Source organism: Rhipicephalus microplus, chromosome 8, assembly GCF_043290135.1.
Source record: "Rhipicephalus microplus isolate Deutch F79 chromosome 8, USDA_Rmic, whole genome shotgun sequence".
Taxonomy (NCBI): Eukaryota; Metazoa; Arthropoda; class Arachnida; order Ixodida; family Ixodidae; genus Rhipicephalus; species Rhipicephalus microplus.
The window spans coordinates 76,521,270-76,593,358 of NC_134707.1; the positions used below are offsets into that span (position 1 = coordinate 76,521,270).

At 47.0% G+C, this 72,089-nt stretch overlaps 1 long non-coding RNA gene and 1 pseudogene across 1 annotated transcript; both read left to right on the top strand.

Annotated features, from left to right (window-relative positions):
• The first annotated feature begins 30,917 nt into the window (after positions 1-30,917).
• On the top strand, positions 30,918-31,625 carry LOC142768622 (uncharacterized). Its single transcript, XR_012885365.1, has 3 exons — positions 30,918-31,002; positions 31,083-31,145; positions 31,296-31,625. It is a non-coding gene; the product is annotated as an uncharacterized LOC142768622 (long non-coding RNA).
• A 19,561-nt stretch (positions 31,626-51,186) lies between these two features.
• LOC119185346 (chromobox protein homolog 3 pseudogene) lies at positions 51,187-52,694 on the top strand (annotated as a pseudogene).
• The last annotated feature ends 19,395 nt before the right edge of the window (positions 52,695-72,089 follow it).

Sequence of the window (72,089 nt, forward strand, 5' to 3'; positions counted from 1 at the left end):
TCCAGACTGGAGGAGATGGCGTACCTGCAGGAGTCTTTCAACGGCAAAGTGCGGGCACGGTCTAGCAGAAACATTCGGTTCGGTTTACGAGAGTGAGAGAGGGAAGAGTGAGCACCATAGCCACATACAGCCGGATTTTCTTTGGGGACCTTACGCCTTCATGGCTGCTGAGTTCATCAGCGTTCAACGAATCTTTGCTGGAATGTGGCCACCACCTGCCCGTGAATTGTCCGAATGGCTACAACGGCAACTTTGCGCTGTCCAGATAATCAAACGATATCCCACCGTGTACTGTCACATCTACAGATGTTCTATAAGTAAAGCTGTACGAACTAATATAAATACAGCACGGTATCAGCATGTACCATCGTTGTTACATAGACAGCCATTGGAAGCGGAACGCTCCGAAATGCCTGCTGAACAACAAAAAGTCGAAGAACTGAAGCAAAATAATACGGATAGAGAAAACTTGAATAAATCTAAAACTTTAAAAATTATCGTCAGTTGCATTCATCCCAACGAAGGTCTTCATATCAGAAAGTTTTCGGAAGATGCTCTTTTCGTTAGATGTCGCGAGAAACGTGAGAGAAGTGAAGGCGGCCTAGCTAGCACGTCGATCTCGACACTTTTATTAGAACTGCCGAAGCGGAGTGGCTGTGGCTGCCAACGCGGACTTCGCCAGTAGCGTGAGCTCACTGATCTCTACTAGGGGACATGAATAGCGCATTGAGCGCGTGCGGTTGAAGCCACTGGAAGTCACCGCTGATGTCTCTGAAGTCACCGCCTAGAACAGCCGCCTGATGCCGGCACGAGGGCTTTTCTCTTTCTTTAAGTGTGAATACACTTTATAAGCGACCCCAGACCATCCACCGCCGTCGGCGGCGTCCGCAGTCTTCTCTCTGTCTTTAAAAGAAAGAGGACTTGGCGGGCCGCAGCGCGACGCTCTACCGAATAAGCCACGGACGCGACACTGATATCGGTGTCAGTAACGCGCCTTATACCCCCTCCCCCTTCGCTCGCTCCTCCACTCTCCTCGCTCGCTGCAGCTGCGCGCGCACCTCTCTCTCTCGCGCGCGCCCACCTTCTCTCTCAGTCTCCCGTCGAGAGCGGGTCGTGAGGGGGAGTAAAGTTAAAATCCGTTGGCATTCACCAGTGAGTTAACGTAAACTACCCCGTGTGATCAAATTGCGATTCCCAGGAACCATTACACCATAAACGCACCATAGTGTGTTTAATAAATATAATAGTGCGAATTAATAAATACCCCTCATAGCATCACCCCGTGTATTCGCACCTAACCTGTTCACCCTCGGGGAAATGCTTGGGAGTTTTATTGCGATAGCAAATATATGGGCACTTCGGCGAATAATATGGTCGGCGTCGCCGTAACTCACCGTATATGTGTACGTATTATTATATAAGTTAACGCCAGAAAGAAAAATAATCCAGAAAAAGACTCCGGCACGTGGAATCAAACTTGAGACCTTTGAATCATGACTGCGGGACAATAACCACTGAGACACCGAGAAGAACCTCCTTCAACGTTCAAACGGCAAGCTATTTATACCTATCACTTACCGATGCTGACGGGCATCTCGGGAGGAAAGATCGTGTTTTCAGCATTACCAGTAAGATGGCGCATTAATCAGCGTCGCCCCGTCATCACGACGTGGCGGTGCACGCTCTCATCTCCCACGCGTACTTTGCGCCATGAAGAGGAGGGAGCGACACTCACTCAGGTGCCCTGATCTCGTGGTGGGGAAGATCGTACGTCTAGGCTGGCCTTGGGTTTTCATTTTAATGATTCTGTGGTGGTTAGCGGGCGCTCAAAGGTTCGATTGTTTCACAGTCTCCATTTGCGAAAAGGATGCGCTTTTTAGACACAGCAAGGTAACTAAAACTCTTATTGCCGTTCATCTGTATTTGTGAATACGTTTCGTGCGTCAATTGTGCATGAGAAACGTGGGCACGTTTCGATCCGCTTGTAATTCTGCGCGTGACATTCCAAATTATTGCCATCGCGTTCATTGCTTCGCCTTTGCGGCAAAGCTGTCACTTTTTTATTGAAATTTCGGCCTGTAGCAAGGTAAACTGTACTATTCGACAAGAAATGTCATCGGTAAGACATTTCACGCATAATTACCTAAAAATTATGTTACCTTTTAAGAATTCTGCAAGAAAATTGTGGTAGTTAATCGATTACTAGGCTGTTGAAGGTGTTTGTGTTGTTTATATGCAGTTTTCTACGCTCTAGGCCTCAAGTACACGAAAAGTGGGTCAGTAACACAAAAAAGGAAAACTGGACGCCGTCTCCTGAAAGCAGGCTTTGCAGTAGTCATTTTGCAAATCCATGTATTGAGCGCTCGGATCCAATAACTTATCTTCGAAACAATGCCATCCCAGCACTGTTTTCTTTCCCGATCACTTACAAAAGACAAACCTTTGCATTTCAGGCTACCATTCTACTCTTTGGTTCTTTCTTTTTTTTTTTGATAAAGCGATTGCACAACAATTTCAGTTCTGATACCTGACTGGTGAGTAATTGCAAGGTTGTAGATTACAGCCCTCCGCCGCATTCGTACAGCGTCGCTACGGCATGTCTGGAATTTTTTCTGTAGCGTTAGTAAGCTTTCCAAGTTATGCTTATTCGCAGGGTCTGATGTTGTAGACTACAGCTCTCCGCCATACTCGTATGGTTGCACTATAGCGTCTGCCATTTTTCATGTAGCATGGGATGACCGCGGTAATGTTATATATTAAGAAAAAAATCACAGCATATCCACGGATTGAATGATGGTGAGTGGGTATGCAAGTATGTATGTATATATGTATGTATGTATGTATGTATGTATGTATGTATGTATGTATGTATGTATGTATGTATGTATGTATGTATGTACGTACGTGTGTGTATGTACGTACGTACGTGTGTGTGTGTGTGTGTGTGTGTGTGTGTGTGTGTGTGTGTGTGTGTGTGTGTGTGTGTGTGTGTGTGTGTGTGTGTGTGTGTGTGTGTGTGTGTGTGTGTGTGTGTGTCCATCTATTGAACACTCCAAGTACCGCCAGCTCGCATATTTTCATCATATATTCCTCATATACAAGTACCGCCATCCAGTGGACATTCCAAGGACTTAAACGGGAGGTGGCAACTGCATACAGGAGACACATGACCCACGCCTTTAGGAGCTTCACCCCTAAAACACAATAATACGATCACAGCAGCAACCAACGCCAGATAATATTTGAATTCTGCTCCTAAGTCGCCCAGAAGACGCCAGGTTCCTGGACACCAAAGGGACCTTCCGGTGGCTTCACAAGCGCCCGCATGGGACAGCGGGAATGCGTCATCTTGCCTCTTTAATGGAGGTCAGTGCGTGAGCTCGTCATGAGCGTGAGCCCTCACATGAGCTGCGCGAGAGGCACGGTGCCATGGCTTGTAAAATAACAATTATGATGTATGGGGACGCTACAATGACATTACACCATTAAGTGGCTCCCTTCGCGGATGATTCTAAGCCACTCATCACGAGCAGAGAAAAATGTTTGTGAAGTAAACTTAAAGCCAAAGTCCTCACACATTAGGATACTTATACTCCAAAGAAGCACTGAAGTTAACTCTGCTCGCAACGCTTTACTCAGCTCCATCTACATCAGTATGAAATTAAGACGTTATTTTCATGTGTCGTACATTATGTATGGCGGCAGTAAAATGTGCCCTAAAGCAGCTTCGCTAGCTCCTACAACCTAAATACCTAAGATTTCCATCAAAACCGCTCCTTTCTTTTTTTCAGTAATCAGTGCTTGCGTTATCAATACACAATGCCTGAACACATGCTGCCGAACCGCAAAGATGAATGCCACATCAACATTGTCATATCTTTACCCGGCCCAAATTGACCATTACAGCTCAAGGATCCATTTATTGCAAAGAAGAGAATGGGTATATCTAGTTTTCACGTTGAATGTTGCGATTTTCGAGGCTAACTTTTTGGCCATGTTTGCGTCTGCGAGGCTCTATCATGACCGCGACATAGAGAATGCTACGTTGGCCGTAAAGCAAGCAATAATTTTTACATGAACACTTCGGGGTACTACGTGGTTATTAGTGAAGGCAATATACACCGGCTGCACCACTGCACGCCACAGAAATTTGTCGGCTTAGTACCCCTTGAGTTCTTCTTAACGCTGTAGCCAAGTCTTGGACAAATTTAGCACATTTTTTGCATATACATTGTAACTTTATTTCATACTTTGATATAATGCCAGGTGTATTCCTAAAAATGGCAAATAGTACTGCCGACAACTTCACGATTGTTTCGCGTTTGAAGTGCAAATAGGTACGGTGACGGCACTCAACGTGAACAACAGCTGCGGTGAAGGCACTAAATTGATTGCTGAAACCTTGATTGGAAGTCCGGCACAGCTTTCGCCGACAGGGCCTTAGGTTCCGAGGCACTAAACAGTGCGAAATATAAGTGCAACTATATTGTGCAGATATTACTGGACGTCAAGCGTTCGTTAGAAATACAGTTTAAAAAAAAGCTGCGGTGTTGTCAGTGGGAGCATGTGTTTTCTTTTACCTTCCCATGTGCATGCAGCCATTCTTTATCCACAAAAAATGAACCAACATCTGGATTATCTCGCACGGAAAAGGATCGTTAATATGAGATTTTCGCTTCGGTGATTCATTCTATGTGAGGCAGCATGCTTACTCAATTGCGGTATAAAAATCATCAAGCGTCGGCGTGCGCGATAGAGATAATATTACTAGCACGTGCAAGAAGGCTTCAATCATTTCAGCATTTTGGTGCTGTTTGTCAGAACTTTTTGTCTACTTGCTACACTTCAGCAGCATTCTCACCACTAGGGAACTTTCGTTACTGATTATTAAATTTCATGTTTGAACACAAGCGCTAACGTTACAAAGCAGTACGTTTACTATGAGAAAGGGGACGACGAAGGTTACTCGATGGCTTCTCAGTTGCAGCAGTTCCGTGAAACGCATATAAATAATGCAAAGCTGCGTTCTTGATTTGTCTTTCGCCGAACTCTGACTGCCTCCGTCAGTCTCTTCGGGCCTGTTACCAACCTTGAGCGGCAACCACAGCGAGTTTGTTGTTCCGTTTCTGATTTAGTACTGTCTCCCCGCATGCTCAATTCATTTTCAATCAAGGCATGCCACTTGGTTTAACTGCCGGTCCGCAGCAAAAAGAGGGCTTGAAAAAAATTCAAAGGTCCATTCGTCCGCATTTCAGACGGATAATAGTTTGCAGTATATAAACAAATTTTCCCTTACGTTGACGATAGGCAGCACCGTATCTTCCGCAACACAAGCCTCAATATCGGCGGTCGCACCAGAGAACAGCGGCATTGCTACAATAATCAGAATTCCTTGCAACGCGTACATCTTAGCGAAGTAGTACTCCGTCCTAAAGTCACCTTCCCCAAATAATGAAGCTTATATTGCTGTGGACTTTTATTCCACCTAAACTGCAGTTACTGTGAAAAATAGCAGCCCTTTCCAATAACTTCACCTTTCCATATCATAATTATTGATATATTTCTGTTCAGTGAACAATAGTGCGTTTATTAAAATCGCTTGTGAAAAATATTTTTTAGAAGTAACTGTGCATGTTCGCCTACCTTGAAAATACGTGTGGCTAATGATTTGTACATTACGAATAACAGTAGGTTGTCGGAAAACACAAAATATTGCTACAAATGTCGCCGAATGACGATAGTATTTTTGCCGGCCGTACTGCCAGAGTCCTGGTCTCACCCGTGCCCATCCGTGATGCTGTTATCGTACCATTTCCGTCCTACCAGACGGCAGTGCCATATCCTCAGCAGGAGGCTATTTCTTGCATATTGTTGCATTTTCAGCGCAGCGTAAGAAACACTAAGCTCTTTAAAACCACGTATCTCTGTGTTTGTTAATGAAGAACACACCACCTAATACTTACGTGTTGACGTAGCACCTCAGATATTCGTAACATTTGCGTTTTTAGGGGCGAAGGTTCTTAAGGCGTTGATTGGTCGTCACCTGCATGTATGTAAGTATGTAGTAGCGGCTTTCCAGAATATCCACGGAGTGAATGATGAGTGGGGCGAAGCTTCGGAGGGTCTTATCGGCAAACCGTGAATGATCCGCGAGCCGCGTCCGTCCGTCGTTAGAGCATACTAAGTTCTCTACCCATTATACCTTCTTACATCGGATACCTTACGCTTATTATTACTCAAAAAGCTCTGGCAGCTCTATTTTCCTGTTTTGTTCGAGGCTTTCATGCATTTACGTTTTTCAATGAGTTCATTCGCCTCCTTGGACAGCTCTCGAGTGTGCTAACTACAGTACCTCACTCCTACACTGCACACTCCGAAATGATAGCCGTCCCCACAGGTCGCGCGTTCGAATCCCAGCTGTGGCGGCTGCATTTTCGAATTAGGCGGAAATGTTGTAGGTCTGTGTGCTCAGATTTGGCTGCACGTCAAAGAACCCGAGGTGGTTGAAATTTCGGGAGCCCTCCACAACGGCGTCTCTCATAATCATATGGTGGTTTTGGGACGTTAAACCCCACATACCAATCAAAGATAGCCATCAGATTATCATTCATTGCGTCAAAATTATGGCCGATTTGCTAAATAAGAACCTAATATCTGTTATGAACCAAGACTCTGAATTTCTGTACTTGTCCTCTCAGTGCAAGCTCATTCATTGGCTTATTGAGTACCTGTCTCCATCATCAATTCTTCAAGTCAATGTCAATTCGATACTTTGCAATTGATTTGTCTCTGCACCGTACCTTGCCAACCACTTCCACATTCGACATGATGCCTGGGCGTGCACTCATTATAAAGTCTATTTTGTTATTACTTTCACCATTAGGGCTTCTCTATGTTCATTAACGGATCACACGATTCCGGTAGAAGGTATTCAACATTCGTAAATTATTGCCTTCTGCGAATTCTACTAATAACTTGCCTCTGCCATTTCTAGTACCAATGCTATATGCCCTACTGCCTGGTCTGCAGCATGCCTTTTAAATACCTCGGCCTTGAAGTCGCCGATCAGTATAGTATACTCAGTTTTACCTTATTAATTGCCGATTTCACATCGTCATAGAATCTTCAACTAGTGCGTCATCATGACTGGATGTAGGTGAGTAGGCCTATGCCAACTTTATTTGATAGCTTTATAAGTTTATATTCGATAACTGCCAACTTTTCATTAATGCTATGATATTCCTCTATGTTTGGAGTCTCATCCTCAATGTTTGGAGTCTGAGTGACCCCAAACATAGAGGAATACCGCAGCATTATTGAAAGGGTGGCATGTATTGCATATAAACAATAAAGCTGCAGTCTTCCAAACACAGATCTTGGAACGAGCGCAAGCCGTGATCGAGAGGCATGGCCTGGCAGTCTACTTGGCTTAGCCTCCATCATGTCTCACCCTTTCGTTGAATAATAGTTGTCACTAACTCACTCCTCTATGTTACTAGCAATATTTCTTTGCATGAGGAACCCCACCCTCAGTTCTATTCTGTCAGCCAACTAAGCTAAGCCACGATAGCAAAGCACGTGCCCATTTTATAGCATAGTAAAGGCCTCATATATCCTCCTAACAAGGCGAACCTGCTGGTGAGGATCAGGTAACATCGCATCGGCTGAAAGACGGTGGACAGATTTGTGCTAGTAAAACGGGCCACCCTGTTTACGAATGTCTTCTGAGGGGGTAAGTAACAGAATCTTGGAATAATACTAATAAAATCTTGATACATAAGAAAGAGGATGACAAGGATTTGACGACCTGCAGGCCAATGAGCTTTCTCTACGTCGTATACAAACTATTTACAAAGGTAATTGCGAATGGAATTAGGACATAATTAGAATGCAACAACCACAGGATCGAAAAATATTTTGTGCAGGCAACTCAACAATCGACCACATTATTACCATCAATCAGGTGATAGGTAAATTTTCAGATTACACCCAGGCGCTATGCATAGCTTTCATAGATTAGGATAAGGCATTTGATTCGGTAGAGATGTCAGCACTCATTCAGACACCATGTAATTAGGGAGTTGACGAAGCATATATGAACATTCTGGAAGAAATTCACAGTGTAACAACAGCCACCACGGTGTTCCTTAAGGAAAGCGACAGAATACCAATAAAGAAGGGTGTAAGACAAGAGGATACCATCCCCATTGCTATTTACCCCGTGCTTACAGGAGATTTTCAGAGCCGATGAATGGTTACAGTAAAGGACACGAGTTACGGAAGAGTACCTTAGTATGCCTTAGTAACCCGCGCTTCGCCGATGGCACTGCGTTCCTGAGTGACTCAGAGGGCGCATTGCAAATCATTAGCACCTAAATAAACTAAAACAGAAATACAATTGATACGTATGGTTTAACGTCCCAAAACAAGAACAGAAAGATAAGTCTTTAAATTATGCTGTTGCAAACGAAAGTAATGTACAACAACCTCGTTAGACAACCTCGCTTTTAGATAGGTAGTCGTGCGCTTGAAGGTATAAAATTGTGTGTGTACTAAAACAACAACCGTGGAGCCTTACGCCGAGATAGAAGAAACTAGAAGAATAAGAATGGGGTAGAGCACACCCGGCAAGAAATCTCTTATTATAATTGGTAGACTGCCTTTATGCCTCCAAAGAAAACTTTAAAACTGCTGCATCTTATCGGCACTTACCTACGGAGCAGAAGCCTGGACGATTACAAAGAGGGTTCAACATAAGCTGAAGACGACTCCAGGAGCAATGGAAAGGAAAATGACAGGTGTTTCTCTAAGAGACAAGATGAAGGCAGAGTATATCAGGGAACAAATGTGTGTTAAGAACATCATAGTGTAAACCAAGAACAAAAAATGGTCATGGGCAGGGCACGTAGACCGAAGGCAAGATAACTGCTTATCGTTAAGGATCCAATACTGGATTCTTAGAGAAGGCAAGTGAGTGGAGGGGAGACAGAGAGTTAGGTGGCAGCAGCAAGCACAGGACTGTGTTGAGTGCGCGACATAAAAACGCCTTTTTCTTGCAGTGGGCGTAGTCATGCTAATGATGATGATGATCAATTATTCTATCTATCATCTATCTAGCCGCCTACGTCTTCGTACTCTCATGGCCGCCTTCTTAACTTGGGGTCGACCAAAACTAGTATGGAGGATAAGAGGGTTAGGTGAATATGTTGGCTGGTTAGGAACGAATAAAATCATATTAAATTTTTTCACGCACGTGGTCCAACCCTTTTTTCTAGCTTAGTATCACACATACCAAGATACCATGGACCGTGGTATGTGGGAAAGTGCCACAGGTGATTCAACAGTTTACTTATGAAGGAGAGAGCACACATTTGCAATTTAATTGTACGGAACACTGTTGAGTGTACGGAACAACTGAAATCGGCTGCGTTAAGCCGCTGAACAGAATAATAAATGTCAAGGGGCCAATATATGTGTGTTAGTCAAGTATTCTACCACAAAGCCACGTCAACTCTTAAAACTACATTAGAAAAAGTCCCCAAATAGGCGTAATGCTGGGTAAACTTCAATTGGTGTTGCAGTGCTCACTGTCTATTTTTATAAACATCATATCTTGTACTCTTGGGCGTCAAGTGGGGCTGACGTAAACTGTACACTTAAGCTTAATCTACTGGAGCTCTTCTCATAACAATATCCAGGGCTACTATCTTTGCAATCAGATGGGCGATAGCTTACCGTTTGCGGTGTTCGTAATACTCACATTACTGTTTACATCGTTACGCAAATGTAAGCAACATGTTAGAGAAAACATGTATGACTGCTCGACATATCTCGCAGGTGGGTACAACATCTAATCACATCTTTAGCGTACTTCCTAACGCTGGGATCAAATAAAAGTCGCACCACAGTCAACTTTCTTTCGTATGTTTTGCATAACACTGATTCCCACAATGCGTTGGATTTGTCAATTTTTCACGACAAAAGTTATGAGATCAGAGCAAGGGTTTTGTACTTGTACGCTGCTGCCAGTGCCCGTTACCACTATCACAAAAAGTGAGAATACATACCCTGGATTGATCAAGGTTCGAATTTGGGTCCTTTCGACGACACCCCCGTATTTTACCAGAGAGCCATTGCAATGCTAGAATCTCCAGCGCACAATAGCCCTATGCGAGTAATACGTCGCGAATGAACCTCGTTAACGTTTGACATGTAGCGTGATAAAAGAGTAAAATTACAACCATGTGTCACAGAACGCGACTGGCGTAACCGGCCGACACACATTATGAATCGCTTTACGAGTAGGTGGGCGAAATCATTCAACCCTCCGCGAAGGGCTCTGTAATATTTCTTCATCGTGATCAGCCCCCGAATCAATTATTGAAGTACGGGGTACCTCTAAGCATGCTTGAATTACTAGCCCCAAGAGAATTTACGACGGGTTCCAGAAATGCACTGTTTGTGCTCAGGTTTGGGTGCACGTTAAAGAACCCCAGGTGGTCGAAATTTTCGGAGCCCTCCACTACGGCGTCTCTCGTAATCATATGGTGGTTCTGGGACGTTAAACCCCACATATCAATCGATCAATGGCACTGTTCCAGCTGTCGCTGCAGCAGTTCTGCGCTTTCCGTGCAGGCAAGGTGTTGATATTTCTGTGCTGCGCTTTCCACGCAGGCGATGTGTTATTTCTTTATAGCGAATGCATTTCTAAGTCGGGCTATGTCAGCCATCCGGCGTGGTCCACGGCGGTGTCCACGCGCTGGCAGGTGTTATCTCAACGCTCAAGCTCCCTCTTTCATTGCAACAGCGGGGGGCGCGCGCTTATCCTTCCCCTAGCAACCATCACACCTGGTGCGAGAGAGTGCAGGAAAAGGTAGGTGTAGTGCTTCCCCACTCCTTCTCTCGATGTTTGCTCTCTCTCCTCCTTGCGCCTCACTTTGCCGTCCGCTCGCGCTTCATTCTCGACCACTTGCTGGCTGAGCGCATCTCAAGAACATTCGAAAACTTGTGCTCGAGAACCGCTGTGAAGCGCCAACGCCTATCTGAGAACGCTTTCTGTTTTGTTCACTTCACAGTATTTTTTACCCATGCACACAGAAACGCATACCGGGCTGCACCGGAGAAATGGGGGCACGTGTTTTGGGAGCGAAGCAAAAGTGGAAGACGATTGAAAAAGGTAATGCAGAGAGCGTATAGATTAATCATGAGGATTTTTTTCTGTTCCCGATTTACAAGGTACGTCTTGCTCCAACCGATTGTCTATTAGAATGTACAAAATGAATATGTGCACGTGAACAAAACTTCCTCTGTACCGGTGTGTCCCCACAAATATAGCCGCTTGCCTCTATTTGCTTAGTTAGGTGTAAGTTATTTGAACCCACAACTCTTAGCACCACTCTTTTGCAGCCGCACAGTAAAGTTTCCGCAACGGCAGAATTGTTTCACATTGTTCTCTTCGGATTATCAATCGGACAAGACAAGACAGTGTTAGTCCTGAACTTAAGCAAGATACAGTAATCACGCTTGAAGGTTAAGCTGCCTGTCTGTAAAACACCACGTGTTTCACCAATAATGACAATGTCGATGACCGATGGTCTTGCTTTAACTGCACGTTCAGTATCCTTCTTCGTAGGCACATATTCGTGCAAAAAAGCATTTCATTGTTACCAGCCATGGCTAGTTTTATACACGGCCACAAGAAAAGTGAAGTGACTCAATTTCTAATTATATGATAGCCCACAAAAACAACGAACCAAGCCCATAGCTTCATGATTACAGCAAAGGCTTTCCACAGCAACGGGCTAGCCATGGACTTCAAGGTTTTGAATCAATGTAGGCACACTTGCCTAATCAAACAGCCATGGTGGAAAGGGCCACCTTTGCATTGAAGACTGAAGTGTATACTCGGTTGCAGTCGTGATGGCACATCCCTATGATCCAACAAGTTTTAGTGGGTGGTCGTTTGAAAACTAAATGGTGTGGGTGGAGACGTATGACGATGTGACAACCTTCATGAATCGAAACGTTGAAGGCGCCTGCAGGCTACGACGTCACGTGCACTACCAACTCACCGACATTGTGGGGACGTGGTTTGAAATCCTGGACTACATCGTTTAAACGTAGTATATTTCTCGGATAAAATTTTTAGACACCGTCACCTTCAAGAAATCGTTGTGGTCGAGAGTTCTGGAGCCCCCAACTACGGCTTTCCTTATAACTTGTCATGGTTTCCTGAGCAACCTTACAATTTTAACGGCGAAGCTCCTTGAGGTACAGGCAAGTCCCGCGTTGTAGTAGCCAACGCTTGTTCTCTAGGGCTCACTAGATGGCCCTGTAGCACTCGCACCACTAGTACTCAGATTGCTGACTGCATTGACAACCGCTCCACTCCAATGCGTGTTCTCGTGGGATAGGACACCGCGTGTTCTCTTGCGCTGAATGCATTCACTCATGACATGCTTTCTTTTTTTGCTGCCAATCTGTTTGCTTCGAGTATGAGCTACGAAGACAAGGCGACAAAGAGGAGGCTTTGTAAGACGACTGCAGCGTGTACTGGCCATTTTTACATGATGATCGGCTGCGCCAGATTTACAGAAGATTCATGGAGTACCGATGTACCTCCGGAACATCGACCACTCGTCATCAATCATTCCGTTGATATGCTGTTAAATTTTGTTCGTATTGACGTGGTCATTTCATAGAAAACGGCTTGTCAGCACCTGCGGTTCACAAGTGGAGCACAAATGAAGTGCCATCAAAACCACGAAAATAGCATTCACTACTATCCCATGAAAAGCTTTGGCGACGTCTTAAGCTCGCAGCACTTTAGGAAACAGGCTGCCATGTGCTGTCCTTGTTGCTTGACGTAAAACAGACCAAACCACATATACATTAGCCATCTGTACCGTGCGCCCATGCCAAAGAGTGGTCTTTTTTCTGCAGTTCTTCGAGAGCATTGATGATAATATCGAGGGATGCCGAATCGCATACACCAGAGTCGTCTGTAGCATATTGAGCACTCTCTTCCGTCATAAAAAAAGAAAAACTCTTGTTCTTCGAGCACCTGGACAGTTAGCTTTGGTGTGCCACACTAACAAAGAGTGTATATAAATGAGAAAAAGGCAAAGCAGTGCAGAACTAAAGGCAAAAAAATAGGTGCGAAAAATAGGTCAAGACCACTACAGAAGCAAGAAGTAAAAAATAGAGATAAAGAAAAAAACAGTGACGAAGACTGCCAAGCCTCACATTTCTGTTAGGCTTTGCATCACTCGTGTGAAGTATTCTTATTTTTTTGCTTTTTTTATTTTGCATCATAGTTTTTTGAAGCTTCCTCTTTCATATTTTGGACAATCCAGTTTTCATCGATGAGTAATATTTCTTGGAGTTCTTCCGTCTGTAACTTCAGGTATAGACGTCATCGTAGGGTTTCACATTTGTTTTTATTGTAAAAGTTAACCTCAGCATAGAGGGATATTTCTAAAAGTGCGTACTTAGAGCACTGAGAAATAACAAGGTTTATCCTGTCAGGGACAGAGTAATTGCCGAAGGCACGAATTGTCTGTATCGCGTGTTGGTTGAGCGCCGTAAGACCGTTAGTGACTGAACTAGTTGTCTGATTGGGAGCGCACAGACTCTGCTATACACTGCTATACACTGCTAGACTCTGCTGTATACGACACTCTTTCAGTATGACGTTGTCATTTGAACGTGTTAGTTTATTTTGCAGAAAATTGGTTGATAGTTTTGCGAAACATGGCCCGTGTAACAGTGCATTAGCTCTGTTGAAATAAGTGAAAGCTTTGGCTGTCTACCGGAGTGATTGTCTTTACCAAAAAATGAAAAATGAGCTTTGCTGATACAGAACCTAAAAATCCCACTATGTCTAGATTCGGTATTCGATTTTTTGTGTGTGTATGCGGTTTCGCTTTAGCCACTAAAACCTCCGAATGGGTGGTTTTATTCTGGAAGTTCATATACCTGGAAAGAGTCAGTATTCACATGCTAAATCCAACTGGATCCGAAGTATGTCCTACGGTAAAGAATTGTGGCATGAATGCCTTACAGAAATACAGATGCTGTAGTAAAAAAATCTGCGGCCTGCTTCCTGCTCGCATCCTTAAGGGAGCTACTTAGGCCAATTGCCGCCATGGCTCCGAGAGACGCGCCCCACTGATATGTTTTAAAGAACAAAACTGTGTATTTCAGTTGAAGGTGTTTAGTGGCAGAACTGTTAAAGATTTTCGTTGTATCCGGTAGTACCATCGAAAAGTATGATCGTCATGAGCTGTCTCGCGCTCTATTTGTCTTGTTCTGCTTGGTCTTCTTTTTTCGTCATCGCTTTAGCTTCTAGAACATGCATGCCTATTGTCCAGCATAGAATGCGATAAACCAGATCGGCGAGGGAACGACTACAACGAGAGAGAAAGAGAAAATTGGGAATATTTCAACGGTAGAGATGTTTAAGCCGGAAAGAGGTCTACCTATGTGGTGTCAACATACTTGCGTCTATACTTCAGACAAGCGAATGCCTTGGATACAAGAGCATAATGCACATTTGGTCTACCTGAAGAAACCCCGGCACCCGAATGCACCCACTCATGCGCAGCGGGCGCCCTCTAGAGGGAGGCGAGTCGTGCGAGGCGATTTTGAACGCGTCGTGTTGCAGCGCCGCCGCCATCTGATAGACGAGCTGGAAAAGCGAAACTATTGTGCTGATTATGAGCAAACGTGCTGCGATACTCGCTTGTATAGCGCCTAGCTGTGTGTTATTCGCAACCTCATTACGGCTGATATTGCGAATCTACAATACACTCGCAGCTGTGCGCTTCGTGTTTAATCCGCTGAAGGCTAGAGAGCAACGGCGCGAATTGGCCGGATATTCTCCACGACGGTCTGTTTTCTTCTGCAGGTATACGGTAAGTTCGGGGTACCGAACCTAATGTAGCAGCGAACAATAATTTAATTTGTCTCGCTATTTAGCCAGCTGAAGACCTACGAATCATTCTTTGCCATGTGTGTCACAATACAAGCGCACGAGTATCGTTCGCAGCAGCGCGGGTCGGGCGATGGCGACCATGTCAAAACAAAAAAGAAGACTTGGCCGAAGATGGTTACCGCGCGCAAAATGTAAACAGCAAGCGATAATTCAAGCAATGAATCCCCTTACTGTGTCAAGCACGTCTTATACTTTAGTCAGCAAGCTTCGTAGAACATTGGGCCACGTACTGTTTTCGATAGTTGTGACCGTCGCACACGAGAACTCACCGCCGCCTCTCGCAATAAGAGCCGCTGCCGTTCTCGTCCAGAAATTCGAGGCTTCCTTCGCTGAGTCAAGCAACAGCACAGTGCCGAAGGAAAACGGTGAAGCTGCGGCGCCAACCGTTTTCGGAGCTTGTGGTCGCGAGCTTCGAAGACGAGCTCTTTCTATCTCAAGCGATATAAAATAAATTCGCAATAGTGAAGACCAACGCTCGGTGTAGGCTTCTAACACTTTGCATCATCTTTGAAGTGCAACAGCTGCACAAAAATGGACATTCAGAACTCCAGCCGGCTATCAAGCAGGTGATCGCACGAGTGGTGATGCAAACGACACGACACGCGGGCATGCCCAAGCAATCCCACAATCCCTCTGGAAAAGCACGTGACTTCAGCCATACTTTTCGCTCTGCATCTCGCATTGCGAGGACCTCTCCTTAGCCAACGCTATGGTGGCTACTATACCAACGCCTTACCTTTCCTCCTTCCATATACTCGCGCCCTGCTTAGAGATACAGTGTACTAGAAGGGGAAGTGTGCTGTGCGCGGCGTGTTCCAATGAAGGCGAGGGGGGTTCCCGCAGCGATGAAGCAGATTGAGTACAGCCTGGGGGCGCTAGGGACGCTGCGACCAGAGGAGCGTGTGTGTCAACACATGTTGCACTGTCAGTCTGGCTGTTATCGCGTGACCAGTTCCTCGTTGCTGGTATTTCTCGCATGGAATAACTCTGCTCCTCACCAGATTGTGCTGTACGTGACTGAAGAAATTGCGATGGTGTTTGCGCTTGTCTACTGGAATGAGAAAAATATCGCTGGGAGACGGCGGTAAAGGGAGACGGCTTTTGCTTTGTGCAAAATCGTAACAGCGGCTACCGTTTGTGTAAAGAGGCGCACTCCTTATTTCGGGTGCCGTTGAAGATGAGCGCCGGGAAAAATGGTCTCAGAACATCAAGAGAGGTGATCGAGTCTTCAACAAGAGCGGCGCTGTTTGTGAGCGACAGTTCGAAGCAAGGTTCATACAGCAAACTTTCAAGACGTCTATGTCGACGCAAAGGTTATTGAGGCTCCCAGAGACTTACCACTCTTATCAAAAGATGCCATTCCTACCATTTTCCCTGATGCTCCTAAGTAACTTTCAAAATCGCTGCCCGAAAAACGAAAGAATCGCAACCGTGACGATATTAGATTCTACCCAAACCAAAGCGAAGACGTCAGAGCAACACGTTGTCAGAAGTCGACTCGAACGACGTTAACTGATCAAGGCAGTTCAGTCGATGATGTTCCTGAACAGAAATGCCAAAGAATGTTGAATAGTGTGGGCCGAGACGGTGCCACTGATAAAGCTCGTGATCAATAATTTCAAGGGCTGTCATTTTCGAAGCTCACGATTCCTAATGAGTGGTCAGAAATTTTCCTGCCGTGTGTCGGGGACTGATTTCTTTAGGCTAAGTTGGAAGCCGACGCTGTTGAACATAGCGAGGTAGCATTGAAAAAACTCATTCAAATCAAGAAGCAAGCTGCTGAAAGTGTTGCAAACTCCGAAGATCTTATAAGAGGAAAGACGTGGCACTTAGAACTCGTAGCATGAGAAGAGGCAGAGTTGCCGATTAAGAATATCAGCAAATTGTTTGTGTTCCGGCATGGGAATGGAGCCTTTAGCTATATATAGTAAATGCCCATCGATCGTTTATAGGGTTGTTCGTTTTAAAGAACTGCACGCTTGTTGTAAATGACCTCAGTGCTCGTGTCCACTGCAAATATCAGAGAAAGCTGATACTCAACCAGCTTTCCAGAAGATGATGTCAGAAGATGTTTACGAAACAAAGTCCTTGCAATATACGACGTAACCTTCGGAGAACGAAAGCTAAGCTTAGCAGCACAAAAATTAGCTTGACCTGAATGAAAGTAAAATATGAGCACTTATCTGAAGAAGCAGTAGCTGAAAGAATTAGAGGCCTTAGATTAACGCTTCCTGACCATTTAGTATGCGAAGCAATATAAAAGATATAAAACACACTGAACCGGACAGAGACACTTGTATGCAAAAAGTAGATAATTAAGCTCTATAGGTAATACGTTGAAATTCACCCAATACTATTTGAAAGTACATCACTACTATATAAAATTTAGTAACTTCGAGGAGAAACATGTTCAGCTGGTGTAAATGACCTCACCGAATCGAAGTCGGGTGTTTATGTGTACGCTCGTTACAGCGAGAGAATGGCTAGTGCCTATGCGGAAGAGCTGAATTTCACCATTAAGTGGCATTTATAGCATAAAATGCCGTGACGACAACTTGGAACAATACACAAATCGGCCCCACAGCCCGCTCACAGAGCTATCACGCTAGCGAGCGTAGCGCTCCTCTAGCCAGCAGCGCCCTCTAGTCGTGCGCCGAGCGGTCATCGCTAGAAGGACTCTTTTTCCGATGCCGAACGACACACTTTCCCTTCTAGTACACTGTACTAGAGACGTTGGCGTTTCCATCACTGTTGCCAGTGTACACTTCTCCAATCGCTGGTCAACGTCGCCGCTCCGGTAATTCCAACAAAGTTCACTAGATGGCGCGCCGCCACCCAAGGTTCGGGCTGTCAAGGTGGATGGATGGACGTGTTTTTTGAGCGCTCCGGATCGACTGCGCAGATAAGTGTTTTTGCATGTTTTGAGCTTGTCTTTATAATTATAGGGCAGCGGTTGAAATCTTCGTAGCACTTATTTTATGGTACGGTTTTTTCGGGGGCCAGACACCAGGTATTTATTGGTTAGTGCGGGTGTGTGTGTTTGAAATTTTGTTGTTGTTGTTTTTTTTTCTTTTGCCACCCCGTGGGGGAGGTGCGCGTACATTGAACACGCAAATTTTTGTAGTAGAGCTTAGACTTTCTTTTTTTTTCGAAGTGCAGGGCTCGAGTTTAGTAATTATCGAGTATAGGGACAATTGGTGTCAGAAAGGTATGGTTAAAAAGACTGTAAAGTGTTCAGGATGTGGAGTGGGTTTGAAAGTGGACCCAAGCGTAGAAGCGGATGGAGAAGAGGCTGACGCGAAGTGTAGGCAATGTGAGGTCTAGGAAAAAATGGAGAAAATGATGGTTGCCCAGAGTGAAATGCTGATGAGAATCGCCGAGCTCAGCAGGTACTGGTGGGGCAGGGAGGGAACAAAGCAGCCGGCGTCACAGGTGCAAGTAGTCCCCAGGTGCAGAACGGTCCAGCTGAAAAGTCACAGCATGTGATAATCGCCGGGGACTCGAATTTAAATCGATGCACAGAAGCCATCAAAGAGAGGGTAAAAGGTGACAAGAGGGTTGCAGTAGGGGCGTTCCCAGGACGCAAGCTAGAAGCAGTCATGAGGCAAGCAAGCGCAAAGCTCAAAACGACAGCAGATAGACGAAACCTCGTGATAATTTCAGGTGCTTTAAATGATGTCCTCAATGAAGATGCAGCAGGACTAGCAGCCACACTGGCGAAAGGCGTCGATGACATGCGCGCCACTTCTCCTAAGGTACAGGTAGTGATATGCACGATACCGGAGGTACCGGTGCCTGATAGCAACCTCCAAAGAGCGGTGGTCAACGCAAACCAAGAGATATGGTGGATGAGTCGAGAGAAAGGCTTTGAGGTGGTGGAAATAAACAGAGAGGTGCATAGGGGGGGAGGGGGTTTCAACGAGACAGAATTCACTTCGATGGGCGGCTAGGTCATGAGGTGGGTTGGCGACTTGCAGGACGCGCAGTAGCTTTTTTGGGGGGCAAGCGAGCCCTTCGGGGTGCAGGATAGCTAGTAACGAGGAAAACAACCAGGGAGACTCTTCGACAGGTGTTATGGACAGATATGATTCCAAAGTGGCACCAATGTCTAAGATAGGTAGAGTCCGGGGCATAAATAGACGTAGCCACGAGTGCCGATCCCCATTCAGACATAGGGTATATTAACATGCAGGGTGATAGGAACAGGCTGAAGTGGGAAGAGATAGAAGAACAGCTAAGGGAAGAGAGGCCGATGGTATACGGTTTTGTAGAAGCACATTTGAGGGACATGGAACAACCTCCGAACAATCTGGGCTAGGCGTGGGAATATTGTAATAGAACAGAAGGCAGCAGAAAGGTGGGTGGTATTGGGGCATTCATTCATAAAAGTACAGACTGGCAAAGGGTCAAGCAGGAGTGCAAGGAACATTTATGGCTAAAAGGGAAAGTGGCAGGTCAAATGACACTCCTTGGTTTCGTGTACTTGTGGACGGGAGCAAAGGCCAAAGAGGAAAACCAGGCAATGGTAGAGTGTATATCAAAGGACATTCAGGAGTTAGGAAAAGAGTGCGAGATAATTATACTAGGAGACATGAATGCGCGCATTGAAGATATAGATGGGTATACCGACCCGACAGGCAAAATGATCATGGATATGTGTGAAAGGCTTGATTTGGTCATTTGCAACAGTACCGAGAAGTGTGAAGGGCAAATAACATGGGATGCAGGAAAGCTTCAGTCGACGATAGATTATACACTGATGTCACATAGGATGTATGATAAACTCAGGGGAATGCACATAGATGAAGGTGGCTCCAGAATTCTGGGTAGCGATCACAAACGTATCAAGCTAAGTTTTGGAAGAGCAGTGAAAGTGGGAAGGAGACAAGATGAGCAACTAAAGGAAAATTTTTATTCAGAAAGGCAAATTGAAATAGCCACTAAACAAATTGAGAAAGTAATCACGGAAGATAATAAGACAGTGTGGACATACACGAATCTAATTAGACTCTTTGAGCTAGAGCTTGCTAAGACGCGTGACAAGTCACCCCGGAACAAAAGACACAAACCCACAAGTTGGTGGGATGAGGAAGCTAAGAGAGCCATAGCAAAACGTCAGGAAGCCTCTACGGAACACAGACATGCTAAGCAGCGGGGTGAACCGACAGATGATGTTGAAAGAAAATGGGCAACCTTTCCAAGCTGTAGAAGAGATGCATCCCTTCTGATGAATGAAAAGATTAGAAGGAAGGGAGCTCAGTGGTTGGCAGAAGTACATAAAAAGATAGAAAGGCAGCTGCGAAATTTTGGAACCATCTAAACTCCCTAAGAAATGAGACGAGCCTAGAGCACAGTTTTATAACTACAGCCCAAGGGGCTAGGCTAGAAGGGGACAAAGCTATTGAATATATAAGAACAAGGGTGACAGAAAAACTTCAACAAAGAAGTACTTTATGCACCACAATAGACAAGGACGAATCAAGTGGTACAATGGCTCCATTTTCACAACAAGAGTGGGAAAGGGCTGAGCAAAGGGTTCCTAGTAGTACATCAACAGGCCCAGATGGCATTCCAATTAGGCTGATAAAGACATTAGGTCCGAAGTCTAAGCAGGCTTTGAGAGAGGCAGTGAGCACAATAATAATCGATGGTGAAGTTCCCGATGGATGGAAACTTAGCAGAATGAGCATGATCTATAAAGGAAAGGGGGACAAAGCTGACATAAACAACTACCGTCCTATAACAGTGACATCAGTGGTCTACAGGCTGGCGATGCAGATTATAAAGGAAAGACTGCAGGCGCGGATAGAGGATGATGGGGTGCTGGGGGAACTGCAGAATGAGTTTCGGAAACACAGGAGGTTGGAAGACAATCTGTTCTCACTGACGCAGTGCATCGAAATAGCAAAAAAGGAACACAGGCCCCTGTGGCTAGCATTTTTGGATATCAAGGGAGCGTACGATAGCGTGGTTCAAGAGGAATTGTGGGGAATACTGGACACAATAGGCGTGGAACATGTAGTCACTAATCTTTTAAAGGGTATCTATAAAGGTAACAAGGTAGTTATAAAGTGGGAAAAACAGGTATCCGAGCCTGCAGAGGTAAAACGGGGGCTAAGGCAGGGGTGCCCCCTGTCACCCTTATTATTCATGATGTACCTACAAGGATTAGAGGCAAAATTAGAGGGAAGTGGACTGGGCTTCAACCTCTCTTTAGTCAAACAAGGAAAACTTATTGATCAGGCACTACCAGCATTAATGTACGCAGATGATATAGTGCTAATGGCCAACAACAAGGAAGATTTGCAGATATTGATGGACATCTGCGGTAATGAGGGAGATAGGTTAGATTTTAGATTCAGTAAGGAAAAATCAGCAGTCATGATTTTCAATGACAACGAAGGTAGTGAGCTTAGACTACAGGAGGTCACGTTAGAGATAACAGATAAATACAAATATCTGGGCGTATGGATAAGCAATGGGACCGAGTATCTGAGGGAACATGAAATATACGTGACGACTAAAGGTAACAGGAATGCAGCAGTCATGAAAAATAGGACACTGTAGAATTACAATAGGTATGATGTTGTGAGAGGAATATGGAAAGGGGTCATGGTTCCTGGGCTGACGTTCGGCAATGCGGTCTTGTGCATGAGATCAGAAGTTCAAGCAAGATTAGAAATTAAGCAACGTGGAATAGGTAGGCTTGCTTTAGGAGCTCACGGGAATACACCAAATCAGGGAGTACAAGGTGATACGGGATGGACATCATTTGAGGGCAGGGAAGCTAGCAACAAGATAAAATTTGAGAAGCGATTGAGAGAAATGAAGGAGGAGCGTTGGGCTGGAAGGTTTTCAGCTACTTGTACATGAAGAATGTCGATACAAAATGGAGGAAGCGAACGAGGAAGTTGACTGGTAAATACTTAGAAAACAGCAGGTGGCCAAACCAAAAAGAACTATTGGTTAAGAAGAAAGTGAAGGAAACGGAGACTGACATGTGGAGAATGGGCATGATTAAGAAGTCTGCACTAGAGATCTATCGAACTTTTAAGTAGGAAATTGCCAAGGAAAGGATCTATGATAATACTCGGGGAAGTTCTCTACTGTTTGAGGCCAGGACGGGAGTACTGCGAACCAAGACATATCGGGCCAAATACGAAGGGATAGACACAGTATGCAGTGCTTGTGGAGAGGAAGAAGAAACTGCCAAACACTTGATAATGTTCTGTAAAGGGCTTCACCCTATAGTTCAGGATGATGGCACAGAGTTTTTCAAAGCACTGGGGTTTAGGGACCGGGAGGGCAAAATAAACTTTAAGCGGGTAGACTTACCTAGAAGGAGGTTATCTGATTGGTGGCTAAAGTCAAGGCACGAGTGAAAATTAAACTCTTCACTGCAAAGTACGAATCCTCAAACTCACTTTTTAAGGGAAAAAAATAAATATAGTTTTTGGTTCATTAGGTATTACGGCTTGGTAGCGCTAGCCACCACCCGATCTAAAGGGTACAGCCATATCCATCCATCCATCCATCGTTAAGGTACTGAAAAATAAACTAAAGTAGCGCCATTCGTGTCAATGTGCAGACTCCTCTCCCCTCGCGTGCATTCTAGATAGTAAACGATGCTAATTGAGGAGCTGTGTAGCTCCTGGCCGCAAAGATGAGCTTGTGCTCATGTTTCCATTAAAGCGCATCTGAGCGCTGCGGTTCTAGGAGATGCACCGAAAAAGTGAATGAAAAAGAAAAATAATGTAAAAAATAACGTTAAATACGATGATGTGACGTGTATATAAGCAAGTGGCATGCAGTGGCAAAAGACATCACCGCAAGCACGCAATACTCAACGCGATAGCCCACAGTTTGCATGCAGACGCGCTCAGCGGTGACGCTCTCGATGGCAGCGCCACTGCTGTCCGTGTAATAAACTCGGCGGTGCTAAGAATCTGCAGCATGACGCACTAGCCTTTGTGAAGGTATTGCAAACGCCATTTTGTTTTCCACTTTCGCGGTGTTTGTTTGTGGCTAGGCGTGCGCGCTTGGTATTGTTGTGTAGCCGGAGTTCGACCGCGCGTGAGTGTATGCACGGTAATGCTGCACGTTTCGGGATGCCGACCTGCTGTGCCAGCGGTTGCAAAAGCAGGTACAGCAGAGGAAATAAGCTATTTTCGCTTCCGCGAGGAAAAGACAATGCCGCTCGGAAGCAGTGTGACTCCAGCGTATTGGAAGGACTGACTTGGACCCTTTATCGTCGCGGCTTTGTGAGGTGAGTACCGGCGAGCTAAACTCTATCGTTTCGTTTGTATTCGTGTTTACAGTGTTGCGGTACTGTCAAGCTCGAGCATCACACAAAGAGAGTAACCGCGTCGATGGTAAACGTGCATGCCAGTTGAAACGCGTGCCGCGTTTAGTGCCGTGTAAACGTTGCGTCTCTGGCTTGATCCATGCCGACCGCGGCGGCTGCATTTTCGATTGAGGCGGAAATGTTGGGGTCTGTGTGCTTAGCATTATATGCACGTTATTGAATACCAGGTGATCGAAATTTCCGTAGCCCTCCAAAAGGGCGTCCCTAATAATCAAATTGTGGTTTTGGAACGTTAAACGGCAGATATTATTATTATTATTATTTCCCGTTTGATCCAGAAATAATCGTCGACTATGTTACAAAGTAAATGTAATGGATACATTCAAGGGCTAAACTAAACTTTGTTTATTGGCCGACGTATAGTTAAATGACCCCGCAGGGGCGTCTGCATAAGCAGGCGTTTGGTGTGTAGCGACACCACGGACCCGAGCTAACGGGGGAGTTTCTACTCCCTCCCACGTCTAGCCAAGCGTGGCTTTGCCGTGTCCGGGGAAAAGGGGATCCTGGGGGTTGAGCCGTCGCTGGGCGATTGGACCATTAAGGCCCCCCGGCGGAGGCAACACGCCCCTTTGGCCCCTGCTTCACGTAGAGGGCACCCCTGGGCTGACCCACCCAGGGGAAATCGGCAGTCGCCTTTTCCTATCTCTCTCTCCCTACATCTTCGTCTTTCTTACTTTTTTAGCTTTCCTGTCTACTTCTCTCTTCTGCTTACTTCCAATTTTCTCGGCGGCAAGGGTTAACCCTGTGCAAATAGCCTACCTTGGCCTAGGCGCATTAGGTTATAGCAGAGTTGTACGGCTGACGTCTGCAAGCTTTCAGCATCCGCAAACTTGCAGCGTCCCCTCGTTGGGCTCCATGGTGGGTGGCCGCCAACGCTGCTGAACAACATACAATTAGCATGCACAAAGCATTCCCTTAGTGATCGTGCCTCCTCAAAGCGGGTACGCACCGAAGATATCAATTTTTTTCATCCGGCCAAGACAGATCTTTCTTCATTTCCACGTTATACACTGCGAAAAAACTAACAAGCAAGCCAGAACTGTATCCCCCTTCATAGTGGCTAGGTGCTTAACGGAAACTCTCGATGCCGGGTACAAGGTTACCAAAATGGCCAGCGGAGATCTACTCCTTGAGATACGTGACAAAGACCAATTCGATAAACTGAACAACCTCACAACGTTTGGAGACACACCCATCAGTATTACGCCACTCAGGTCCATGAACTCATCTTGCGGAGTCGTATCGGACGTAGATTTGCTTGACCTGAAAGAAGCTGAACTTCTGGAAGGATGGAAGAGCCACAACGTGACAAACGTACAGCGTATTAAGATCAGAAGAGATCAAAAGGAAATCCCAACCAAACACTTAGTACTGACCTTTGCTTCGAGCGATTCCGGAAACCATTCAGACTGGGTACACAAAGACAACCGTGAGGCCATGTATTCCCAACCCCCGTCATTGCTTCCAATGTCAGAGATATGGCCACGGCTCGCAAAGCTGTCGTGGCCGGAAAACTTGTGCTCTGTGTGGAGTCGTGGGCCATGCGTCCGACAACTGCGAAGCACCTGCACACTGTGTGAACTGTGGCGGTAATCATGCCGCGTACTCACGTTCCTGTTGTTTCTGGAAAAAAGAAAAAGAGATCATCACTTTAAATATAAAAGAAAACATTACATTTAATGAAGCAAGAAAAAGAGTCTCGCCATTTTATGGCCCCACATATTCTGATGCGGCGCGCGAGGGGGAAGTGTCGCACCAGCCCCCGCCACTCCTTCAGCCTGCGCAGAGCGAGCCATTGGCTGTGGCGCCTGCCCCCAAGGCGGAAGTAGTTGAGTCTACTCCGCCTACTATTGAACAGAGACCAGAGGCTCCAGGGTGCTCGGGTCTCAAGGCCTCACCTCGCCAGGCGAGGCCCAAGCTTCGAAAAACCAGCTCAATGAGCGGGCATCGAGTGCCTCCGAGGAGGCAATGGATACGGCGGCACCCCTGGTGCCAAAAGAGCGGCGCGGCTCTCTGGAGCGCGCCAAGAGAACTAAAAAGCTCATGACAGGGCCTGATAATAGCCCTGTTACTTGAGCTCGACCTTTCAGCTTGAACAAGTCACTCCCTTAACGTACACACAGCACTACTTTACTTCCAATATGGAAACACAAGTTATACATTGGAACGTCAGAGGACTGCTTAAAAACCTCGACGACGTCCAAGAGCTTTTATACAAACACTCACCTCAAGTGCTGTGTGTACAGAAAACACACCTAAAATCCTCTAACATAAATTTTTTACGTGCTCACGTGATATACCGAAAGGACTGAGATGATGCTGTAGCGTCATCCGGTGGCATAGCCATTATTATTAACCAAGGAGTAGCGTGTACACATTTACCACTCCAGACATCCCTTGAGGCGGTAGCTGTTCGAGCGGTACTTTTAAACAAACTCGTCACCATCTGCTCTTTGTATGTACCTCACCACCACCGTCTTGAAAGACGTGAATTCCAGTCTTTAATAGACGAACTGCCCAAACCTTATTTGCTTCTTGGGGACCTAAACGCACATAGTGGACTGTGGGGCGATTCTCGCTGTGATGCACGAGGTCGTCTCATTGAACAATTTCTCTTCTCTTCCGGTGCCTGCTTAATGAATAGAAAAGAGCCAACATACTATAATGTTGCCAACAAAACTTACTCGTCTATAGACCTCAGCATCGTATCACCTTCACTACTACCCCTACTGAAATGGAAAATCATAATCTATATGAAAGTGACCATTTTCCTGTAGTGTTGAGTTCACAAACAACATATGAATGTCCTCTACAAGTTCCCGAATCGCTGATAAACAAAGCAGACTGGGAACAGTTCCACAACACTACACGTTTGAGTTGTACAGACATATGTAGGTTAAACATAGATGAAGCTGTGCAGTACTTCACAGCTTTTCTAACTGACGCAGCAGCCAAGTGCATACCGCAAACATCTGGAATGCCCGGCAAACGACATGTCCCACGGTGGAACACAGAGTGTCGTAATGCGCGAAAGTAACGAAACAGGGCATGGAGATTGCTTCGGAACTCTCCAACAGCCGAAAATCTTGACAACTTCAAGAAAATAAAGTCTCAAGGCAGGAGAACGCGTCGGCAGGCCAGAAGAGAAAGCTGGCAGAAGTTTTTGTCAGGGATCAATTCATACACACAGGAGGCTAAAGTCTGGAACATGGTCGGTAGGATAGCAGGAAAACAAGTACACACACTTCCACTCGTAAACACTCAGGGTGATACCTTGGAAGATCAGGCAAACTTCCTCGGTGCACACTTTGAACGGGTATCCAGCTCGTCCCACTATACTGACACTTTCCAAAAATACAGAACAATAATAGAAAAGCAGAAACTCGAACACAAATTCATTAGATATGAGGCGTATAACGAAGCTTTTAGTCTACCTGAGCTCCGAACATCTCTAAACTCCTGCAGTACTTCTGCCCCAGGTTCTGACCGTGTGGTGTATGAAATGTTAAAAAACCTACGAGCCGAAACACGAAAAACCTTACTTTGTTTGTACAATGCTGTCTGGTCTTCTGTCACTATCCCTACCTCCTGGAAAGAGGCTATTATTATTCCCATTTTGAAAGAGGGCAAGGACCCTTCTTTAGCTTAAAGTTATAGGCCTATTGCACTTACAAGCTGCTTGTGCAAAGTCTTCGAAAAAATGATAAACTGCCGACTTGTACATATCCTTGAAACAAACAATTTTCTTGACCCATTTCAGTGCGGGTTTCGAGAAAGTAGATCCACCACAGACCACCTTGTTCATATCGAGGCACAGATCAGAGATGCCTTCGTCCATAAACAATATTTTCTTTCAGTGTTCCTCGATATCGAAAAGGCTTATGATACAACATGGCGTTTTGGAATTCTAAGAGACTTGTCCCACCTTGGCGTGCGCGGAAGAATGTTTCACATAATTGAAAGTTACCTGTCGAACCAGACATTCCGTGTCCGAGTGGGCACGGTTCTTTCCCAAACATTTGTCCAGGAAACAGGCATGTCACAAGGTGGTGTACTTAGCTGCACTTGAATGAATTTCTTGCACTTGTCCATCCCCCGCAATATGTTCCATTGTACATATGTCGACGACGTCCAGCTTGGCTTCAAGTCATGCAACTTGGCCATGTGTGAGCGGCAGGTTCAGCTGGGTTTAAATAAGATCTCCAAATGGACAGATGAAAACAGATTTCGACTTAACTCACAAAAAAGCACGTGTGTCTTGTTCTCTCGAAAGAGAGGCATGCACTCGGAATCCGACATTCAACTGAACGGGAACGACTGTCCTTCAAAGCCGAGCATAAATTCTTAGGCTTAATCTTGGACAACAAGTTGACCTTTGTATCCCACATCAAGTATTTAAAAACAAAATGTTTAAAAGCCATGAATGTTATAAAAGTGTTGTCAACTACTTGGGGTAGTGATAGGCAATGCCTCATGAATCTGTATCGAAGTCTCATTCGCACCCGCTTAGATTATGGGGCTGTTGTTTATCAGTCTGCAACTCAAAGTGCTTTGAAGATGCTGGACCCCGTGCACCATTTGGGCATCCGCCTTTCTACGGGTGCTTTTCGCACCAGCCCTGTAGAAAGCCTTTACGTTGAGTCAAATGAATGGTTGCTTCATCTACAGAGAACTTACATGTCCTTTGTATATTTTCTTAAGGTGAAAGCAGACAAGAAGCACCCCTCATACTCTACTATTAATGATCTGTCGAGCTACATTCTGTCTCAAAACAGGCCTTCGATGAGGCAGCCCTTTTCAGTTCGCCTGAAGGGTCTAGCTGAAGAAACTGGAGTGTCACTTGAACACAGTTTAATGGCTCCTGTAGCATACCCGCCACCGTGGCAGTGGTAGACTATAGACTGCGATGTGTCTTTCCTAGAAGTTACAAAACATGCACCTATTGCCCATATCCGAACATACTTCCTGGAACTTCAACACAAATACACACGTCCTGAGTTCTTTACAGATGCCTCCAAGTCTAACTCCTCTGTGTGCTACGCAGCTGTCGGCCCATCCTTTTCGGATGCTGGCCCTCTACATCCAGGCACAAGTATCTTCACAGCAGAAGCTTACGCCATACTTGTGGCAGCTAAACACATCAAACAATTACAAATACAAAAAGCAGTAATTTATACAGACTCCCTCAGTGTGGTAACGGCTCTGCACAGTCTTAAAAAACAAAAAAACCCGGTCCTTGTCTCATTTTGCTCCATTTTGTGCACACTCTACACACTCAAACAACATGTTGTAGTGTGCTGGGTGCCAGGGCACCGTGAGATCCAAGGCAACGTGAGGGCGGATCAGCTCGCTGCATCCGTCCACAAAATGCCCCTACACCCTTATTAATCCCGGCCCTTGATCTTAAGCCATCTCTCAAACGAAACCTCAGGGACTACTGGCAGAGCAAGTGGGATACACACACACAAAACGAACTACACATTATTAAGCCACACCTTGGTCATTGGCTGCCAGTATCAAAATCGCGTCATACAGAGGTAATACTAACGAGACTCAGGATAGGACACACATACAGGACACACACACATCTTTTGTCCGGTGGCGATCCACCACTGTGGGACAAATGTGGTGAGGCATCAACAGTCCTTCACGTTTTAATCCAATGTAAACAATTAGAAACTCTAAGAAAACAGCATTTTCCATTACCCTACCGACAACATATACCCTTACACCCTGCAATGTTCGTTGGTAGGGAACCGCTTTTTAGTCATAAATCATTGTTAGCGTTTTTAAAAGAAATTCATAATTTTCATATCATATACCCGGGCATCCCGTAGTACGACCTCTCCAGGGAGGTTTTTGCTGCGGTGGCTACACAGTAAAGCACTTGCCTCACGGCCCTTGGACGCAAGGGTATCAACGAGTGAGGTACTTGTGCTAATGCCATACATGTCCACCATCGTTTTACATTATCACCAACTTTTGTCACCTATTCACACCACACACCCATTTCACGACATGGTCATGATTTTATTACTTGTATGTTTTTACCCACCTTACTGTGAGGAATTTATGGCCATTATACAGCCGCTAATCACAATCATTATGCACATTCCTTGTCCCATGAACTGGTGCTCTTTGGCCATCAATTGGCCCTTGCGCCAAAAACCACCATATATCATCATCATCATAGTTAAATTACTCCCGCATGTATGTGTGTATGGGTGTAAGGACTTTATGTATAAAGGCGTGGGCAGCAACCTGAATGTCGCATCATTTCGTTTAAGCATGTGCTCCAGCGCGCTCAGTATTCAGAAGCTCTGTGGTTGAAATAAGGACACGCAAGGCTAAATGGTGCGTATTTCTACATACTGTACGCACCGTGTGCTAGTCTGGTGGGAAGAGAATGTGGCAAACAGTGCGTAGTCGTGTACGTGTTGACACTAAAGGTTATTTTAGTTTCTTTTACAGCGTGCTGTTTCATTGTGTAACAGTAGCCGTGAATATTTCCTTACCTAGGACCACTTCACTGCGGACCAATTCGAGCCGATACTGCTGCGCAAATTTGGTACTAAAATGTTGAAGAGAGACGCGGCGCCTACGATATTCAATCTAGAACGTTTGCAAACGTCAGGTAAGCCAATCGCGTTAAAAAACTGGAGAATGTTTAGTCCGTCTTCATTGTTTTCTGCATCACCCATAATTACTTCTCAACCTTTCACTAACCTGAAACATGTCGTCTTGCATATAGGCGTTGTGCACTGTTTGTGTATAGCTAATGGCTTTTCTTTGGTATAATTAATGCATTTTTTTCATTCTCCAGAATGCAATGATTCAGCCCGCTCATCTTGTGGCCTTAATCTACTACTAACAACAGCTGCTCTTGTTGATGGTGAGTCGACGGTTAAGCACATCTCACGCCTTTTCCCTCTTCGTTATCATTAATACATGTTTGGATTATGCAGAAGCCAAAGAGACACACTGCCCATCAGCTACGAATGTGCTTCTGACACCAACTGCTGTTGATGGTGAGTTCTTACTGCATTTATTACTTACCGTAATTACAAACGTGCTTTATGCCTTCATTGATGTTTTATAATTTGCAGGCTATGGAGCCAACAGTGATGCCACTCAAGCAGGGTTAGGTTCTTCACAAGGTAACGTAGCTAACACACATGCTGCATGTAGTCGAAGCATTGTAACGGCTTGTAACTTGTATCCATTGGTTTATATATTTTACAATCATGTCTGTAGGGATGTGCTGCAGATCCACAACATTTTGCTCCGCAGTATGGTGTTCAGCACATTGCGAGCATTGAAAGAATTGTCGCTTGGGTTTTGGCATGCATTCTTATTACTGAAAAATTGTAATGCACCTGTGCGTATTGTATATGCTTCAAGTAGTGATGATGCTTGTTTGCCAAAATGCGATGTAACAGAGATGATGGTCTTTTTCAATTCATCTTCATCTTTTTTAGGTCACACTGCCACTGATTCAGCACCATTGAATTTTCCAGAAGGTAATGGCAGTGACATGTTGCTTTGAAATTTCACATAATTTATTGTTGATCTCATGTTGCAGATGCACCTTCAAGTTCCCAATGTGACGCACTGCCAGCTTGTTCAACAGCTTGTTCAGCAGGTGAGTGCTACTTTTCATGATTTGTATAGGCATGTGTCTGTCGGATGGTTTTGTTGGTTCCAACTATCATATGTGCGCAGGTGTGGAAACCACCCATGAATCGAGCTGCCAGCCATTTCAAGCTTTGACGGTGCCTGTTGAGTGTGAGTGAAATTTCTGTTCAGTATCATATACATTTTTTAATTTTAGTCACTGGCCATCCCTCATTGCCTGTGCTGCAACTGTGCTAATTTAAAGCTTTGGTGACTGTACCGGTCTTCAGTACTACTAATAAGATTATCCGTCATTTACAGCTCAGCAGAACTTTTGTGCTGCCTGTGGAGGATTTCTGTCTGCTGAGGGCACAGCTGATGTCACCGGTAAGTGTTCAATGCTACTGTTCTCACACACTATGCAATATACACTTGAGTGTGACACATCGCCGCCTACAGGAAATTACGTGCACACTCATAACAGATTGATATATTGGTGCATTTAATAGTGCGGATGCGCTCCAAGTACTGGTGCCCTGTTTTGTTTCTTTTGCTGGTATGCTCATTCTTGTAAAGCGAGAGTAGTCGCACACAATGTAAGTTTATTGGAGGAACATGTAAGCTGTGTTTTGTGTACAGAAATGCATAGCACACTGCTACACACTGCGTAACATCATCATACTATCACTTGTGACACGCAATCAGCTGCCGTCTTTTAGCAACTCTGTCAAAAATAGCTACAACAGTGGAACCATGGCACTCTCCCCACTTTGTTTGAAATAGCCACTGCCATTGATAACCCTACGTCATAACCGAGAGTACCGGCCATATATTCATGTCTTTACTCATTACTAACTATTGGCATAGCTAGGAGGTGGTACACCGGACACTTGCTGCTCCCAAAATGTCTTTCTTCCTTCACACGCAGAGTACCAAGTGAGATGTGACCACACTTGACTGTCCTGCCCCTATTTCGGATCAAGGACACGCCCCGACCAAAATAAATAGTTCGGCTGCATGCATTGCGGGTTCTGCGCAGCTTCATTTGTCCCTCCTCATTGAGCAACAGTGTCAGCTTATGCTGTTTGTGAAAACCACTGTTGTGTTCTCAAAAAGTTATGCTTACACTTTTCTGCTGAATGATATGGAGTGGCACTGATTTTTTTTGTTTCTTTAAATCCTTATCGTTCTCCCTCACATGCTAGTCTGCGTTAAATAGTGAAATTTTCAAACTCTTGTCACTTCCTGCTCAATCTGTGCTTTGCAGGCTCCAGTTCAAGTAGTTGGAATGCTGATCAAGCAGTATTAGCTGCCCTTCACAAAGAATAGCTACATTGCAAGAGTGCTTGAACAACATGAAGCGGAAAGTTGCTACACTGCAACAACAGAAAAGCAGAGCAAACCGTAGAAACCATGAACTCACGCAAAACATCAAGAAGCACGTCGCATCACCAGATCAACTGCAAGGCATGTGAACTTCCAGTATGCGAGGGAAGCAATGGTCTACAGAGACTATACAGAAAGGCCTCAAGCTCCTTTCGGCATGTGGATCCAGAGGCTACAATGCGGTCGGGGAGCTTGCTGTACCCCTTCCGAGTGAAAGAACTTTACAACGTCGTGTTGAAAACTACAAGTTCTCACCAGGAATTCTACATGCGGTTTTGAAGTCCCTTGCTTTAAAGGTGAAAGAATGGTGTAGCTGAATATATTTGTTACACTTATTCTCGTAAGCATCTCTTTCAGCAGTACACCTTGAGCAAAGGTGAAACCTTTTCCAAAGCCTTCCACTATGCCATGTCTCATGATCGTATCATGGTTTTTGCACGTAAACCCCAATATTTATTAAGCTTTCATGTGTTGCTAGTGCCAGTGTTAGTGCCTGTCACTGCGCTCTTTGTCGTGCACGTTTTAGCGGCCATTCATAAAGTTTCCACAACATATTCTCACCTTTCCTTCACTTATGACTTCAGGTCCTCTAACTAGGCACAATTCCACATAAATTTCAATAGGTGATAATCTTCTTGCATGCAAACATCAAAATACAGCTTGCACTGTGCACTGCCTGCTTATTCTTGAAAAGCATTGTATTTTAAATGTCTTTATTAATGCCTTTGTTGCCTAATGCATGTTGCATATTTCAGATAACCACCATGAAGGAGCATGAGAGGCATGCAGTTCTGATGCTCGATGAAATTTAGGTGAGCTCAGGGCTTGCGTTTGACCAAACGACTGGCACTGTTATTGGAAGGCCAACTTTACCTTTGGCCGACGGTTCTCTGCCACATGCTGCAGTGGCAACGCATGGACTTGTTTTCATGCTGGGTGGGGTTACACAAAGATGAAAGCAGACAGTTGCTTATCATCTTACTGGAAACACGTTCATCAGTGCTGCAGTTCAAGAACAGTTGATTGAAATTATTCAGGAATGTGAAACAATCGGGGTTTGCATAGTTGCAGTCGTTAGCGACATGGGTGGTGGGAATATGGCGCTCTGGAGAGAATTTGGCATAGTTGTGGGAAAGCATTCTGTGACAAGAGTTTCTTGTTGTCATCCTGTTGACCAAAATCGCAAGCTTTATTTTATGGCAGACACCGCACATTTGCTAAAGAACTTGAGGAACCACCTCACACGTGGTCAATCGATTTTCCTTCCCGAGAATGTGGTCGAAAAGCACAAGCAGCCTTCGAATGAGGTTAACCTTGTGCCGATTCAGAAGCTGGTAGAAATAGACTCTGAACTGCAATTAAACATAGCACCGCACTTGAAACCATCCTTCTTGGACCCAGGACACTATGAGAAAATGAAAGTGGGGCCTGCATTTTTGTTGCTAAATCACGATACTGCAGCTGCACTACATTTCCTGGTCCTAAGGGGAGATTTGCCCCAAGAAGCGTTGACAACAGCATGGTTCATAGAAACCATTTATAGGTGGTTCAAAGTACTGACATCACGTACAACGAAGCTTGGCATCAGCTACTTAAATGATCAGAAATATGAGGACTCACTGATTTTTTTAAAGGATATGGTAACTCTCTTTATAGATCTGAAGATAGGCTCTCCATCAAAACACGTGTGGAAGCCTGTGCAGACGGGCATAATTTTGGTGTGTAAAGTTGCATTGGAACTGCACCATTATTATCTTAATGAGAAGGACTTCTTTTTTGTTTTGCTCAGCCGATATGCCCAAGATGCTCTTGAGAATTTGTTCTCCACTCTGAGGGCGAAGAATGCAGTACCAAAAGCTCTTCAATTTCGTAGTGCTATTCGAGCTGCTACTTTGGCAGTTCTTTCGGCCCAGTAGAAGTGGAAGCTATGCTATCGACGATGCTCCTTCCCTAGTTGGCATCAAAAATTGCCACGCAAGAGCTCCTAACAGCAATGAGACAGAAGCTGTTGAATATCGTAGTGATCTTCTAGACATAAGCATGATGGAGCATGAGTCTTTTATTTACCTTGCTGGGTTTGTGGTAAAGAGTGTTGCAAAGCGCGCAGGGATTTGTGAGCAGTGCAAAACTGCCACAGTGTCAAACGAAGCTAGTGTGCTCACAAAGTTAAAATCCTACACTGATGACAGCAAGCTCGTATCACCAGAATGTTGTAGGCCCGTGTGCTCAGATTTGGGTGCACGTTAAAGAATCCCAGGTGGTCTAAATTTCCGGAGCCCTCCACTACGGTGTCTCTTATAATCATATACTGGTTTTGGGACGTTAAACCCCACATATCATCATCATCATCATCGTATCACCAGGGCCAGTAGTAGTTCATTTGCTCGAAACAGCTGAAAATATGCTTAGAGTGAATAGCAACAAGCTTCTGTGCAATGAAGTTACGATTGGACAACTTGTGGCCACCACTAATGACAGTGTGCAAACTGTCAATTGTTTTCTACCTTGCCACAACATTCAGGACAGGTTGCTGTGAGCATTTTTTAAAACCAGAATTAATATTCTTCTGCGGAAAGAGAATATGCGTTTGGCAGCTGATGAAGCTAAAGATGCAAAAACTGGTAGTCGTAGCATTGGAAAGCAGGCTGCTACAACCAATGTAAAATAGTGTGTATGCCTCATTTCTTTCGTGTTTTCCTTCCGTTTTTCTATGATGCATATGTGGTATGGCCTCTTAACCTAGTCTGTAGGTACAGTACTCACGGATTGAAATGTAGGAATTATGGTCTCAGTAACGCACATACTTTTGTTGACACTGCATTAAGTTCGGGTCATATTGGCGTAATTTTGATTAGAACGTGTATATCAGAGCCAAAATTATTCTTAGAGACTATATTTATCACGACATGACGTGGTTATTTCGAGCAGGTGTGCATACCAGTTATCCCCCAAAAATTGATGTTGCGTTTGAATCCCCAAGTACCGTACATGAGGAACTGCAGTGTTTTGTCCTATTGTGATTTCATTTCAACAGTAATTACTTATCTTTGATCCGTACAGTTCAGAGCAGATGTTTTCAGTTGCCGTCATAATGTCATTGAAATTTCTAACACGTTTGCCCTGTTTGTTTCAGTGTGTACATTTTGTTTCAGTGTGTCCTTTATAAACAGTTCCCTTTCAGTAGCTTGTGTGGTGTCTCGATCTCATTTACGTATTTACGTTGTAATTCTCTGTGACTAGAGTTCTTGGTGAGAAGCTTTGTTAACTTAGCTAAGCCTATTTTTAATATTCTGTGTCAAGTGTCCCTGTTTTTTCATTATGTTTCTCGTCACTCGGGAAATTTCGCTTACTTTCTGCCTTGGTGGTTTACCGCCTTAAATTCCTGCTTCAGATGTCAGTGTAGTAATGGTTTTGTTCATTGCCTCTGTGTCTGTTTTCTCGTTTTTCCTCTCTTTGCTTTGCATTTCTTGCCAAACGCAATTCTAAGCTCGTGTATTTTTATTTTGTTTTCTGCTAGGTTGTCCTGTGGCTGATTTTCCTTTTGTTGTCTTGAGGCTGAAGCTATTGTTGCCCTATGATTTTACAGCTTTTCACTTGTTGTTGAGGGCAATTATAAGCTAGTGTGTTTTTATTCCAACTACATCTGGGTTGGCCTCTATTTTAGTGGCTAATTTCGCTCATCTTCTCTTCAGATAGAGCTCCTGTTACCCTCACTAGTCTATGATTAGGTCCGTGGTTTTGCTGTGCCTATTACATCTGTTTTATTATGTCTTTTACGTGTATGTCCTGTTTCATGCCTACATATCTGCATAATATGTTTTGCATATCCCCAGTAGGGGCTTTTCATGTCTACTTCCTATTCCTGTGCTTTCAAAAGTTCAATATGTGTACTTCATTTCATTTGCTAAATTCCACATGTGGAGTGTTCACTGTCTTCACTGTAACGTAGTGATGTTAGTTGTGAAATATAGATGTGCCAAAGTGTATGTGCCCTGTTACTGGAATGGTATGAAGCCTTTGTATTCTGTACATGCTGTAAATAAACTTTTTCAAAAACTCGGAGCATCGCTCCACGAGACTGCTTTAAGCTCTCTCATAGTAGAGTACCATGTACTCTAAATCGTTACCCATTTTTTCTAACCCCCCCCCCCTACCCGTAGCTTTTCTGCATGGTTCTTGACTTTAGGACCATAGAGAAACAATGTTGGTCAACACGACTTGAACATTGATGCCTATGGGACGGCTTTAAGCTGTCCCGTAGTAGAGTACCCTGTACTCTAAATCGTTGCCCACGGTTTTCTAACCCCTTTCGAGAACCGGTCAACATACCGGGCAAATGAAACATCACCCATTGTAGAGTGTACATAAACTGTAAATCGTCGGATCTATTCGCTAAACGCTCTCAAGTATTTGTAGTTCGTCTCGTTATGGCCCCAACGCCACGGCCTCATCGAGTGTGAGGCATACGGGATGGCTTTATGCTATCCCATAGTGGAGTACTTTGTACTCTAAATCGTTAACACATTTTTTTAAACGCACATAAGCATTGGACAGAAGTGGTACAATGCTTTAGTAATTTTTGTCAACGCGGCATAATCCAGTGTGAGGCCCACGTGATGGCTTTATTTTCCCACAGTCGAGTACCAAGAACTCAAAATCGTTAACATTTTTTTCTAAACACACAGTTTAGTACGATGTACTGGAAATCGTCGAGCACGTTTCCTCAAGAGCGCTTGGCAGTAGTCCCGCTCTTGAGGAAAGCTACGGATAGGAGCTTCCAAAAATGTACTTCTACGCGAAGTGGTCCGCGTCTCGTAACGCTGGGGAAAGTGGTGGCTGTGCTGCGTCAAACTTGCCTGCCAACGCATACGCAGCTAAACGCTTTAGAGTCGTGAAAGGCAAGACTTACGCACGCGTGCGCAAACGCAAAGTGCCAACGTGTGACGTAGAATGCAATGATCTCACTGGTGCGTACAGCGTGTTCTCTCAAAGAGCTACATGCAGAAAACAAAGGATAAATGGCTATATACTCGGCGACAACTGTCTGTGGCAACACAGCCATGGCTACGAAGCCCAAGCACTACCTTTTTTTACTACGCTTCTGCATGTAGTCCTAGAATGCTAAGTTTTTGCGAAGCATAATGGGAAATATAAAAAAAAGATGCAAACATTATGTTCAAGATTGTTCGCATTATTAGTAGGAAGCATCATCTGTGTAGGTTTTTCTTTATTAGCTGTATCTAGTTTACTGGTTTTCTTGCGCCATTTCACCTTTTCCCTGCTCCGGTAAACAATTGATTCATTGGGGTGTAACGTCCCAAAACCACCATAGGATTATGAGAGACGCCGTAGTGGAGAGCTCCGGAAATTTCGACAACCTGGGGTTCTTTAACGTGCACCCAAATCTGAGCACACGGGCCTACAACACGGTACACAACGATAGCGTCGCTCAATTGCAGCAAGTTCACATCGGAGCAAGAGTGAGTGTGTTTTCATTAGTTGATTTGTATTCATCGACCAGGTAGGAACGAAGTTAACGGTGCGTCGTAATGTATTTTGTTTCCCGCACATGAAATCACCTAGAATTTATGTGCGAGTGTTATCATCGGCGAAAGTGGGACTCTAATCACTATAGCCGCCTTGAAAGTGACACCGGTGACTTGGCAGTCCTTAGCAACACCAGCTGCTTGGAAGAAAAAGTGCGATTGGAAACTGTACGCAAAACAAATGACCCTTACTCTGAATGCCGTCGCATACGTGGTCGGTGTTTCGGCTGCCTAATATTGTTGATACGATAACGCTGAAGAACGCGTACCATAATACCGCTCCCGTCGGCGTCTGTGGAGGGAGTCCTTCCTTGCGATCATCCTGGGTAACAGACGCGTTCATGCAGATAACCCTGTTGACTGTGCGAAAACAGCGTTCTTGGCCCAGTAAAGATTGCGTTTCACGCACCGGGATTTGCGAACAACGTGAGACGCCCGTTCATGGCCGATCGGCGGGAAGATTTCTGCTTCTCGTCGCTCCATTCGTGTCCCTTAAAAAAAGAACTTTAGCGTTTCCAGAAAGTTCTTGCGTCTCTAAAAGAAGGAAAACGATGATGCCGACCAAGTATACACTGAAATTTAGGATATTGTTTTCTGGCTTTGCGTTGTTCCAAACACCCACCAGCTGCTTGTCCGTACCTTTTTTTATATATATGCGAAGCATTTTTTAGTGAACTTCCGCAACGTTGAGCGTACACCTATCCATCTAGCTATCTATCTAGCCGCCTACGACTTTTGTCCCTCCTGGCCGTTTCGGTAATGATATCTATACCAAAATTTGTATGGCAATAAATGACTGTGTGGCAATCATAAATGACTAGTACTAACATAAAAAATCATGGTATGTGCGTAAAAAATGTCATTATTTACATTTAATAGTCTTGCAGCCCTTGCGGTGATTTTGTTCACATGGCATTTTACAAAACTGGTTGAGTGTGACCATTGGATGGCTAACATAATTGACAGACCCTAACGTGGAAAATATGACATGCATTTCATGCAAGTCGTGAGTACGCACCACGCTTATTCGCGGTCGTTTCCCTAGCTTCATATATACCAATTTTAGTATCAAGGGACGTGATTGGGTGACGCAGGTATATGACTGGTGCAAACATGATAATCATGAGATACCTGTCATGTAAGAACAAGAATACATGCCACGTTCCTGATGCGCTCGCGACCATTTCGCCAGCTTCAGATCTACCAAATTGGTATTACGTGCCGTGAATGCATGACGAAGGTAAATGAAACGACCGAACTTGATAATCATGGTATGCGTGTCATGTAAATCAGGACTACATGCTGCGCTCATAGCGCGCTCGCGGCTGATTCGCAAGCTCCATATATACAAAACTGGGTATCACGTGACGTCAATAGAAAACGAAGGTAAATGACACGTCTAAACATGATGGTCCTGGCATGCGCGTCATGCAAAACATCACTACAAGCTATGGTCATAGCGTGCTCGCGGCCGTTTCGCTATAGCTTGACAAGTATTATATTTGGTATTACGTGACGGGAATGGACGATGAACACAAATGGCAGGCACAAACATGATAATCATGGCATGGAATTCATGTACGGTATAATTTACGGCCGCCTCGTAAGTGGCATGTTATCCTTCCTCATTCGTGGTTCGCATATCATTGATTCCCACTGTATACGTTTCATCTGCCATTTCTTTTTCTCTGAAATAAATGTCAACGCTACAAAGAAGCTTCGTGTTCTTTCCCTCAAAAAATGAACATTTATTTATTTGCTCCCAAATAAATGTAATATTTATTGCATGGTGGTCATGCGAAAAAGCACATGTTGGATGCGCTTGCAAAACCGAAATCACACGAAACGGATTGCTTGCGTAGTAATTAACACATTTGCCTAGGCTCCGCTTACGTAGCTTTGGCTCTGCTGCCACAAAAAGTTGTCGCCGAGTATAGTTTTGTACGTCTCGCGTACAAAGTACTGACGCAGTTGTGGAACTAAATTCATTGGTGGTAAGGCACGCGTATAAGGCTTTGTCGCGAGCATAGCTTGCCGCGATTCCTTAGCAGAGTAGGCTATAGTGTCGCAAATAATGGGAGGGCAGGGGTTCTTGACCTCCACCCCACCCCCAAGTGTTTAGGCTTCGAGGAAGGGGGAGGCACCTGTTGCAACTGCCCCCCCCCCCCTCCTTTTGAGGTTAGATGTATCTTCTAAAATGCCACATGTGCATTTCTTGACAGTCAAGGACTGCGCATTTTCTGTATATAAAAAAACTTAAAAAAGAAACGCCTCCAATAAACAGAAATGAACTTTACTTCAAGCCGGTGCGCACAATAAGGCATACCAGTAGCGTAACCATTGTTACGACCGGCCCTGGGGAGCCAAGCAGGGAGAGTTTGGGGGAGAACCGGTTCTTGACCGGACGGTGTCGTCCACCCCCACCTCCCCATTCGGGTTCCTCCTCGCCGGGAGAGCTACGGGGTCTGCTGTGCGTTCGTGACCATATTTGGTAACATTTTGGGGCGCCGGGACCATATATGGACCTCGTGTTGGGTTGTGCCACTCCTTGTGTTGTGAGAGGTGTTTTCCCCTCCCTCGTGGCCGAGGTGCCGGCGACACCGTATTGGCTGACGATGCGGACACGGCGCCCAGTGTCAACAACGTGGCGCTATAAAATGCCGAAGACGTTTTGTATCGCACGCACTCTTCTCTCTTTGGGTCAGTTGACCACTTCTCCACATGTAAATAAATCTCTGTTGTTCGTTCGGGCGCTTCTTCTCGCTGAATTGTTGGACGATGGATCCTGCGACGGGGCCAGCTACCGAAAACGAGACCGGCAGGACCCGGAGTCACAACACCATATATTGTTTGTGGTGTGCGCGTGTGTGTGTGGGGGGGGGGGGGGGGTGGCTGTTCGCGTGTATATTGCATATACGCAAGCAAATGTTCGAAATTTTGACATGATTTTGATCCCCCCTCCCACCCATTCGCTACGGCCATGGGGCATACATCAAACGTTAGCACAAAGAGTGCTGCCATTGTTGTTGCATACTTTAATCTTGAATGTCGCAGCCGCAAAGATGCTATGGAGTCTGCCGACGAGTTGCTATTACAACCTTCGCCCTTGATGTTGCTTCTGTTTTGGCTTCAATGTTATATTTTTTGAACACGTGCTGACGTTCATACTTGTTTGTTATTATATTGTTAATACTATTTTAAATAACATAATTAATATTATTATTACTAAGTGCAAAACGTACACATTTAGGCTTAGGTCATTACAAATGAAGCATATTTATAATAAAAAACTGACCGCCATTTCAAAATGAATGCCCGTCTCTCCTGCCCCTTCGCGTTTCTTTTTTTTTTTTTTGGATATGCACACTGAAGCTTACTCCGAGTCGTGGAACGTTTGTTCTAAACGCATTTGCGTATCGGGACAGCTTATATGTCCCCTCTACACGCCAAGTTTATAGGAGGTGTTTGACTATCGCTCTTTCATTGTAAAGTGCTTCCATATAGTGATCCGAAATCAAACGAGCTTTGCAATGGATGCAGGAAGGAAAAGTGAAACTATGACGTCTTACTCGAAATAGCCTGCAATTGGTTCCCGTCTTTCGAGGACCTAAAGGACTGTAAGCTGTCCTTAGATTGCAACATCATGGGTATCCTACCACCATCGCGAGATATCTGCAAGGTTATCGTAACCCGGCCCGTCAAAGGAACGCTATAACGAAACAACGAATCCATTTATATTCATAAATTGTACTCGGAGCATAAGCGGCGGCTGCGTTTCCGGTCGAGGCGGAAATGTTGTAGGCCCGTGTGCTCAGATTTAGGTGCACGTTAAAGAATCCCAGGTGGTCTAAATTGCTGGAGACCTTCACTACGACGTTTCTCATAATCATATATGGTGGTTTTGGGACGTTAAAACCTATCTATCTATCTATCTATCTATCTACTGGGAGCATAAGCGTGTGCAGGGTTGATTGATGATTGATTGATAGGTAGGGTTTAACGTCCCGAAACTACCATATGATTGCGGTAGACGCTGTTAACGTGCACACAAATATGAGCACACTTGCCTACAACATTTTCGTCTCCATCAAAAAAGCAGCCGCCGCAGCCGGGATTCAATCCCGCAACGTGTGCAGGGTACCCCTTGAGGTCGGGTGTGGTGGAGGTTGGGGGGGTGTAGAGATTTTCACAGACGTCAATGTTCATGGAACAAGTTGCTAGAGGAAGCTCTGGCGCTAGTGTTTATGGGAGCTGTAGCGCATGATGCTTCATAGATCATGGTAATCGTGGGTAGTACATGGATTTGTATATTCTCCGTGATTTCGGCTCCGTTTGACTTTGCGAGTCTTGGAGCTGCTTCGTCACGAGACGACAATTGGCAAAAGGTTTAGCAGTTGCGCTTCGCCACCTTAACCATTTAGACTCGCCGTTACGAATCGGATCACGAAGTTGAAAACGGTTTGTACTTGTATTCGAGACAAAAACCAGAACTCTGCAATAAACAAAACCGCTGGTGCGTTCCAAGCCCGCGAGCCTGAATACCATGCAAATCCGTGCACTCCCATAATTTTCGGGGTAACTCTAGTCGCTGAACAATCGCAGTGCTAGAGTACCCTCTAATTAGCGTGACCTAGAATACTCAGGGGTAGGTACGTTTATCGCTGTGCCCCTTCCCTATTAAGTCAATGCATGGGGCAGACATATGGCGGCCGCGCCTCTGGGAAAAGTGGACACACACACACACCTGCCCCGACGTGCTAGAGTACCCTCTAATTAGCGTGACCTAGAATACTCTGGGGTACGTTTATCGCTGTGCCCCTTCCCTATTAAGTCAATGCATGGGGCAGACATATGGCGGCCGCGCCTCTGGGAAAAGTGGACACACACACTCACACACCTGCCCCGACGTGCTAGAGTACCCTCTAATTAGCGTGACCTAGAATACTCTGGGGTACGTTTATCGCTGTGCCCCTTCCCTATTAAGTCAATGCATGGGGCAGAAATATGGCGGCCGCGCCTCTGGGAAAAGTGGGGACACACACACACACACACCTGCCCCGACGTGCTAGAGTACCCTCTAATTAGCGTGACCTAGAATACTCTGGGGTACGTTTTTCGCTGTGCCCCTTCCCTATTAATTAAGTCAATCAATGGGGCAGACATATGGCGGCCGCGCCTCTGGGAAAAGTGGACACACACACACACACCTGCCCCAACGTGCTAGAGTACCCTCTAATTAGCGTGACCTAGAATACTCTGGGGTACGTTTATCGTTGTGCCCCTTCCCTATTAAGTCAATGCATGGGGCAGACATATGGCGGCCGCGCCTCTGGGAAAAGTGGGGACACACACACACCTGCCCCGACGTGCTAGCGTACCCTCTAATTAGCGTGACCTAGAATACTCTGGGGTACGTTTTTCGCTGTGCCCCTTCCCTATTAATTAAGTCAATCAATGGGGCAGACATATGGCGGCCGCGCCTCTGGGAAAAGTGGACACACACACACACCTGCCCCGACGTGCTAGAGTACCCTCTAATTAGCGTGACCTAGAATACTCTGGGGTACGTTTATCGCTGTGCCCCTTCTCTATTAAGTCAATGCATGGGGCAGACATATGGCGGCCGCGCCTCTGGGAAAAGTGGACACACACACACACTCCTGCCCCGACGTGCCAGAGTACCCTCTAATTAGCGTGACCGAGAATACTCTGGGGTATGTTTATCGCTGTGCCCCTTCCCTATTAAGTCAATGCATGGGGCAGACATATGGCGGCCGCGCCTCTGGGAAAAGTGGGGATACACACACACCTGCCCCGACGCCCGTTCATGCGCTTATCACTCTGAAAGTTCTAATGTCGTTAATTTCGCCATCTGTCTCTTTATGAAGGATAAAACCAAGGTTAAAACTATGTTATTTCAAGGTTAAAACTTCGTTATTAAATCGGCGTCATTTACTACAGGGATTTCTAGGTGCTTTTTTTTTTTTGCATCGGCAGTATCGACTCGACGAAGTTATGTCAAACTTGGCATGCCAAGTCCGTGGCCCCTTCAGAGACATGTGCAAGTTTTTTATTTATTTGTAAACGTTTGTTCTGCAAATAATTTTTCTTGTTTTCAACGAGTGGTCACTTATGCAAGATATGCTAGATAAAGATAAAGGTAGGTTTCGCTACCCATTTTACTTATACCGGGAACAATATTGGAAAACATTCCTAATTTCTTGGTTTTTCTACGTGCACTCGATAATTCCCGCCCCGATTTTTTGTGAAGTGCAGTAAGATCAGATGGGATAAAGTCCTGATTGCCACAGACAAATCGGGCGGCTAGGTCCTGCGTTCGAGCACGTCGGACAGGACTCGTTTGCGGATCCCAGGCTATGCAGGTGTGCTGCGATATGGGTCGTGCTTTTCGAACGTGTGTTTTAGCAAAATATATGACTGTCTGAATTCAGCGGTGCCCATTGAAATTGCCGTTCCTACGACTCAGTTGACCTCTCCCTGTTTGCAAACAGTGTGACGTCACTGCGGGCACCCCGTCCATCATACCCTCTCTCGGAGCAGGTGCCAGTTGGCAAGAAAGTTCCACCGGCGGCATCTTTCTGCATTCCTTCGACAGAAATTTCTACATTGCTATGTTCTAAAGTCACAGCTTTTCAAAGAAGGGGGTCGTGGAAGGGTCACGGCTCATAGTGGGGAAATTTTCTCATCGTAGCTGGATGGAGGTAGGAACTCTATTTAGGTACTGAGAGACACAACTATCACTCCGTGGGCTTCACCTACGTAGATGGCAGCTATAAAAAATTGATCTTTTTCGAAAGCGAACGTTTTGAATGTACACGGTGACTGGCACTTTGAGAAATATTTGCATGGCATGGGTGTAAACTTATTCAATTTCCGTCGTGGCATGTGCAATGCAGTTTTCAACGAGGTACGGCGTTGGCGGCACCGTGGTTTTTGAATTGCTGTGCGCGACGTCACGGATAAGATTCTCACTCATTGCGCAAAAGTTTGATCGGAGATGAATGAAAAAAAAAGAAAGATGAAACACTTCTTGCCGTGCGTTAGGCTGAGGGTAACATATCCTCGTGAAAATTGAAGTGAAATTCTGCCGCTTCGTTTCTCAATAACTCAGTGAAAATTCATGTGGTGTAAAACCCGACAACTTAATAATATAGAATATTATCTGGCACAGTTAGCTTGCTGCGTTTGACACCTATAACGTGTTTTCGTACCTATATTGCTCCTTCCTTCTAATGCGCATTGTCACTTCGTAAGATCGAGCCGTGAAAGTACAAAGTAGATAAGAAACGAAAATCTCCACTGGTTCCATTAACGCGTATCAGGTATCCGATAATACGAGTTATAGCCGTGGTGAAGCGTATATGCAGATTCAGCAACGCTACAACATGCTTCTAGCTCACGCGTAGTCATATATATCACCCGGAGATCATGCACTTTCACTTTTCTGCACGCCGCGCATAAGCTGAGATGTACCCAATCGCAGATGATCGCGTCGAATTGAACAAGCTCAGTGAACCACTCTAAAGAGCCCGCGAGGGCTGATTAAATACAGTCTCATTTCTCCAAGATCTCTAGATCGGGGAATAGATCTGTACGGCACTGTCCAATAACATGTCCCGCAGCACACACGAGTGTCATTATGCCGCCACCGTCCCCTACAAACACACATACACAAAGCAAACACGTCCGTGGTCCCGGCGATGCTGCCTCCTCCGGCGAATCTTGTTTCCAGCGAGCGGGGTGAAACGTGTTTCTCATCTCGCCGCTGGCGCCGACCACCCAAGCTTTGTCGAACGGCGATAGCGGCCTAGGCGCCTCCGAGGGGCGATACCTGGACATCTGGTACTGATTGGAGCGTCGGCGGCTCATCAGTCAGAGATGCACAGCACGGTGGTCCGACGCCCGTAATCGGCGGAAGTTCGGCATCGTGGCTTTCACCGGGGCACAAAGACGCCACGTCGTGTCGCATCTCTGCGCGGACCCGAAGGACAGCGGTGCTCCGTAGAGTAATTTCAGCCGGGCAGCGCCCAGCTAGTGGAAACGGCAGGGCGTCTTGGCGCTGCTCCTTATCTCCACAAAATGAGGCGGCCGCCTTTCTTCCGTTCTGGCGGGCCGCGGCAAAGGGGTGGCCCGCCAAACGCAACAATGCAGACAAGTGAACATACCACCGGATGCGTCGTCGGGTGCCTCTTTGAAGGCGTGATAAACAAGCAAAAGTTAAGTGTTCGGCGCAGTCTAAAGCTGCATCAAGTACGTAAAATACGATTCCAAGGTAAAAATGTTTGTGTTTAAGCACAATCAGTCTACCTGCGGGTATTTCCTGTCCTACCAGTAGACTGACCACACATTAGACGGGAATACAGTAGTCCATAGGTCCGGCATCTTGCCTGGTTGCCGATCGACAAAGCGTGTCACCCATCGCCAGTCGACGTGACTGGCGTCTCAACGACCGGCGAAAAAATAAGGAACACCTGTTTTTGCGACGGGAGTTCACAAGTATTTTTTTTAAGTTTGTCCGGTAACGCAAAGCGCAAAGGTTGTGCTTAATAATATGCACTGCCACTGCCGCATGGTCAAGTTGCGCCAGCTATGGAAGAACAACAATTCACAAACACGAAATACATAGGCCCTCCGAGATTCAAAGAGCGCCCCCACTAAGCCTGCTGTATTGATCATTTCAGTATGATTTTCGAAAATGGTGCCGAATCCGCGCGAATAATTTGCTGTCGAAACTTAAGGACATGAATCTAAAACGATTAATAGCACCGTCTTCGTAGCTAACGAGCTGCAGACCGCACGACGGTCACTTTATGCATTCCAGGCGGACTGCTTTCGGTGGTGCGGCCTGTGCACCAGCTTCTCCGCAGCGCATGGTTACTAGCGGCGTTGGAAAACAAGGGCTCTCATCTGCTACCTACAGGTAGCATATACAGTGACCCTAGAGCACATCGCTGTTGGGTGATGCCTAGCGCTCATTTTTTGTGGACTTTCAGCATCAGTTAAGGTAAAACTATAATTCTTTTTTTTATGGGACAAAACCATGCTCGTTGCCGCCGATGTGATGAACGATCTTCACATTTGCACCACAATCAGAAAAAAAAAAGTTTTCCGAGCGGTGAACAGTCCCTTAACGGAGCTTCACCACGCAAAATAATAATAATAGTAATAATACAATAGGATACAAATAAATAAAACGGCAACAATGACGATATTTTCGGTGTACCACGGTTAAGTGAGATTAATAAGATAACAGCATGAATAGCGAACCGACTTGGTCCATCAGCGAGAACAGCAGATTTCCTTGTTTCTTTCGTTGTTGTTGTTTTTTTCAGAATTCCGGCGGCAACGTATTCGTATAGAAGTGCTCACGCGTTTTATTTTCAATTTCGTTTAAATGTCAGAAGTATCTCAATTTCGTTAATTGACTGTTCGCTCGTTGTGGTCACTGGGCGCCCCATCGATCCTATCTCGTATCTTTCACTTTACACATACAACACATGCACCCCTTTCTGAATCATTCAGAGCGGGGAGAAAACCATCGCGCGTGAAAAGGTCGCCGTGTGATGCTGGCAGCACTAAAATTAGAAAGGAGCTTTTCAAATGAACGAAACGTAAGGTTCTGCAAAAAGCTCTCTGATTCCAATCAGCATGACAGGTGCGTGGTTTAGTGTGAAACATATGCCCGGGCCGGTAATCATGGCCAACAGGTTTGTAACTCCATGCCTGGCTTAGCGCGCCGCTATCGGAGGAGTAGAATATAGAGTACAGAGTAGACCCTAGAAACTCTGGCTCATACACACACTGGGGGACTGGCCAAGAGCCGATTAGTTTTTAAAAAATTGTGAGATCAAAGTTCAAATTCTGATTAATTAAGACATAATATGTACAATTGAACAAGAACTAAGAATAGAATAAAAATAAAGCCAATTTGAAGCAATGTGTCGCCAGAATTTGGGGAAAAGAAGCAACTCTATAAAGTATAATTTAAACTAAACCTTTTTGAGCCTTCCGGTCATTCAACGATGACGTAGCTAGAGCACCTGCAATATCATTTATACGCAGGCCCTCGTGCCCTGGAACCCAATTTAACGTGATTAAATTTATGGGCATTGGAACCAACGATTTGAAAGTATTGACAACATACGTCTCTTAATTTGCTGTGGGGAACGAACGTACCGACAGCAAATTCCTCAAAATTATTGTGGAGCTTATACTGATGCTGATAATTAACGCAGAGCTAGAATGACCGCTGAGAGTTCTGCTGCAAAGATGAGCTGAAAATGGGGAAGACGAAGGGAAAAACGGCCATTTTAGAGTAGGAGAGAAAAGCGCAATTCCACATTTTTCTTCACTTTGTGAATCCAGGTAGTCTAAATTTCCGGAGCCCTCCTCTACGGCGTCTCTCATAATCATATGGTGGTTTTGGGACGTTAAACCCCACATATCAATCAATCACTTTGTGAATCATCCATCTAGACATATGACGTACTGTCTTTATTGCCATATATATAGCGTTAAAGTGGTGCTAGGTTAGTTTTACATCGTTTTTCTTTAATGTGATCAAACTGTATTCTGACAGAATCGTTGCAATTATACTTATTATACACATCTCATTAATTTGAAAGCGTTACTTCGTTGCTTGTATCACAACATCTTGCAGAACCTAGCGACCATGAGTGCAAAAAAAATTTAATAAATGCAGCCATCGCAGGTATGCCGGTCGATGCGTAATTGTAGGCGCCGTTCTCCGATATATGACGCTCTGTCGACCGTAGGCTTGGTCAACCGCCCCAGAAATGCTGATAGATCAGTCCAGGTGATTTGTCATTCCGCGTTTGCGCATTGCATCGTCGCCTGGATATGAACCCACGACAGTCGTTGTTGCCTGTAAAGTGATGCGCTTGTAATGCAGCCATCGCAGGTATGCCGGTCGATGCGTAATTGTAGGCGCCGTTCTCCGATATATGACGCTCTGTCGACCGTAGGCTTGGTCAACCGCCCCAGAAATGCTGATAGATCAGTCCAGGTGATTTGTCATTCCGCGTCTGCGCATTGCATCGTCGCCTGGATATGAAGCCACGACAGTCGTTGTTGCCTGTAAAGTGATGCGCTTGTAATGCAGCCATCGCAGGTATGCCGGTCGATGCGTAATTGTAGGCGCCGTTCTCCGATATATGACGCTCTGTCGACCGTAGGCTTGGTCAACCGCCCCAGAAATGCTGATAGATCAGTCCAGGTGATTTGTCATTCCGCGTTTGCGCATTGCATCGTCACCTGGATATGAACCCACGACAGTCGTTGTTGCCTGTAAAGTGATGCGCTTGTAATGCAGCCATCGCAGGTATGCCGGTCGATGCGTAATTGTAGGCGCCGTTCTCCGATATATGACGCTCTGTCGACCGTAGGCTTGGTCAACCGCCCCAGAAATGCTGATAGATCAGTCCAGGTGATTTGTCATTCCGCGTTTGCGCATTGCATCGTCGCCTGGATATGAACCCACGACAGTCGTTGTTGCCTGTAAAGTGATGCGCTTGTAATGCAGCCATCGCAGGTATGCCGGTCGATGCGTAATTGTAGGCGCCGTTCTCCGATATATGACGCTCTGTCGACCGTAGGGTTGGTCAACCGCCCCAGAAATGCTGATAGATCAGTCCAGGTGATTTGTCATTCCGCGTTTGCGCATTGCATCGTCGCCTGGATATGAACCCACGACAGTCGTTGTTGCCTGTAAAGTGATGCGCTTGTAATGCAGCCATCGCAGGTATGCCGGTCGATGCGTAATTGTAGGCGCCGTTCTCCGATATATGACGCTCTGTCGACCGTAGGCTTGGTCAACCGCCCCAGAAATGCTGATAGATCAGTCCAGGTGATTTGTCATTCCGCGTTTGCGCATTGCATCTTCGCATGGATATGAACCCACGACACTCGTTGTTGCCTGCAAAGTGATGCGCTTGTAATGCAGCCATCGCAGGTATGCCGGTCGATGCGTAATTGTAGGCGCCGTTCTCCGATATATGACGCTCTGTCGACCGTAGGCTTGGTCAACCGCCCCAGAAAAACTGATAGATCAGTCCAGGTGATTTGTCATTCCGCGTTTGCGCATTGCATCTTCGCATGGATATGAACCCACGACAGTCGTTGTTGCCTGCAAAGTGATGCGCTTGTTGTGCGCTAGGGTAAATAGATGGGAGAGAGCATTGTGCAATGTGAGAGAAAGAAAAGTGCTGTACGCCAAGCACGCAGATGCAAGCAAACCATCGCTATGGCCCCCGCAATTCTCGTGATAGGGCTCGGTGGCTTTTAAAAGTATGTCATGATCGTTGAAAACAACTCTTCCGTGTTACTCTCAAGTGACGCGTTGCTAAAAAAAGTTCACTAATGTTTGTGCGTAACTAACTGCCACTTATATGCTCTCGCCGTGCTCTTACTTGAAATCAATAGTTTCGCGAAGGATCCGTTGCTTGAAGCAAATAAAGTTGTGGAATCAACACAAAAGGGCGGCAATATGACTGTTGGCTGGATTCGAGGAAGTTTGTCCTCGCGCACACCACGATCGAGATGCAAATCTAATTATCTTCTACACATGTACAGTGTTGCTTCCGTAGTTGTAAGCTTTGGCGTGTATTCGTGCAGTGCCATTGTTGTTTACTGCTGCCAGTGAAATATTAGTGCCCCCCAGCTGAATGAAGGCAGCGGACGATTAATACAAACGAAAATGCTTCGTCGGGCCACCATTCCTCGGCGGTCCCGCCTAGGAAACCTCTTTATTCGAACGTTTGAATTCCCTTCGCTGCTTTTTCTCGTGTTTCCGTTTACTTCTTCCTTCTTTTTGCGCGGTTATTTGAATCCTCGCCGCCCGGGACCGTCCGTCTCCGCGACGCGCCTTCTACATTGTTTTTCATTAGCATTTTTTGTCCTCCTCCCTTTTGTCCGATCAAAGCCGCAAAGCCGTAGAGCGGTAAAAGGTCGCATGTCAACAACCTTGAAAGATGTAGGAATGTGGCGGCTCCTATTGCCCATCTTTTGAAGCAATTGACGCTGCCCGGTGCGGCGCGTTCGATTCTAACGTGACGTTGAAACCTTGCACTGACGTCACGAAAACGTTCTAGGTGCAGGTTTTTTTCCACGATGTTTCGTTATTCGAAAGCAGAGTAGCGTCATAAAATAATCAAATCGAACGCGCCGGCTACCAGTTGCGAAACGGGATTGGCTCGCGCCTGCTGGTAGGTCGGAGCACGGTGTAAGAGTAGTTGGTTGGAGCAATAGTAAGCGCCGCTGCATTCCATCGTTCAGTTGCCCGTAGGCCTAGCCAGAGCCGTTACGTTGTTACCGGCGTCTCTGTGACTTGCGCGTTTCGCCATAACGCGCTTCTTTCTTTCTTTTGTTCGACGAGTTTTCAACGGTCGCAAGCTATCCTTCGTTTCTCGGACGCATTCGGTGTGCATGGCGCGCGGATTGGATTATTAGCGCCTACCTGAATCCGTCGTCTTCACAGCGACGTTTTGACTCGCGCTTGGCGCGCAACGCTACACACTCAACCGGGCGTCCCCCACCACCCAATGGAACAAACCGGCAAGAGGACCGACAAGAAGAGAACGCACAAAGACGGCACCCCGGGGGAACCTGAGGAGTTCATCGTTGAAAAGATACTCGACCGGCGCGTGAGGCAGGGCAAAGTCGAATACCTGCTAAAGTGGAAGGGATACAGTGACAACGAGAACACTTGGGAACCTCAGGAGAACCTCGACTGCCCGGGTCTCATATCGCAGTTCGAAGAGAAGCGCAAGCAAAAGGCCGAGTCACAGTCGACCAAGATGAAAGACGACGCCGACGCCCCGAGCCGCAAGAAGAAAAAACAGGATGGCGACGCCAAGCCACGTGGGTTCGACCGCGGCTTGGACCCGGACCGAATCATTGGAGCCACCAAATCGTCCGGTGAACTGATGTTCGTGATCAAGTGGAAGGATTGTGACGAGGCTGACATAGTGCCTGCTCGAGTCGCAAACATTCGCTGCCCGCAGGTGGTGATTCGTTTCTATGAAGAGCGTCTCGCTTGGGACCCTTGCGGCGGGCGAGACGAAGGCACCTCCGAGAAGGCGGCCAAGGCTTAGCAAGCTCGAATGGAGGGGAAAAACAAAATGCCCGCCGTTGACCATCCACCGGCTGCAAATTAGCTCGTCCAGCGTTTCGCTTTTGTTCGAAATGGGTGGACTGGGCTAACTATTCCAAAACCACTGCGTAGCTCCTGTTTTTCTTTGTGTTCTCCTTGTGGTATTTTTTTTCTTTTTGCTTCGAGTTCTTTTCAGCCATCTGTTCCTCTGTTTGTGAGTTCTTCAATGCAGTTTTTATCCGGACTCCCTGCATCGGACACTGTGCGGTGACAAAACCAACTGACTTTGTTTTTTTTTTGTTTTTTTACGGTGCCGTAAACGTCCAAGCTAGGACTTTTTTCCGTGCCTACGTATTGGCTTTATGAAAATATGTAACCTCATTGGCGCGGGAACTTCACAGCGCCCGCAAGGCTTGTTGGCCGACGTTCACAAAGTTGAAAAACAAAATCCATAGCTTTCAGGCAACGAAATGTGATCCACCGTTTGAGATGTTTGTCTTGACTAGGTTGCGGCCTGTTAGCGTATAATCCCACTTTTCTTTCTTTTTTCATTATCTTTTTTCTCGCTACTCGTTCACATATCTGGTTTCAATCGTTCGTTGTGTTGTTGTTTGCTATTGTACAAAACAGGAGCTCTCATTAAAGAAGTTTTTTGAACCCTTGACAAATTTATTTGGCGGGAAACATCATTCCTTTGCCTATCGTGGTCTTTTTTTTTTTTTTAACGGGTCAGTGCTGCTGTCAGCCGTGTGCTGTATTTGCAGAACTGTTGGGACGGTTGCATATCGCTTTTGGGCCGCTGTTTGACATAACGGTGCGCCTCAATTGGCACGGCATGTCGTATCGTAGGTCACTGTTTTTAAGCAACTCTCGGCTGTGTCATGCACTATCTATGCCTTTCAGAAGTAGAGGTTTTCAATTTATAAACATATTTCACTGTGCCCCGTGCACACTTGAAACAGTGATATGAAGAATGCCTGCAGATTCTTGATGCAGTGCTCTCTTTGGCACTATGCCGTAAATTTTGGATCCCGGTTCGCCACTATAAAGCAAAAAAAAAAAGGTTGCACAGTTGTAATGAATATGTCAGCCAGCTTTGTTGTGTCTAGCTTCTGAGGAAGTGTCGTGTTTCTTTTGTAAATTCAGCAATAAATTCGCGATTTCGGAACAGTGCAGTCTTGTGTAAGTAGGAATCTTGCACGACAGAGTGCAAGATTCCTACCTAGACAATAGTGCACTGCTATACTACTGTAAGCCAGGGGAAGATATGCAGTTTGTCCAATAATGCCATGCAGAATAGCTAAGAATCTGTCCCAGATTATGAACACTGAAGTGATATCGTATAACTAAGGCTGGGTTTCAAGTGCAACTGTATTTGCAGTTTGTCACGTTATGTCACACAGCACAGGCAGGACTTGCTGTTGCGGTATATAAACACGGAAGTGGCATCTTGTTTGTCAAGTACGACTACTTCTCCATGGCTTCACTGCGGGCATTGTAGCTGCATGCAATCTCAGCCACACTTTATGTTCTCGATTGTCTCAGCTTGCACGGGGGAGCGTGTTTTCACGCCCAATGGGTGTTTTTTTTTTTTTTGTCGGGATTTATGCACTTGTAATCAACCAGACATTGTGCTTACTCTGACGTAAACCATTTCACAGCATATCGGGGGCAAGGTGGACTGGTAAAGGCATTACAATCTGCACATTTCGAATGGAAAAGGTTCGTTTCAACTCCATTTGAGGGCTGTAGGCCAGCTCCTGTAGAAATTTAACGCCACATGTAATGAAATTTTTAAATTTCAACTTAAACCATCATAGAAAGCTTGTGCAGACTAACATTTATGAAACTAACCATACTACCTCATTACCGATAGCCGAAAAACAAAGATGGTGATTTGGCTTCCGAGATGTGTGAGCAATCTCGGAGGTAATGTTTCTGAACATACACTGCAGCTACATCTGCCATGTGCACTCATCTGTTTAGCTGCAGTTTGAAGGCTATCAACTATGAAGCTATGACATTACGAGCCCTGAGGCCCCTCAAATATTGCTCCAATGGTGTGTGCTACTTATAAATTGCCATGTTAAAACTGTGTCGGCTCCAATTAAATTTGTATTTCATAAACTGGAAAGACTAGAATGAATACGAATGGAGGTCACATATTCAGGACTTGACTGTGAGGGACTGGAAACATGCGGACATTAAGGCTATATGGTCGGCATTCCCAGTCCGGGAAAGCGCATGACGAGGCCTGGACTCGCACCCGTCTCACCAGGGTCCGTTGAGACTCCAGCGAGAAGCGGTTAAGGAGGGCGATCCCCCACGCTTCTCGAGAAGGTGTAGAAGAAGTGGGCTGGTGGAGATTTTTCGCAGGTGCCCACACCATGTGGAAGATGTCACAAACTTCCCCACAATGTGGGCACCACGCATTGATGTTTGGGTCAAAGTGTTTGATAATTGCAGGACAGAGTAAAGTACCTGTCTGCAGGCACGTTAAAGTTTGCCCATCTGCTTTACTCAGCTCATTTGCAGGAGCCTGGAAAAGGCGGTGAGCATCACGATAATAAAACATAATTTCTTTGAACTGCAGCAGTGGTGTACTGGTCGGTAGTCATAAGCGCTGGGGGGAGGAGCCCCGTGGGTAAGTGATCAGGCGGCCGCGTCAGCAGCCTCATAACCTTGTAAAGCCTGATGGCCAGGAGCCCATATTACACATTTCAAGGTTCCATCAGCAACAGCCCGTCTTAGAATATGGCTAGCCTAGGGGGATATTTCCGCTGCTAGGTAGTGAGCACACACTTTTTTTTTGGAATCCGTTATCATCGTTGTTTAAATACAGCAAACAAAAATGACAATGAACGTCTTTAGAAAAACGAACAATGTAAACTGGTCTATGTCGAGTGCATTTCTCATTTGAGCTTGCCCCAAGTGGTCACCTTGCAAGTAAAGTGTCGTACTGCAGAGCTCTGTGGGTCATGTTTGACTTGTGACGACATCAGCAGGCATTTTGACGCGGGTCAAATGGTCTACCATAAGGGAGCAGTGGTTAGAGTGCCCGGCTGCTGAACCGAAGGTCGCCGGTTAAATCCCCGCTGTGGCGGTTGCATTTATGGGGAGGCGAAACGGTAGAGACCCGTCCACTGTGTCTTGTTAGTGAAAGTTAAAGGACACTAGGTGGCCAAAGTTTCTTGAGCCCCCCACAACGCCTTCTCGTATAATCGTAGCTTGGTTTTGAGACGTAAGACCCCAAATATTATTACCATGCATGTAAAATGCATGAACGCCTGGGTAAATACAAACAGGCGCACATTGAGAAACCCGAGGCATTCAAAATCGACCCAGTGCCACCCTTCATGGCATGCCTGTCAATATTTGTTCTGGCACGTAAAACTCTCAGACGTTGTCACTCATTGTAGCTCCCCTGGGCTCTCACCGAAACTTCGGCAGGCTCTCACTAAACTTGCATTCTTTCTTTGTTCTGGTGGTTTTCCAAGCTTGCGGCTACAACATGCATCCAAGAAATATTTGTTCAAACTTACTTACTGCTAGCACAAAGCACGGACCTCTTTCTACTCCAGATGGAATGGACAGCTCGCACATAACGCCATGCACACATCTTTGGACATGCTCGTGCTACAAAACTGCAACTACAACGGCGTCCAAGCAGCATGTTTGCTGGCGCGGTTAAAAGTTTACATCTGATAAGGACGTCGCTGGAATGTTGCTGGCATCTCTGCCTGAAAAACAACCACTTGCTAGGGAGCCCCTAAACAACTCGGAAGTTCTGAGACCACGAAGCGGCTTTATTTTAGCTTCCAATATCCTTCCTAAAAACGCTGTCTCAATCTTGTCATCTATTTTATCGCGCAACATGGGGACAGTGTCGGCACTGAGCTTATGAAAACTTCGCGATTTTCATCTATATGCCGTTATTTCTGCTAGCGCAGTGAAAAACGCACGAAACAAAGTGGGATTGGTTGATTGTGCACGATAGTTCTGTGATACGAGGCCGGACAAACACGCGACTGCACTGCAGAGCATAGCAGGAGACCATTCGCAGCTATTATATCTCAAATACAAACCAATCAAGAGCCAATTTCCTGGTGGATGTGACGCGAACAGACCACTGGCACAAAGAATCGTGACAGACCACTGGCACAAGGAACTAACGCATGGAGAGAACGACGTCCTTATTCTCTGTAATTGTAGAAGTTGCTTAGGGGCCATCGAGCTATCATGTACAGACAATGTGCTCATGTTGATGGTAAATCTGGCTTCCTGCAGCTCTGGTAGTACAACACGGTGGCTTCAGGGACGTCCTGTGCTTGTCGCAGGCAAGGTTACTTACCTGTGGTTGTGACACATATTGAGGCACACGACAGAAGTTAAAAAAAACTTGGAGGCATGACACGAGAAATCGTCAAAATAGAAAATCTGCCTGAAGTGGTACTGTCCCTTTGATAACTTCTGGTCATGTTAGAGCTGCGCAAGATTCAAGTCAATTCATTTCAGTTTGTATTTTATTACTCAGAAATGCATTCAACAAAGATACATTGATACGGGAGGAGGTCTCAGTCTGCACACATCGTGTTAGTACACCACAATGTGGACAAGCTTTGACGAGTCAACTAGACCATCAACTACTCACTCAAAGAACGCAGGATCGAACCCCGCCGTAATTGCTGCCTTTCAAAGGTGATGAAATGCTGTAAGCCGGTATACTTAGATGCAGGTGCACCTTGGTCACCAGGTGGTGAAATGTACTCGACTATGGCCGTCTCACAATGACATCATGGTTTTGAGACAAAGCCCAAAAAGTCATTATTACTGAGTAAATGCAACATAATAAGTCAATAAATTTTTTAAAAAGTGGCACTGTGTCAAATATAAATTTAAACACTGCTTAAAGGAATCAATGGAACCCTCCTTAGTAGCTACAGCTAGTAGATTCCACAAGGAAGCTGATGAAATACTTGCTGTAAACTTGGCACACTTACCTCTGGACTTGGGTGACTATAGCTACTAAATCCAAGGAAGCAGAGAGAGAGAGAGAGTAAGAATTTATTAGAAGGCAGAGATGTCGGCCTGAGCTAGTTCGCTCTAGTCTGCTACTCTACGCAGGGGATAAGGGAAAGGGGAAGGAAAGAGGGATGAAGGGTGATCTGCAGGGAAGCAAGTGTGCAAAACACTGCCTGGCTAGTATTTTACCTCTCTATCAACTGACATCGATGTTTGAACAAAACGACGACACAGAGACAAGAAGGACACGAAAGACACGAGCGCTCGTGTCTTTCGTGTCCTTCTTGTCTCTGTGTCGTCGTTTTGTTCTCGCGCTATAACTATCGTAATGCCATACCAACTAGCCCAAGCTGCCACACTTCGATGTTTGAAGCTTAGGCGGGCTGTGGGGATTGCTCAGTGTGCTTGGCAAACCTGTAATGCTGTATTTGGTTCATACTTCATTTGATTTTAAAGGGGCAAAGCCACCACATTAGTGGCTTGTGGGTTCTCTCCTGCCAGTGTTTCATATAGCTCCAGGAAGCAAGATCCTTTCATTCTCGCTAAATAGTTTAATATTGAATGTTTTATGCGGACAATTTTCAGTTTCTGGGCGCAGAGTTGGGCTCTGATGTAGCAGTGCGCGTAGCTTGGTCATGCGTGCCAGAGCATCGGGGCTGCAGCAGCTGCGGTGCTCTGCCGGCATGTACGTGGTGGAGTTGCGGCATGAGCATTTGAGGTAGGTGGGTGCAAAGTCAGGGAGGGTGGTCACCCACACATGCCTGCGCCAATAGGCTCGTGTACATGGACGCGACGGGGGCGGACTGAGCTGAGTGGCGGGTTCAGCTTAACTCGACGCGCCCGAGTTTATATGAATTCGCACGGACGAGTTGAGGTGAGCGGTGATCGCAGCGACGCTTTGCGTCGAGACAAGCCGAAAGCCCGTCTTCCGGTACCGGTTTTCGCTCCTCCAAACCTGCGCTCTCGCCTCTCGCCGCTGTTGGCTGCGGTTGTTTACGCAGTTGTCGGCGCCAGCTTCGACACCCAGAGGAGAAGGTCGTGTCTGTGCGCTCCGCGCTTTTTCGCTGCCTCTCCTTCACGTCAGTCGTTCCCCAACTCCCGCTGAGTGCGGTCGCTCGCGGGCCGCGCTCGTCAGGAGTACGGCTCTTCGGCAGCAATGCGTTCGCGCTCCCGCGTCAGTGACGGACTTCTACACTGAACTGTGGTCGAAACTGCTGTGGGATAACCTGCCATGGATTGCCCGGAACCTCCCACACTTCACACTGCTGGTTAGTGAATTAATTCCCTTTCACTTCGCGTGTTGTACGCGGCCGACCAGCGTGTGTCGTGGTGTAGGGCCACGGCTCATAGCGCGTAGCTTAGACGCGCTTTCGCCGCCCCTGTGCGTGCGGTGCACGGGCGCTTGAGTTATCACGAACAGCTAGTGTCCATTACGCGTGACCACGCTATTGGGCAACCACTCCTGTCCAGTAGTGCAGCGTGCGCCTTTTTTTTTTCTTCACAATACCACGAACATTGACAGTGACGCTTCCCAGTCCTTCTTAGTGCAACCGTTTTTCTTTTTTTTTTTCTCTCTCTTGCACTAATTGTGAAGTGTTGTTTTCCTGAGCGGTGTCGCGCATCCCTGGGAACTCGTGCGCGAGTGTGACCATGCATTCGCCTAGGCGCAACTCCGTCCCCGACGCCCGCTCGCCCATCGCGGCATCCCCCCCATCGGCAGACAACGCTCCAGCTGCTGCCCGAACTTCTGAGGAGCCCACGAGGCGCCCTATTTCTCACCGAAGATCGGAGAGCCTCCCGACCAACAAGGTGCAGGCACACCGCCATCTATTTTTTGAAAAGATAGCGACGGAGAACATTCAAGCCATAGTGGAGAAGTGGCTGCAGGCCAACCCTGTCGCGCCCACACAGGCCCCCATGCCGGCCTCCCAGTGCGCCAGCGGGGCCGCACCTGCCATCAGTGCCACCGGAACTGCAGAGGAGCCACCACAAAGCCCCATGCAGAGCGAAGCTCCCGGGCAGACACAGGGGCCTGCTGGCGTTCGCCTACCTCTCAGCTCTCATGAGGACGACGAGTCAATGGACTTCTCCAACTCACGGAAGAGGCTGCGAGAAGAGAGTAGGGACGAGGACGACCACGCACCACATAAGCGAACGGCCACTACCCCCTCCGAATCCTCCAACGGGGAATCACATGCTTCTCAGGGCTCAGAGATGTCCGGGAGCGAGTGCAGAACCACGGTGGATTCCGAAGGGTCGTCCACCACAGCGGACATGACATCATCTGCCACAACAGGCGGCCCAGACCCAGCGAGCTCGGATGGTGCAGGCACTTGCACACTCCTTGCTACCACCTCAACGGACGACCTACCGCCTCAACGACGACTCTCTCCCCACACAGAAGGACTGCCCTCGCCAGCAGCCTCTCCCAAAGGAGTAGAGAGCACTCTACCTGCCCCTGCAACAGAAGGGTCCACCGAATCTCCCGACAACCCACCCTCTGACGCTTCAGCTGCCATGAAGGTGGTTGAAGAGGTTCTCACTCGTACCGCTACAGGGGGGAACACCCGAAAGGAAGCCCCTTATACGGCGAAAGACTTACTCCTCACATCGTCAGCGGGGGCCACACATACCAACCGCAGAAAGAAGGGAAAGAAGAAGCAACCCCCGGCCACTGCATCGGAGGGCACAGCCGCCAACCTCCCCCAAACTTCCGGCAAGGCCCCCACTGCAGTGGACACCACAAGCAAGCACAGCAGTGCAGCGGGGAGTCCTCCAGACATGGAGGGCTTCCAGGTGGTCACTACCAGAAGTGCCCGACGCCGTGCCAGGGACCTTGCTGCTGCTGCGGCCCTCCCGGTCGACCCTGCCATTGTGGGCACAGTTCTCTTCCGGCCGTCAGCCCCCGGAGGTACCTTCAGTGGATCCCCACGCCTGATCCTCGCACAGGCGCTGTCTGCAAGGCCCGGCGTGGCCGCAATTCGCGTAAACCAAAAACGCAACATTGTGGCTGCTGACACTACCACACGAGAGTGCCTGGAGCAGCTCCTGACCATCAAGGAGCTAAAGGGGATCCTTGTCACTGCCAAGGAACCCGCTGACCACAAGACCAGCATGGGGTTCCTACATGGTGTCGACGGGGAGCCTGCGGCGGACAGCCTGCTGCCTGGGATCCAGTCGGCCGTTCCGGTGCTCTCTGATGCCAGGGAGGGGCGAACTGTGACGCTCCGCTTCGCCGGCCCTGTGCCGCTGGAGCACGTGTCACTCTTCTTGGTCCGTTTCCCAGTGCGGCCAGCCAGACCCCGCCCTCTGCAGTGCCGGCAATGTGGTCGGTTCGGCCATGTGAAGGAGAGCTGCATCAGATGTGGCCGGACCCACCAGGGAGAGAGCTGCAAACAGACCCGGCCCCGGTGTGTCAACTGCGGGGGCCCTCACTCTGCAGACACCCCGGAGTGCCCCCGGTGGCAGGAGCAGCGGAAGGTTGCCACAATCATGGCATCTTCTCCAACCATCCTCTCGAGGCGCGCAATGGCAGCGGCGGTGCGAGAGGAGATTCAGGAGGCGCGGATCTTTGCAAGCGTGGTGAAGGGCCACCCTGCGCCACCCCCCCCTTCGGCTAGACCCATCCCGGCGCCTCGAAAATCTCGCCGCCAGCCACTCCAGGGACTGCGGTCCACCAGCGCTGCTGCTCTATGGCCCTGCCAGCGGCCACTGCTGTTCCAGAGGCGCCGCCTGCTGCAGCTGCCACTCTCTCGGCCCAGCCTGCAGCTATTGTCCCCGGAGGCCGGCCTGCTGTGCCCATGGCTCCTGCGGCCCCGCCTGCTGCGACAGTAGAGTTGCCTCCAGCTGACCCGGCCTACCAAATCGTCGCCACCCTGCTGAACACCCTGTGGTCTGTGGGAGAGTCTCTTCCTCTGCACCACCCCCTCCGAGCCATCTGTTTACAGACAAGAGGCTCTCCGCTCCCCACAACCAATCATGGCTAGCTCCCCACCCGGAACGTGCCGAGGCCGACGCCCTAGCGTTCTGCAGTGGAATGTAAACTAGCTGGGGCGGCGAAGAGACGACCTGGCAGAGCACCTTCTGCGGAGCGATTACGACGTGCTTGCACAGCAGGAGGTGTATGCCCGGGCGGAGGACCTTCGCCTGCCAGGGTATGTTGGATACAGCAGCAAGAGTGGCTGCACTCTGGCGACCTGCCTTGATGCCCCTGCCTGAACGACAGCCACCAGCAAGGACGTTCCCGGTGTGCTATCTACACCAGGCGCGAGCTCCCGCAAGCAGAGGTGAAGGTGGCTGACCTGACTCGAGGCCCCTTTGAATGCTGCGCCGTCCGCATCCACATCGGGGGGCAGGACACCACTGTGGGCAGCATCTACGTTCGGCCGGGCCAGCCCTGGGACCCCAGATGCCTTCGTCAGCTGGCGCATCGCCTGGGCAGGGAGTTCTTGCTTTGCGAGGACGTCAATGCGAAACACCCAGCATGGGGCGGCGGCAGGACTGACGCTCGAGGCAGAGAGGTGCGTGATGTCCTCCGGCAGCGGGGGCTGGCGATCCTCAACTCGGGTGCCAACACCTTTCTCCGTCGTGGGCAGCAGGCCACCAGCACTGCCATAGACCTCAGCGTTGCCACGGAGGGTTGCCAGTATGCCTGGTCGCCATTCCCGGACACCTGGGGCTCGGACCACCTGCCCATCCTGCTGTCTCCCTTCAGAGGTAGGGCTCCACGGGACCGCGAGTGCCGCGTGGTGGATTGGCAGGTCTACCGGCGACTACTCAAGCAGGACACGAGCAGCGGGGACCTGCTGCAACTGGTGGCCCACAGTGCGAGGGCAGCAACAGTCACTGCCAAGGTCCAGCAGGGACAGCCCGTCCCAGACATCCGGCACCTGGCTCTCAGGGCGGCACGGCGACGTGCAGAGCGGCAAGCCCTGAACAAGGGCCAACCGGAGCTCTGGACGGTCTTCCGGCGAATTGATGCCGTCTGCAGACGCCACGCAAGCAGGCGCCGGAACCAGGGCTGGCAGGGCGTGTGCGCCGCGATCAACAGCTCGCGGGATGGGACGAAGGCCTGGCACCTGCTGAAGTGCCTGCTGATGGCACCCCGGGCCTTGAACCAGGGACTGTCCCTGGCTGTTCACCTGTCGATCACGGCTGCGAACCTGGCAGAACGGCTGGCTGACCAGTTTGCTGCCAGAGATATAGCCCCACTGCTTGCTCCGCCACCGCCTGCTGCCCTCCCTTGCCCTACCTCCTGTCATCATCCCAGATGGGTGTCCGCGCAGGTGCGGGAGCTGTCCGAAGAGCCCATAGCGATACACGAGCCGGTGGCAGCCCTCGAGAGGACCAAGCGACGAAGTGCTCCAGGGGCCGACGGCATCACCTTCCAAATGCTCCGCAACCTAGATGGAGGTGGCCGTCAACGACTCCTGGAATACTACAACGACGTCTGGTGCACCGGAGTCTTACCCGAGTCCTGGCAAACTGCGGTGGTGGCGCCAATCCTGAAGCCCTGGAGGACGGCCACGGCTCTCTCCTCATACCGGCCTGTGTCTCTCACCTCCGCGCCCTGCAAGGTGATCGAGAGGGTGGCTCTGGAGAGACTGGAGTGGATTGCCGACCACCTGGGCTTCTTCCCGGAGCTGCAGACGGGCTTCAGGCGACACCGGTGCACGGCAGATTCCATCTCGGACGTCGTCGCTACCCTCGAGGATGCCAGGAGCAGCGGGGACGTGGCCATGCTGCTGGATGTGGAGAGTGCCTTCGACGGACTCCCACACGTGGCGGTCGCGGTGGCCCTGGACCGCCTCGGCATCAGCGGTAGCCTCCGAGGCTTCGTGACCGCCTTCCTGTCTGGGAGGACCTTCCGCGTCCGCGTTGGAGGGGCAACCAGCCAACCCAGGGTCATCCCTGCTGGTGTCCCACAGGGTTCAGTACTGAGCCCCTTCCTCTTCAACATGGCACTAGCAGGATTTCAGGCGTCCCTCCCAACAGACACCAGGTTCCCGGCCCGCTGCTCTGTCTACGCAGATGACGTGGCACTCTGGGTCCGGAGACCAAGGCGGTCCATCCCCGCCATCAGGAGATCACTGCAGGCGGTCCTCGATGCAGTGATAACCTACCTCGGAGGCATCGGGCTTAAGGTCTTTGCCACCAAGACCGAGGCCCTGCTGATTCACCCGGTGGCGGCAGCTCGCACCCACGTGAGACGGCTGAAGATTGGCAATTGCAGCCTGCCTTGGAGGTTGGTTGTGAAGTACCTGGGGCTCACCATCGACCACCGACTCACCTGGATCCCAGCAGCCAAGGCTGCTGCCACTAAGGTGCGGCACGTCCAGGGCGCCATCAGCAGGCTGCAGCTGCGTGGCCGCGGCTGCTCCACCAAGTGGGCCCTCTGGCTCAATCAGGCTGCGGCGTCCTCGGTCCTGTACGCCTTCCCGCTGGTGAACCTGACACCGGCCAGGAGACGCCTGCTGGAGGGACTCCACAGGGGCGCACTGAGGGTCATTCTGGGGCTTCCCAAAAGCTCGCCGGTGGCAGTGACTCTCGCGGAGGCAGGAGAGTGGCCCCTGACGTTACGTATGCTGCAACGTGCACTGGGCCACATTGACCGCCTTCACGGCGCCACCGACGGCAGGGCCCTCCTGGAGCGTCTCCGCAGCCAGCCAGGATCACGGATGGGAGGCCTCTGCCTGCTGTACCACCAGGTGGTCCCAGATCCACCAGTTCCGGTTGACTCTCCACCACCTCACCACCAGCCACCAGAGGTCCACCTCTGCTTGGAAGGGGCAACCAAGCGAGGGATGCCTGCGGCCGCACTGCAACAGGCGGCCTTCTGCAAGCTCCAGGAACAACTGGACGGACGGCTGCATGTGTTCACGGACGGATCTGTGATGCCAGACAGGACCGCAGCGGCCGCATGCGTAATCTCGTCCAGAACCAACAGCCGGCAGTGCAGGCTACCCTTCCCGGCGAGCTCCACGGCTGCGGAACTGGCTGGACTGCATCTCGCGGTAGACCTGTTGGCTGAGGACATCCCCCTTGAGCCGGCCGCGGTCCTGTGCGACAGCAAGGCGGCCCTGCAGACCCTGGCCAACTCCCGCCGTGCCGGACTGACGACCTGCCTCCTGAGAGCCAAGGTTCGCGCCCTCACCGACGCCGGGGTGTCCGTCTCCTTCCACTGGCTGCCCTCCCACGTGGGCATCGCTGGAAACGAGAAGGCGGACACACTCGCCAAGGCTGCCCACCAGCCTGGTACTCCCTACTCCTGTGCCATGGCGGCCAGGGACTATTCACAGGCCCGTCTCAAGAGGCTCCTCGTCACAGTCCACCCAGAACCGAGGGTGGCCAGCGGGCGAGGACCAAAGCCTCTACCCGAGACGGGCCTCACCAGGAGAAAATGGGCCTCCCTATTACGACTGCGGACTGGCTGCGTATGGACGGCGGCCCGGCGCCACGCCAAGGGCCTCTGTCCCTCACCGGCCTGCAGCCGCTGCGGATATTCAGAGACCCTCGAACACCTCCTCTGTGCCTGCCCTGGCTTAGCACAGGAACGCTTGAGGACCTACACGGCCTACAGGAGACAGGGTCTGCCCGTCTCCACCCTGAAACACCTGCTGTTCCCGTCTCGTCCACATCCAGAAGCACTCCGCAGCCTGGCGGAGTTCGTGGAGGAGTCAGAAATTGCTGCCTACGGCTGATCCCAGGAGCCATGCTGCCCTTGCCGACGGCCTGCTGATCGCGCTGAAGCGGACCGGACATCCCTCCCTACACACCACCACTATTTCTCCTATCCTCTTTCATCCCCCTCCACCCCACCCAAAAGCACTGCGCCGTGTCGCCTGTAGGCAGACAGAAATTAGGTGCCTTCTTCCTTTTCCTCAAGAACCACTACCACCACCACCAGTTGTCGCTCCGCCACCGCGATGGCTGTCTTGGTATTTTTTCTCAGTTTGCACCAGCTGTTCTTTATGGTTGTGTTGGTGTCTTGGCTAACACTGCTAAACGCGATGGCAGCAGTGGTTCTGTTGCGGCACAGCGCTCGCCGCAGGCGTATCTGCAGCCTGACGCACCGTCACGTTCACCCCTGGCTGGTCTCTCCAGGAATTCGCCGTGATTTATGGTTTGTAACGCCTTTCATTTGTGTACCACATGCTGTGGAAAATCCTTTGAAGCCCTACACGCGAGTCATTTTTTGCAATAGTTGTGGCTTGTCGCTAATACGAAATAAGCAGCGCCCTGAATCTCGTTGAAAATTTTAAATTGAAAACAATAAGCAGTTTTTTAATGAAAATGACTAAAGACCCTCATCAATTGTTGGAACAAAGTGTACAGTTCCACCACAATTAAGTGCACCGTGTTCCTCTTGCCTCATACGCTCACCCTGTTTGGCTAATCTGATTTCTGTGGCTTTTGGACTGGACAGTGAGATCCTTACACGATGAATTTTTAATCTGAGGGCTTGTAATTTCAATTGGAATGCAATATACTTTTTTGAGTAAAATTTTTATCGGCTTACGTAAAAATTCATACGGCCGCATACCATTTTGCCGTAATTTTACACCTCTATTTCTATTGTGCCTCGTTTATGCTTAAAAGTGAAAGTAATTTGCTATTTTTTTATATTTCCTTGCAGGATTGGAGCAAATCGCTCAGTTTTTTCTCGTTGACTAAAGCTAGCAACGTCGTTATTTCATCATATGTCCACATGGTGCGTCGAGCCCGCGAGGATGTCATCGTGCCTAGCGCGCGTGTACCAGCCGACAGAGAAAGAGCAACGTCGGAGTGATGGGGACAGGGGAAGCGGAGACCGCGACAGGCGGGAGAGGTCACGAGCCGTCAACTCAGCGCGACCGGTTATACATGCCTTTTCTGAGCACGACGAGTTCGGTGAACCTACCCCTGTCTCTGGGTCGACGGGACTCGCCGCGACGACTCTCCGCCCCGACGCGTCCGCTTATACATGGGGAGGGCGAGTCCAAAAAACCTGTTTGTTTCGACTCAACGCGCCCTCGTCGGGTCTATGTAAACGGGCCTAATGACCATGCTCTCCGGACTGAGGGTGTATGCAAGACGGTTGTTAAAATTGCTGTTGGAGATGACGCACGAGCAGGACTTTTACTGTGGAATCTCTTACAAGACCACATCGACGGCCGATTTTGATGGGATAGTCCAGCACGGCCGGGGCTGGTGTCCATAGCATGCATCGAATACAGTGACAAAAACGAGAGCACAGTTCCAGCAGATTTCGAACCCAGCAACTCTTCGTGGCACTTGGCTCTTGTACCGCTGAGTCACGCCAGCACTTGAAATTCCTCCAAAAAAAGACCCTCCGCAGGTGCTATGTTGGACGAGAAATTGTGTTTACAGAGGTAATATAGCGCGTTAGAGGAGTTAAGCACCAGGCGTCACAGCCTGTGTGTTGCTTTACAAGCGTGTGGTTTAATGCTTCCTCCTAATTACAAAGAGCATAGCCATAGTTCTCCGTCATTAGCCACATCATCAATAAAGCGTACAGAATGCCTTGCAGAAGCTTAGCGGGTAGCTTACCTCTGTACAAAATGTACGAATGTTTAAGGGGTGTAATTTCTGCTGTTTGTTCTGTGCCGCTAGATCTGTTGAGATGCGGGGATGTAGAGGCAAACCCAGGTCCTGCAGAGCAGATGTTGTCAGAACTGTTAAATGGTCAGGCACAAATTACTGCCTCGCTTATCGCCATAAAGTGCTCTCATTTTGGAATCGAGAAAAAAATTTCTGATTTAATCCAGCGCATAGAAGGGGTTGAAGCACAGTTATCTGCTTTAACTACCCTGACAAGTAAAGTACAAGGTATCAAGATTGCTATGTCACAACGAGATGAACAGATTTGTATGCTTGTATCGAAAGTTGATGATCTCGAAAACAGATCCCGCAGAAATAACTTAATTATATATGGAATAGAAGAACCTGCTAGAGAATCTAACGAGGAACTACTGAATGAAGTAACAGAATGTTTTCAGAAAAACCTTGAGGTAACGACATCCGCCATTGAACGATGCCATAGGCTTGGCCGTAAGGTTGGAAATAAGCCACGTCCAGTAATCATAAAATTTCTAGATTATCGGGAAAAGACTTCTGTATTAACGAACGCATTTAAGCTAAAGGGAACTACGATGTCTATTTCTGAGGACTTCTCTAACAGGGTACGGGAAGTACGAAGAAATTTGTGGAAGAGCGTGGCCGAAGAAAGAGAAATGGCGCAAAGGTTAAGCTAATATACGACAAATTGAGCATTGATGACACCCTGTATGGTTGGAATGAAACCAAAAAATCGCGCTTTAAACTTCAAAAGAAGGGAAACTGACGTCGGGATCCTGTATCTGAGCCATTAAGAATCCTAAATGTAAATTGCCGAAGTGTGGTAAACAAAGCAACTGAATTAGAATTATTGCTTCTTACTCATGATCCAGACTTAATAACACTTACAGAAACATGGTTGCATAGTCCAATATTTGATAGTGAAATAATTCCACCTGGTTATAGTATGCTAAGAAAAGATCGCGAAAGTAAGGGAGGAGGCGTTGCAGTTGTATTTCAGAAATGTCTCAAAGTAATTAGGATGCCAGATATTCCACAAGTGGAAGGCTTATTCTGCAAAATGTACCACAATAATAATCAATATAATGTAGCTTCCATATACAGACCCCCGACATCGTCCATTGAAGTCATCAATGAATTAAAAAAATATCTGTGCACTCATGCAAAGTCAGGAGCTCGGATAATTTTATCAGGAGATCTCAACCTACCAGATATAGATTGGACCTCTCTTTCAACTACTAAGCATAACGATATCATAGGAGAAGCAATGCTCGACGTTGCTTTTACTTTTTATTTGTTACAAGTTGTTCACGATTTCACTAGGGTGCAGGGAAGTTCGAAGTCAGTACTAGATCTCTTTTTTGTTAGTGGATGTATTAAGTCTTCGGCCACCTGTGAAGTGGTTCCTGGTATTTCTGACCACAGTGCTGTACTATTGACCCTGGCAAATGGCTTTATGGCACGGAAACAAAAAACGTCATGTTTTCATAATTTTTTGCGAGCTGACGATATATCAATTATAGATCTCCTCTCCCTCAACTTTGACTCGTTTTTAAACAGTACTGCTGATGTGCAAGGCCACTGGGACTCATTTAAACATTTGGTGAATGAATGTATTGATCGCTTCGTTCCATGTGTTGTTAAAAAGAAGAAAGAAAGGAACCCCTGGATTTCTCGGGACACGTTGCATCTCAAAAGGAAGCTAAAACGATTAAAAAAGCGTCGTAGTCTTGGGAATATCGCTGGTATAAACGAAGAGATTTCAGAAATTGCAGCTAAACTAAAACACCAAATCAATATTGACAAACAGCTGTATTATGGTGAATCATTACCAAACTTCATTAAAACGTGTCCTGAGAGATTTTGGCGGAGCATTAAGCCTACATCTACTGAATGTAATGTTTTTGTAATTGATGGCGTTGATGTGCATGATAGCAAGGTTATTTCGAATGCCTTTAATCAACAATTTAAATCGGTTTTCACCATTGACAATAATGTTCTTCCCTCATTCCATGCAGATTATCCACCTATACCTGACGTTGTTATCAGTGAGCATGGCATTCTAAATATGCTACTTAAACTCAGTGTTAAAAAGACACCCGGACCGGATAGCATTCCAAACGCATTTTTAAAGCGTTATGCCGGGTGGATCGCTAAATATCTGTATGTTTTATTTTCAAAATCGCTACACGAAGGTCGAGTACCAGATGATTGGAGGGCCGCCAGAGTCAAGCCTCTTTATAAGTCGGGTAAAAAGCAACTTATCTCAAATTATCGTCCTATTTCATTAACGTCAACTACCTGTAAACTTATAGAACACATAATACATACGCATATCTCTGAGTTTCTTAGTAAGCATAATATCTTAACAAAACACCAGCACGGATTCAGAAAAGGCTATTCAACCTGTACGCAACTTGTCGAGACAATTCATGATTTCGCAACTTCAATTAACAATGGGACACAAACTGACGCCATTTTTATGGACTTTTCAAAAGCGTTTGACAAAGTCTCACACAAGAAATTACTTTTTAAATTAGAGAAAACACTTAAAAATCCACGCCTAATAAAATGGATAGCAGACTACCTTATAAACCGTAAACAATTTGTTGTTTTTAACGAATGCTGTTCAGAAGAGGCAACCGTTGACTCTGGCGTCGCACAGGGTGCGGTTCTTGGACCCCTTTTGTTTTTAATTTTTATCAATGATATTGTGAATGAAGTTCCTGTAAAAATCAAGTTGTATGCAGATGACTGTGTCATATATTCTGAAATATCCAATGTAACCGATCAAATCATTCTGAATAGTGCCTTTTATAACATTGTGAAGTGGTGTGATTTATGGCAGATGTCAATTAACTTCGATAAAACAGTATTTATGCGAATAACTCACAAGAAAAAACCTTTACTATTTAATTATTCCACCGCAAGTTTCACCCTTTCTGAGGTAACTAACATTAAGTATCTTGGCATTTGGATTACCAATGACCTTAGCTGGACTAAACATATTGACTCCGTAGTTACAAACGTTAACCGTAAACTATTCTTCCTTCGAAGAGCTCTAAAACATTCTAATTCCACGGTGCGTACTCTAGCGTACAGGACTATTATTCGCCCAGTGTTAGAATATGGAGTGATTGTTTGGGACCCCTTCACTAAAGCTAACATAACTAAATTGGAAAACGTGCAGAAGAAGGCAGTCCGCTTTATATTTAATAGCTTTGGACGCACTTCTATAACTGAACTCCTACATCGTGCCAATGAGCCTTCAGTTACCGAAAGAAATCGTTTTATACGACTACAATTTCTTTACCAAATAATTAAAGGGCATTATAAGCTTGAAGTTTCCAACATCATTTCCTTTTCTTCTGGGTACGCCACCCGCCAAAGGCATCAACTTACAATAACCCCTTTCCGGTCCCGAAATAACTGCTTCAAATATTCCTTTTTTCCTCGTACAGTAAGTCAGTGGAATGGATTAACTAATAACCAAGTGATGGAGCCGTCCTTAGAGTTGTTTGCAGCAAATTTGACCTGATTGTTTACATCATGCTGTTCTATTTTTTTGTTTGTTTGTTTGGTTTATGCAATCTTGAGCGCCAACATTGTGAAAATTATATCTGTAACCACCCTGCTAAAATCTCTGTAATAGGGATTGCAGTATGAATGAATAAATAAAATAATGGTTTAGTGGTTGCTTCCAAAAATTATAATTTATGGTGTAGTGGGTACCTTGTGACTGTACTTGTAGTATTAGCATCAAGGAAGTTTACATTACGCTGTTTAAATGCTGCCCTGGCTTTCAATGTGACCTTGCTGTATAGAAAGGGATGGAGTAGATAACCAGACAAGAACTGCAGGTGTGAAGCTTATGCATGTAACAGTGAACACTGTGAATGAATTCCTATGAGCACGAGTGAGTAGAGAGCCTATATATGAATAGGGAGCTCGAGTAATGTAGCAAATCGGGCTAGTCAGAACCTAGTCATGATGATCTGCTTAAATTGGACACAAAAAACAAGAAAGCTAGACAAGACCGCTGTAGTTATGAGGCACAAGGACCGAAGCGGGCGTGAAATCGCGGAAGCGTTGCAAACAGTAAAAGTAAAAGACGAGGGCGTGAACCAGCCTGCAATCTCTCTCACAGAGGCTGACGTTTTATATTAGCAGCATATATGATTAGATGCTTTGCGTGGGGGTAGGTAATGTTTTCTTAGTGCCTTTCTTTCTGTTCATATATGCCACGTTTTTTTTTCCGCAAGATTTTCAATTGTTAGACAGCACTTGAGTCGTCTACATTCTTGCTTTTCGTGCCCTACCTGTGCTGACCATCACGACATTGGGAGCTCAGTATATGAGAAATATGTGCATTTACAGTTTGAGAGCAGACCGAGCGCACACTGCTGTTTATTGGCGAATGAAGAAGTCACTACCAATGTACTCGTACTCAGTGCAAGCAGTAGATTCTCAGTGAATGGGGAATCTCTTAAACAGAAATGCTGCTTCACTGAAACAATCCCCTCTACTATGATTGGTTTTGTACTTTAATTCCGCTCCCCTATTAATCTCTCAATAGGTGCAATTCCTGCTAAGCGGAACGTTACGAGTGGCCACTGGCGAGGGTCTCGTTCTGGAAAACATGGTGCCTCCAGGTAGTATTCGAGAGATTATCAGTCAGCTGCCAGCTTGTAATAGGTTCAGGTGCTACGTGACACCAAACAGGCTGGTAATAAGTGTTCCACCCTCGCCATCATGGCTACTGGTGGCGTTGACATATGCTCCCACATTTAATGCACGTATATATCCCATGTAGTAGACGGGGGGGATAGCCGCCCTGGTAGCTCATTTGGTAGAGCATTGCAGGCGTTACTCGAATGTGCCAGGTTCAACCCCTGACCACAGCAAGTAATCTTTTTGTCCACCTTTCCGTCTTCACATTTATATTAGAACTATTTCTAATAACATCCCCAATACTTTCCTCTGCATGGTTGTCTGTTAGATCTCATCAATAGTTTGTAACAATGTGAAATGACTGGCTGGGAGCATTACCACGCTTTCTCGACCACACTGTGGTTTTCGGCCGTCTGGCCATGGCTCCCAATGAGTAAAGGTGTTTGTCTTGTTTTTGCCAAGGTGTCTTGTTCTGAAGGCTCCCGCTGATGCCTGGCCCTGAGCCCATAATGTTTTCCTGTACCCTTCAGTGGGCCAGAAGCAGCTGCTCTCACTCTAATGAAATTGAGCTCCTTCGTCATAGAACATAATTGTTGGGGCTTAACGTCCCAAAACCGCACTATGATTATAAGGGACGCTGTAGTGGAGTGCCACAGAAGTTTTTACCACCTGGGGTTCTTTAATGTAAAACGTAAGTACATGGGCATCTAGCATTTTAACATTCGTCGAAAATTTCTCGCCACAGCCCAGGATTTGATCTCTGAACTTTCGAGTCAGTAGTTG